Source organism: Argiope bruennichi, chromosome 9 (assembly GCF_947563725.1).
Source record: "Argiope bruennichi chromosome 9, qqArgBrue1.1, whole genome shotgun sequence".
Classification (NCBI taxonomy): Eukaryota; Metazoa; Arthropoda; class Arachnida; order Araneae; family Araneidae; genus Argiope; species Argiope bruennichi.
The window spans coordinates 122,462,801-122,527,393 of record NC_079159.1 but is presented as its reverse complement, the minus strand read 5'-3'; the positions used below and the strand labels follow the sequence as shown (position 1 = coordinate 122,527,393).

The window sequence follows — 64,593 nt, the reverse complement described above, 5'->3', positions numbered from 1 at the left end:
TATATATATATATATATATATATATATATATATATATATATATATATATATATATATATATATATATATATATATATATATATATATATATATATAACCAATCTAAAGTAAGAAAAAGTTTGAAAACGAAACTAAAATGAAAACGAAACAAAACAGTTTCGAAATCGCAACTAAAATTTATTATCTATTTAAACTAAAACCAAAAAGGAACTTCATAGTATTTAGAGAGCGCAATTGCAGCTACTTCTAAAACACAGATGAATTTATACAAAAGTATTAGAATCAAGTTAATAGGAAAAACAAAATCAAATAAAAATTAAACCAAAAAAATTATTAAAAAATATTAAAAAAGAATCCGGCCTGAAGACTTTTTCAAGGGTCACCCTCATTTGTATTTCCTTTCTGTTAAAATGGTATATCTCTTGAGCATAATTTCGGGGGATTTTCGGGTCACGAGGAATCATTATTAGACTTAATGTCTGTATGTCCTCACAGAAAAAATCCCTTTATTTGAATCCCTGCCTGAGGGTGACCCTTGAAAAAGTCTTCAGGCCGGATTCTTTTTTAATAATTTTTTTGGTTTAATTTTTATTTGATTTTGTTTTTCCTATTAACTTGATTCTAATACTTTTATATATATATATATATATATATATATATATATATATATATATATATATGTTGTGTGTGTGGGATTTATAGAATATCTCAAAAGATTAGTCAGTAAAAATTTCTCTAATTCATCCTAAAATTCAATTTTACTAAAAAAAAAAAAAGAGGATTTTAATGAAGTAATTTCTTTCTTTTCTTTTTTTTATTGAAAGTGAATTATTTTTGTGACGTGAATAAATTTATTTCACCCATTCCGCCACGTTAAGACAATCTGTAGGCCTTGGGAGGGTTTTTGACTTTCTTCTTGTCAACGGATTTTTGGATTTTGTCTGATAAGTCAGGCCATGGAGATTAGCAACAACAACAACAAAAATTATCACATTGTTAATTTCACCTCTTGGGTAGAAACTAAAACAAAATTGTTTCTAATTGCAAAAGATAATACATAATTGTTGTGTGTGTATTGAGAATTCAGTTTTGAACATTTATGATTTTTTGCAAGTGTGGCAGCACATTTTATGAATAGCTGTTACATTTTTTTGGAAGCACAAATTCCATATCTCACTTATAAAATCACTTTTCACTTCAGAAATAGTCACAAACCCCTTTTATAAAATAGTGTTTTGTCTTCACTGTTTTATGAGAAAGGAATTGGATTCTATTGAGAAGAATGAGAAAAACTGAATACGGAATAGAAAAAGTGCCAAGCAATGAACAAAAGTTTATAGCCTTTCATGTAGTACTACACTTCAATCAAAACATATACATATTTTTTCATAACAAAATGGTTTTATGTAAATCCAATATTTAAGTTATTCCTCATTTCATTGACAATGACACACATTATAATTCATTGCGCTCTAATTTAAGTAAACCGGATACGTTTAAGGTATGAATCGCAACTAGGGATTGCAATATCGGAACAAAATTTCAATACCGGTATTTTGTAAATCTTAATATCGGGATACCGGTATTAGAAATTTTAGAAAAAGAAAGAAAACACAGGTGTTACTTTGTCTTATTTGCCAGTTTTATTAGAGAGTGTAAATATCACAAAAAAAAATTGTAACTTATAAATTATAACAGTATTACAAAAAGTAAAGGAAAATCTTATTTATTTAAATCACAAAAAAAATGTAAAGTGTAAGATTGGAATAGTGTAAATATCACTATTCAGTCTGTGGTACTATTACAAATTTTTAAAATGTGATCTTAAGAAACATAATGCATTAATTGTGCTGTCATTAAGCCTGAAAAGTAATTTTGTGCAAAAATTATCATCTGTCGAAAACGCTCTTTCGGAATCTACGCTAGTTGGTGGTACTGTTAGCTATGCGCGATATATTTTTTCCAAGAATTTACCTCTAAATCCCTCATCTTCAAATAAATCGATTTCTCGTCGGATGGTTTTCGATATAGCTGATTTCTGTATTGTATTTTTGTTTGTTGATTGTTTTTTTTTTATTTATCGCTAATTCTAATTTTTGTTCAAGAGACAATTCCTTTTCACTATCGACATTAATGTCATCATAATCTTCGATAACTGTACGGAATTATTCTGAATGTGGATAAGTTTGTGCGTAAAAATTTTTAAGAAAATTTACTATAAACTTGATCAAATTTGAATTGATTAATCCCTTTTCTTCTTTTTCATTTTTAAAATCATTATAATTATGTAAATACCATAAGACGTTTTCTATTTCGGTATGCCTTTCTTCTGTGCGATTTTTCAATGTAATATATAATTCTTCAGATAGTGATGTGTGCTGTTCTTTCAGTGACTGCAACATGAAATTTACTGTTGCATTAGCTGTTAATAAATTAGAATCTCTCAGACATAATGCCTCAATAGTCAGTTTAATTGGAAGTAGAGCTGATACAGTTCTGGATATAAGGTCGAATTCGCTATCTGAAAAATTAATTTACAGGTTAAAGTCGATTACTGGTTGGATTGGATTTCTCAGTTTCAAAAATCGTTCCATCATTAGGAGTAAACTGTTCCAACGTTTTAGAATCTAATATTAATATATATTGTGTTTTATTTTCGGTTAATATATATTTTAGTAATAAGTCATTCTTTATGAGGGAACGTTTAAATATCTTAACAATTTTTCGAACTTTATAAATTATGGGAAGCAATTCTTGATGGGTTAATATTTCATCCTCATTAGCAATATCTCTACAACAATTACATTACCACTCACACTCTTACTCTCTTCAAAGTTGGAATCCGAAGTTTTTATATCCACAGTAATTGTTCTTTATTTTTTCTTTCTTCTGTTCTTTATTTTTTTGGTATAATACATCCTAATTGAATTCCATGAGCATAGCACAATTGCTGATTTGCACCAATCAACTTTCCAACTTTTTTCATAACTGTTGCTCCATCAGTCGTTATGGATACAATATCTTCATTCAGGGACAATCCATGATTCGCTAATTTAGATTTAAGCAATTAATTAGCTAATTAATTTCGTCCGTTAAGGAAACATAGAAACAAAAACATATACTATTTTGCTATGTTGGCGATCCCTGAACATATAGTGGAGACCATTTTAAAAATTTCTAGTAAATACCGAAAAAACGGTATTTTAACTTGTGAATACCGGTATTACAAAATTGTACAAATGGCCGAAAATACCGATATTCGGTATTGCAATCCCTAATCGGAACAATATCAATTGTATCGCTTGACTTTCTTGACATTAAATAAATAAATAAAAAGAAAACTGACTTTGAAAAAAATCGCATCTTATTTCTTCAATGAATAATTTATTCTCATACTCTGTGGAACATTAAATAAAAAATGAACAAAAACAATATTTCCCAATAACCTATAAATAAATTACAAAAATTTAATTATCAATACTGAAAAATTTCTATTGCTCTAGATCATAATGTATAATCTACAAAATAGTTATAAAATTATTTAAACAAAAGATCAGGATACTTCTAAAAAAAAGGCTACAGATATTAAGACTGAGTTTACTCTAAAATTTATATTAAAATTTAAGTACACAGCATATCTTTCAAATCTAACAGGAAAAAGAAAAAAAATTATTTATTGTATTATATACAAATAACGTAATAACTTTAGCACCTTTATACACATTTAACAAAGAATATCTTCTACATAAATTGCACATCATCCAAACTATGTAAATTACTTTTGAAACAGTTAATAATTTTTTTCTTCTAAAAAGTAAAAAATCAAAAATAAATCTGTAAAACAAACAGTGGTATTAAAATATATGTTTCACTACCAAAAATAGAAAATAAAATCATCAAAAATCATATATTAAATAAACAATACATATTACTTATGACACAACAAATTTTGTTAGCTAATTTTCATGTATATCATACAAGAACCTAATTATCATAATTTATAAAATGACAAATTTAAATCAAGTCACCTATAGATACTACAATTAAATACAAAAGTTATATTGAAGTCATAAATATCTTAAATATTGTGTTACAAACATTCAAATAAAAATAACTTTATGATTCAATAGCCTAATTAATTAACAAAACGTGACAGCAGTTTGGAACAAAAAAAGCTAAATTTCATACAATAATGAATTGTGCCAAACATAAACACTGAAAAGCAACACTGTTGACAATAATAAATACATATTAACTGAACAATAAAATGAATAAATTTATACCAAAAGTCTTTGAAATATAAAATTTTTTTGTAGAATTGTTACATAAAAGAAATTAACTGATCTCAAAATTTGATGCCGAAAACGCTGAAATCTATAGAAATATAACAATCCTGGTTAATACAAAGGCAGTTAAATGGCTGAAAATTTGAAAGGCCAAAAATATTTTTAAACTATTATTTCTTCATGATCTGCTCAATGATTTAAGAAAACCTTTCTAAATTAATGTTAAAAGTATATAAGACTATAGCTATTAAAGATAAAAATTATTTATTAGTTGTATATTAAGTACAGAAGGGATTTCTTAACAAAGATATAAGTTGTTATCTATCTGCTTTGTTACAAGCATATATAAATTTTCCTTTAATGAATGATGGGGGGGGGGAAGGGAGGGTACTCTGTTATTATAGAAATAAAATTTTAAACATTTAATCAAATCTTGATCAATATTTATACAAATTTACATAGATTTAGTTCATAAATAAATGAGTTCCCAAAACCAACAAGTTTTATTAATGATGATTAAGAAGCTAACCATCATAATTAACTTCTGTTATTATTTAAGATCAGTCATAAATTTTTAATAAGAATTCTATATTCAAAATCATTTTTGTGTAGTCTGATGAAGAAAATAGAAACTCATATTTAAGGAGGTAATGTTTATAATAAACTTCATCAATATAGATCTTTAGAAGAAAATTGCAAATTGTATTAAATACTGCATGCAATATGAATGAGTATATTTTAAATATAATTTTATATAATAAGAAAATATTAATAAAATAAAAATTAATAAATATATATACTTATACAGATAGCAAAAGTAGCATGTTTCATAAATTATAACAAGTCCAATGCAATTATTTTTGGATATAAGATGATTTTATTCATAATTATAACAATTCATGGATAGAGACAGAGAAATCACTGATATAAATATAATACTTATAAAAAGGGCATTCTAAATTTGATTTCTTGAGCTTTGGCATCATACATGCAAACAAATAAAAATAGTTCAAAGCATGTATACAATCTGAGGAAGACGCATCACTGACTGATGAACATTTCATGGATGAATTTCATCACTCTTCAAACAACATGGTAACTAAGGCAGCACTTTTACATTGCTCATCATCAAGTCTCCTAGGCTATAAATTAATAAAAGAAATAAATATTACACATTAAAAAACAGCTGATAGAAGAATACATATTTTTTTTTTAAATTGTAAAATATAATTTTTGAGTAATACAACAAAAATTGTAAGAAAGCAGTATCACAAAATTATATATTTGTTTTAGTTATGACAGTATAAAACTGGAAGGAAAATTAGCAATTAACTTTTACTTTCTTACCAAAAAAAGCAAAAAAACAAGCAAAAAAAAAAAGCAATTAATGATTATAATAAGCAGCTAAGAATACTACTACTAATAACAATTTTGAAGAGATGCTGAAATTTTAACAACAGTTTGAATAAACTAGTTGCATTTGTCAACTAGCTGGTCTTCAAGGATATTGGTAATATTTACTTTCAGTTAAAATATTTACACATGTATGATTCTTTCAAATTGTCAAATATTTAAACCATGTAATTTTAACTGTCTTGCATGTTCTGTTTATTATGTACATGAACTTCATAAATGAGAACCAGCTCCATGACACCATAGCACTATTAAAAATGTAACTGCCTGATTCCTTTCTTTTGTAATGATTGCATTTTCTAATTTACATTTCACATGCCTTGAAAACTACACAGATATTAAACAGAATTTTTTTCCTTAACTGCCAATAATGGAAAAAATCCCACAATTAAATATCTAATGAAATAATGATAAGAGTTTGAATCTGAAGTCAGCAATGTAATCTAGTGTTAGAAATTAGGCAAAACAAAATATTTTTAAGAAATTGAAAATGTCCATGAAAAGTTTATGCCAGAATTAGACTGGTATCATTGAAGAGATAATCTTGCAATTTCAAGATGATGTATAAACCATTCTTATGTTGTAATATTTTCAGAATTATCACAGAAAAATGTCAATTTCAGCTTAATTCTTAATTAATTAAAATTTAATAAGAACTGCTCTAAGGTGAACATTCCCACCATACAAGATATATATGTACCAAATTTGGTAGCTGTAGATCAAACAGTCTGGTCTATCGAGAAGAAACATATACACATTCATCTTTATTCTTTATAATGATAACATAAAAAGACAAAGTTGTATCGTAATGGCATTTTGAAGAAAATATGATTCAGATGGAAAACTATGTTTATTTTGCTTGTATTTTTCTTGTTCGATGAAAGATGAAGCTACTCTCCATATATTATTTTAAACATAATAGAGAAAGGTCTTTGAGAGAAATTCAAAGCACAAACATCAATGGTGAAAATCTCAATACAAAAAGAGAATGAAAAAGAATATTTGTTCCAGAAACCAAACAACTAAAAACATTATTTAATTAGAATTTAAAACAGTTATATTCACCAGTCAAGTGATGAACAAGAAGCCCGAAGCAGGTACAACTCAGAAGTTAAAATTGTTTTTAAGTTTGGATTTAACAGGAAAGAAAGGGAATTAATTTGAAAATTTTTAATAATTTGTATTTATTACATATACATAAATAAAACCCTGACTAAGTCACATAATATACAAAATAAAAGAATGAATCCATTCCACTATAAGTAATATATAATATTGCTAAGTATACTTTTTACACTACTTTAAGAAAAAAAGAAAATACAATTTGATTTAATGATTAAATAATGCAGAAAACAGGATGAATGAAGAAGTATTACTAACAGTATTCCATTTCATGAGAGTTGGTACACTTGTGAGTTTGAAGTTTGGGTCCTTACGAAACTCATTGTTTGGATCTTTCCAACTGAAAGAGAAAAACATATTTCATTTTCAATACATATAGAGAAAACAATTCAAATAAAAGTGAATTATAAACTTTAAGATAAAGCTTACATTTAGAATATTTTATTTAAACAAAAAGTCAGAAATGCTTCCTAATTATGAACTGATTTGCCTATAGTTTAAGGATGAATTGTAAAAACAGTCAGATGTAGCAATCTTACTATTTTTTTTTCAGGGATTCCAATAATATTCCACAGTTTCTTTCAACATTGGAATAGAAAATAAATTAGAAGATTGCATGCTTTTTGTAAAAAATTTTATTAAAAGCTTGAAATGTGTGTTAGAGTACAATAGCAAATAACTATTCTTCCCTGCCAATTACTTATTCTGTAAAATTTATGAAAAAAAAAAATAATGTTATACAGAAGCTCTGCTATCAAGAACATTAAAAGCGTGTTTGTATTTATGATCAACTTCCTACTGAGACAATAAAATAGATGTATGAAATACCCATGTTTCATTTAATTATGGTATGTTAGAGTGCATGGGAAAAAAGTGAAATGTCTTTCAAGAGAAATGTTGATTGCAAGTGAACATTATTAAAGTCATTTGTTGATAGAAATAAGGTAATTCTGTGTTGAATTTTTGAAGTATGAGGCCCATTTAACTTTTGCAAAGTATATTTAGAAACTGATTTACATGTAGAGGACACACAGTATTTACAAGACAACAGAAAATAAGGCCCATTTAACTTTTGCCAAATATATTTAGAAACTGATTTACACGCAGCTGACACACAGTATTTACAAGACAACAGAGAATAAAATAACATGACATTAACCACAACTAAACATCTGCTTCAATATCTTAAAAAATAGACAACAAAACTATCATAAAATTTTATACACACTTAGGTTGATATTTAACTTCTCAGTACTAATTTTTGACATTATGTCACTTTCTTCTTTATAAATGAAGTCTTTTGGAAGAAAATGAGATTCTTTCAAAAAATCTAGGAATTCGCCTCTGGCCTTTTGGAATCAGAGGATTCCTCATTGAAGAATTATTCAGTTCAGCAGATGGCAGCGATGAATTTAGAACAGAAACATCTGTTCATGTTATTATTGGTGGAAAAAAAAAAAAAAAAAATTCTGTTCTTCATTCGAGACCTGGGAAAAAAGATTTTCATCTATTTCAATATATTGAAGGTTTGGGATGTTTTCTCAAATTTTGGCAGTATTTGATCAAAATTTGAAACGTCGTATCCATGTATTAGATGATTAAATGTAAGAGAGAGATATCAAATACATTTGATCATCTAATGGATGGATATGACTAACATTCATCAAAATAATATTCTTTGGATAAGAAATTACATGATCTCAATTTCTGTAATATGCTATTTTCATATTTCTGCACAGCTGTTAGCAACTGTTTTGATGTAGCAACATAATTACAAGAAAATCTGGATTGTGCACTAGTTTTGTGCTTTATACTATCACTCTGCATAAACATCTGGAATTAATGGCATGTAAATTGATTAATGTTGTTGCTGACAAATTCAGTGAATAAATTGACCAATTAGATAAGTGAGCAAAAGAAGAAAAGTATCTGGATTTTTTTTCTCCAGAAGTATTAATAACTTTCTCAGTTGTGATTATCTTTATGGGATATACTTCTGATTCTTTGAAGCAAGCATCAGTGATAAGGAAAAAACAACAACATACATTTGAAAACTAGACTATTGAAGTCGACGTGAACATATTCCCAGGATATCCTGCAATATTCCCAGTAATGAACTTCAGTATTTAATGAGTCAGTTTGATTTGATATAGCCAATAGAAGCTTTCACAACAACTACAATATATTCTTCTAAAAAATGGATATTTGATATGCTTTCACCTTTATCATTTCAAAGTGTCTATATTGCATTTCTTCCAGAACCTTTTTTTGCTAATACTGCTTTAAATGAAAATTCACCCTAGAAAATTTTGACCATCCATTAAGCCTTGTAAAATTCTTAATCCTTAACAGTCTACTGTCATAGCCCCCTTGAAGCGAGTTTCAATTTGGATTTGTTTAGAATATTATATTATCACTTAATTTCAATTCTTCCAAGATATTTGGCAATCAGAAAAGAAAGTCTGCATTCCCATAATCAATTGTTTTATGAAAAATTACATAAAAAATTAATGATAATAAAGTTATAAAGTAAAAGGAAGTAAATATAGACTTTAACTGTACACAAAACAGTACCCTTGATTTTAAAAAAAATATGGCTATGCTGGTATCTTTTACTTGAGTGAATCTTCCAATCTTTAAATATAAGTAAAACAATTTTATCTTTTATACAATTCCATCAATTTTAATGCCTGTTTGAGAATATTTTTTTAAGTACTCGTTAACATTTTGCATGTGAAAACTTCTCAGTCATTCAGAAGCATCAGAATATAAATGATATTACAGAATCCAACCAACATCGATTAGTGATTTGTCCCTAACTAAAGTAAAAGGATTTATTGGGTCATAATTTACCAAAATTTTTAGTCGAAGATTTCTTTCTTAATTAGCTATTGGCAACCTAGCAGTCTATTGTTCATTTAACATATTCTTATTTAAATGATTTGAGAGATTGGCAAGTTTTAAGAGATGTTTTAAGTTTTGTAAAACTTATCATAAAAATTTATAAACCTTCAAAACTTTTATTTTCTAAGCATTTTTAGATACACATTTTTTTGTGTCACTTATTTATATTTCATTTTTGGTCATTCACCTAAGATTTTACATTGTAACATTATTTCACTTCTGATTATTCTTGCATTATCCAGTAATACTTTAAGACCATTTATAACCTGGAATAATCTGTCTATGTGATACTGCCAAATTGCAGGCATCCAATTCAATCCAAATGTAAATCCCTTATGTACCTTTATAATCAAAAGTCTTATTTTTCTTTGCAAATACATGCTTTAAAAATTGAGTTTTGAGAATTGTTCCTGCTCATATAAACTAGGAAATATCTCTTTTTATCTTGGTGAGAGCTATTGTGGCACTATTAAATTGGGATTCAAGGACAATAAGTAATAAACACAGTCATAGATACTTTTTGATAAGTATTATTGATATTGCCAGGTTCAACTTTTTTTATAATAATCTATTTTGCTAAACAATGGTACATGCCAGCTCAAAATTGCTTAAAACTCTGAAAAAATGTAGTGACATGTTAGATAAAGTAGAAAAAAGAATAAAGAGAGAGATTTCAATTTAGCTATGGAATTGAAATGCAACTATTCTAAGAAATAGGACATTTATGCATTGTGGCAAAAGGTATTGTGAAAACACATTTTCCTCATTTCTATTATTAATACTGTTCCCAATATTTTATTCTTTTATTATTATTTAACACAGATTTCATGAGATATGACTTTTACATTGTATCTTCTGATTTATATACTGACTTAAATATAAAGAGTTTTATTGTAATCTGAATGCTGAATTTTAATTTTCAATTTATTTTAGCAATTAAAGCAAATTTTACAACAATGCCAGATATGGTATCAAAAATATGAAATGATTTTAAAATTACTGAAATAACATTGGTTAAAAATAAGTGTTAAAGCAATACACAAAGATAAATTGTTTTGCAACAATGTAAATATAATATTTCATAATAAATCCGAGATATGCAAAATAATCTATCCAGTATGCAAGAATCATTGAACATGCTATAAAAATTTTATTAAAAAAAAGACATTAATCCATATTCAAATTTTTAAAATAAAATTTTGCAATGTGTTCAGCAATTCTGATACTTTAAATATCAAATGTAAGTAAAATACTTACTAAGTTCTATCTCCAACACTGCAATAAATATATACACTGTCTTCTGGAGCAATTTTCAAACCTTCTTCAATAATTGGTTCAGCTAAAAAAAATGATGATACCTATAAGCATATACATTGAACAAAGGGAAGACTAAAATAAAAAAAAAATGTAGTAAATTATACTTATAATAATAAGTCAATTAAAAGTTTAAATGGAACCAAATGGTTTTAAAAACTTATTATAAATTTCATTTAATTTATGAATAATTTGTGTTAAAGTAAAGAATTGTTGAGAATATATGCTAGGAAAAAAAATAATTGAAACTGATTTTTTAAAGAATAAAAAGTATGCATTCAGCCTTGTTTTAAAATATGTAATCAAAACATCAAATTAAAGGACCTTTTTTTTTTTTTTTTTAAAGCTAAAACAGAAATTGCAAACTTACATTAAATTTACAGAAATTGAAACTCGTTTTCTAGTAATGCACAGGAAAAAAATACTACTAAAATATGAAAAAGATGGAAGTATTCCTATTTACTAACAACATTTTTAAGCACAGAAATAATATCCTCTAAGGCAGGGGGAAAAAAAACCCTCTAACTGTCTCCATTTTGGTAAAATTGTTCATTAGTAATAACACAATATGCTTTCTTCTTTTTAAAAAAAGTTTGTGATGCCATCCATATTTTTATATCTATATATCTTAACCTAAATTAGTTAGATTTGCCATTAAATTTAATAACAGTAAATTAAAAATCAGATGATAACAAATAACAAAACTGAAGTAATCTCATCTAATTCTGTGTTAAATAAATAGAAAAAAAAATCCTTTAATAAATTACTTTAAAAAAAAGCTAAGTATACAGTAAGTAAGCTTTAAATTTTATATAAACTATACATCTTTCATTTTAAAAACAGACAAAAAAAATATTATGGATTTTTTCTTAAATGTAAGAAGGTTAGGTTATTAGCATATTGTTTTATTTAAATAATGTATTTGTAAAAACAATAACTTACAAAAGTTACAAAGTTAAGTTTACAATTATTCCATAAAAACGTATGAGTATACAGATAAAAATGTAATAATATTACTACTACATATTATAATGCATGAAATAGGAAAAAATAGTGCAACACAGTCAAATCTGTGCTAGACAGGACATTTTCAGATTTACACAAAAACTTCCCCCTTTAATATTGGAAACCAATTTTTATGAGTTATTACGCATTAAGATGCTAATATAATATTTATACAAAGGGGAAAGTATTATTTAATATCTAATATTTTTTGAGATCAAAAACGCTTTTTTAAATGAATACCTGAGCGTTGGAATGAAGTATGTTTGCTTAATACTTTTTATTTATGGATCAAATTTATTAATATTATTTGATGATTGAGGTTACTATATTTCAATGACTTATAGAAAAATAAAGTCACATATTTTTATCGGTACTTAATAATATATCATTAAACATTAATACACCATTAACAAATAATTTCTTTCCAAGCCAATAATTTCTTAGCTATAATAAGAAGAAAAAAAAGTGAATCAGTAATTCTAATCCGAAGATAAGTATGCAAGAAGTAAAGTACCGGCCACACAATCTGGACACCAACTTTTTCCTTTGTCATCTTTAGATCCACAAAATAAAACGAATAAAGAATTTGCATTAGAATTTTCTTCAATAGCTTTTTTCACTGCTGCATAACCCTCGACATTGATTCTTTTTACCATTTTGATGCAATAAATGAAACTAATAAATCAAAGGAAGAGTATAACGAATCATTCACAATGTTTATCACGAGGATCGAATGTTTTGAATTTGATATGACAGGTAGTAGAGTAGAGTTGAAGTACCCTTCTTTAATCATAAGCAGATATTATTTTCTCACTTTGCATTAAATGCGTAATTATACATTTTGGCATTTTATTAAAAATTTAGCATAAGTTCTAAAAAAATTTTATAGTATTTTTTAAAAAATTTCTTTAAAATTAAATTTCCCTAACGCTTGCTTTGTTTGCGAAACAGTTTTTGTACCTTTCTTTCATTTTTATTCTATTATTTATTTCCAATATTCTTTACTATTATTAGTTTTATAAAACTATTTAATTTCATAATTAGGGTGCAAATTTAAATATATTTTAAGTTATGTGTAAAAAGTATTTTTCCTGTTATTTTTTTTTTTGTATGACATTAGAATTATTTTATGGATCTAAAATGAAATGAAATCTTGTTTTGGTTGTGAGAATCTGTGGGTAGAGTTAACCGGAGGACGTATTGGAGGATCAAGCTAGGTTCCAATTAGTGCCTGTAGACGGCGCCAGCTGTCTACAGCCATCTGTAGGCGCTAACAAGAACTATCCCAATTGCAGGATTAGCTATAATAGGGGTTATAAGATTTGGCAAATAAGCACATTTGTGGCGAATTATGCCAATCTTTTTCATTTCCTATTACGCGATTTTGTTTTTTATTTTATTCCGCCAAAACTTGGAATCGTCTAACTGTTTCGTTTCTTTTACTCTTTCTGAAACTTTACTCGTTTCTTTTACACTCTTTCAGAAATTCATCTGATAATTTTTTTTTATTTTAAATTGATATTGATGTAAATAAATTCTTTATTATTATTAAAATGTATTTATTTATTAAGAATTTTTTTAAGTCATTTGTTAAAAATTATTATTTATTAAATAACTTATTGAAAATATAAATGTATTTATTTATTATTTTTTATTTATTTTATTATTGTATAATTATTTTTCATTTGAAAGAAAACGTCTCCAACAGTCGAAAATAATAGAAATATTTTCATGCGAAATTTGAATAAATAAATGCTTTTATGTTATTGCGATTCGAAATAACATTTGACTGCAAGGACTTTCTATATAATATATATATAAATTTTTTACTATATGCAAATTTTTTTTTCTAATAAAAGAAAACGTGCGCGTGTGTATGCAGAGAAGAATAAATATGTTTTGGAGGGTAGGAAAGTGTAATGTTTGGTAGAGCAATTTTTTAATTTTTATTTTTTTAAAAAAGCGAAAAAGTTTGAAGTTTTTCTGCAATAACTTTCGAAAATGTTTCCAAATTAAAAAAAGATTTTAATTCATCTTTAAAATAAAGGTGTATTTAGACATATATCTTTTTAATTATAAAATCTTATGACATTCTTTATTTTAACAAATTTTTAAATTTTGATTTTTAGCAATATCGTGACAGACAAATCATTTTCATTTTTCAATCAAATCTGAATGATTTTTCTTTGTTAAAAAATATGAGATAAAATTATTCATACTTTTAATATTATAAAATTTATAGGCTGGCATGCTATCAATAAATTGCATCTTTCAAGGCAGGTTGTTGGACTTTGAGCTTCCAAATTTGGCTGGCAATTAGCTATTTCTTAGATAGCAATATTAAGAAATCTTGTTTGAAAAATTAAATTAAAATTTTAATAAAAAATTAACAAAATTCCAGCATTTTCTTTATAAATTCGAAATATATCGCTGACCAAAAACATTTTAAATTTTAAAAAAATTAGTTTTTCAGTTATCTTTTTTTTTTTTTTTTTTTTTTTTTTTAAATTCTATTGAATATTTTTCTTCTTTGATCTTAGTATTTTTCAAAATACTTTTAAACATATTTTTCAAAAATATTTTTCATTGGTTTAGTAAACTATACTTCTATATGAGCACATTGCAGTGATATTCAATACAATTTTATACGCATATTATTGTCATTTTAATTTTTTAAAGATAATATAAAACTAAACAATTAAAATCTACAATCTTGGCTTTCTATAATATTTTGGATGAAGATTCAAATCTACTTTATTATTTTCATTTCTATTATTTATTTTTTATTTATTTTATTTCATTTATTTTAGGTTAACATAAAATTAAAAATTAGGTATAACTGGAGCATCATCTTTTTTTCTTTTTTTTTCCTAATAAAATACAGTTGATTTTTTTATTTGACCAGCTTTTTATGGCTTTTTTCTATCATTTAATAAACGGCAATTTTAAAAATTAACTTTCTATTAGTTTTAATATATTTACTTCTTAGCTCAATCATTAAATAAGTCTTCTATCAACTGCAAGATAATTCTTTTCGAAGGTTATGTTAATTATTTATATATTATAGTTTGCTTAAACAGTTATTGTCATAAAAAACTAAGAATTAAAGAAGAATTAAACTAAAATTAAGTATTAAAAAATAATTCTCAAAAAAATTCTCATATACAGTATTTTTTATAATAATTTACAACTATATATAACTTGTTATTTTTTTTTGCAATTCATGCATTAATTTAACAAAAATTAAATTTATTGCAAATACTTTAATTGACATAATTAAAGTAATACCAAATATATGATGGACAGACCAGCTGGTCACCGAAAGCAGCTGGTACATCCCTAATTATTTCGATTTCGTTTCCAAAGTATACATCGAACAATAATCATCCTTATAATGTAAATGTGTTTTCAATGTGAAACAAAACAGTCTACTTATATCATTGGGGAACGCGGTGTCTATATATTAAATAGTTAGCTAACACTAGAGCTCATGTTTCTTCTTCGTCTCTAGCCATGTCATACATGGAATAACTGCTTAGTTATGCACCGACTCCTCTTAAAATCCAAAATTAATATTTATTGACTGATTCTCTATTTAGCATTTATGTTCAGCTGCGGGGATGCGCCTATATTGTTATATTAATGTTGAATGTGTTGCATGGACCTTTAATTGTTCTATAAATTTCTACATATCTTTTCTAATCAACTACTATTCTTTGAATAATCTACATTTATTCTCTGAAAATGTAATGAACTTGTTGGTAGATTTTTTGATGAAAATAAGTTGGAATGTATAAACCCCTTCAAACCCATAATGGGATTTATGATATTTGATTTTATCAAGTAAATTCTTCCAATCAGACTTCAAATCTTAAGAAATAAAAAAATTCAATTAAATTTGCATCAAAAACTATTGTTATGACTTTTTCAAACGCTATCAATAGAAGGATATTGGAAAACCTATCAGGAAAAATGATAGAAAAAAACCCATGAAGGAGCCCGAAGTGGAGCAGTTCTCTTAGTTTTCGGAAAGGGGATATTCTACAATGGCAAATTTTCAGGCACTGTGTTTTAATTTTGTTCAAATAAATCCTATTACTTCTTCCAATGATTAATACATTAATCTTATCCGGTATCAATGACATCATGTAATTGATCTTGACCACTTGTTATCTGCTAGGAGAGAACAGATTAAGGAAAAGAATGTCTTTGACGGCAGATCAAAAAGATCCTTATATTTTCTATAGACTCTACTTATATTCTCTTTTCAAATTTATCACAGAAATTAAAATCACAATTAATTAATTCACAATTAATTAAAATTTGTAAAATTTTGGCGTTTTTGCAATAATTTCTGAAAATATAGCAGAAAAACAATTTGTAAAGCATCTTAAAATTCATAACATTATCTTTTTAATGATGACAAAATTTTTGCCATATAATTTTTTATTTTTTAAAAGTTTTTAAGTTTATTTTACAACACTGTATTTAATTATTGAAGAGAAACTAAAACCATTTACATACATTGTTGCTCCTAATACCTCATCTTGGCCTTCTCCCACTGATATGACCAAGATATGAACGTTCGGTTTATTTTCCCATGTTGAGTTGGCTTAAATATGAAGCATGCTTTTAATAATTTTTCTACATATATTTTGTTGCTTTAAATAAAAAAAGTTCGCCCTTTTGTGACCAAAACTGAGTGAGTTATGACAATTTGAATGTCACTGTTTTATAAAAACGCGGAATTCCAATGACCATCTCGAAGATATTCAATCAATGCCCTGAGATTCTCCAAGATTGATCGACCTAAAATAATTACAGTTTTGATTGTCCTAAAATAAGGATATTCAAGGATTTATAACGCAAAAGATAGAAACGTTAGATGATCAAGATTATTTTATTGAATAGGATTCGTAGGCCTGAAGGACAAAATAAAATTTAGACTTCATAATCGTTTACAGAAGTACTTTTTTTTATTGAAATAAAATAAAATATTACGACATTTAAATCCTTCAGAAAGCAAAATTGAAAATAAAATTTTATGATGAGGCCAAAGAAAATATTATTGAATAATGTTTTTATATAATTCATAAATTATTAAAATATTCTGTAATACAAATTAGATTTCAATTCTGAACTCATATTTTTTTTAAAGACGTGTTTGGTTTTTAAAAACTGTATTTATTGAAGTTTGATCAATTCCAGCTTAAATTTCAAGTTCACATTTTACGGGAACTGATAGAAAATTAGAGAAAGGCATCGAAGAACGAGCAGCTTAAGGTAAGGCTTTTATAATAGTATCGGTGATACGTTTATAAAAATTTGAAGCTTAAAAACATTTTGCTTGAGAATCTATTAAGGAGCAAGTTACATAAAAAATTTAATTGAAAAGCAAATGTTTATTCTGGCAAACCAGCTAGTTGCCAAAGGGGAATAGTAACAATGATTTAAAAATTTTTTAAAAAATCAATTAAAATTTTTTAAAATGTACTTTTAATTCCCTAATTAAACTATCTTTTAAAAGTTTTTTTTTTTTTTTTTTTTTTTTTACAAAAGTTATATTATTGGTAAAAATTGTCTAGAAATAAGTATTATAGAAAATAGTTTCAAATTGGGCCTCGCGTCTTCTAAGACCGCCCCTGTAACAAAGGCACTAGAAAGTATTATTATAAAATATTCTTTAAAATATTTTTAAATATTTAATTAAAATATGAAAAGAAATTGCATAGAAATAAAATTAATATCACTGAATAATTAATATTTTGAATTTTAAAATGGCGTAAGAATGCCTTCTATGCAACAATACTATCGGAAGTTATTGAGACAAAGGGTTAAAACGTCAATAAATTTTTAAAGAAAAAACTTATTTACAATTTTAAAATCCTTTCTTATTGAACATCTACTATTCAAATCAAGAACTAACTTTCGGTCAAACGGTCTAGCTTTCAGAAATCTCGAATATGTTTTTGCATTATAAATGTTCTCCTAACTTAATTCGGAGACAACATCCAGTCCATAAATTTAATCATGTTAAAATTTTTGTAAATAATGTGACATTCTTTTCAGAAAAATGAGACATATCAACCGAATGAAAAATTGAGCCCAATATAAAAAAATATAATTAAAAACTAAAAGAATAAATAAAAATCGGTATTTTAGCTTGAATTTATTTTTGAAAACAACTGCCTTTTTTTGAGAAGCTACTTTTAAGCAAGAAGCTACTTTCTTTGATGAATACAATACCAAACAAGAAAGGGGAAAATATAAAACTCATGTTATTAAAATTTATTTGATTAAAAATCTTCATCACTAAGCAGATGAATAAAAAAATTTTCTATGTGCTGCATTCCAAATAGCTAATATCGGTCTTTTTTAAGGAATATTAAATCAAAAGAATAACGTTAGAGTAAAATACTGAATTTACTCTAACTAAAGTTACTGAAGTTCGTGATTTCAGTCTTACTGAAAAATAATATAATTGTTAATGTGTTTATCTATACGTTAACATGAGTTGCAAGACAAAAGCCCCCAAATTTAGCAAACGTGATTTAGAGGTTAAAAATGTGTACTTTTAGGCAATTTATCAAAATTTACAACTATAATTTTAATTAATCTCTCTCTCTCTATATATATTTATACATACTATATATTGAAATAAAACTCATTCGACATGGTTGTATAAAAAATGGTTTTGTCCATTATTGCTATCAAAACATTACCTATATTAAAATGCAGCTCAAAACAGCGAACTCAAAAACTGACTAAAATACACCGATAAAAAAGTATTAAATAAGAAATAAATCGTAATAATAATTCCAATATTCTTTATCAAATGTTTGAAATATTTATATGCTACAAGGGAAAAATAGATTTAGTTTAATCAACTTTACTTAAAAATCATCCGTTCAAAATGGATATTCACAGACCAATGCGAATGTCAAATACTTTGTTATATCATTTGTGTAAACAAATAACTGTCTGTTTAATTATTCCTTAATTTGTCTTTTTTTTAATTCAATAAAAATTTATTCATTTGCCTTTATAAAATGAAGGCATTTGTTTGAAGGAAATTAGATCATGAGTTCACTGAATTTTCCCATCTCTAGGCATGGGTTAAAGTGTAATTATCAAGTTTCGCGTGGGAAAAATGTTGATTATCCCATAAAAAAGAATCATTATCCATCAATCGCTCGCATTATAAGAATGAGAAATATGCATTCCCTACAGTTTTTCTAACTGTTTACCAAGTTTTCTCTAAAAGGTAATTAAATTCCGTTAATCCTACAACTTTAGCACATATGATACTAGATAAGAGCGCATCTGCTTACCACCACCCGGTGGTTTTGTTGCCGTAAGCAAATTGGGGTAGCCTTTCAAAAGCAGCAGAGATAGATAAGTAGATGGAAGTGGAAAAATCAATTACAGAACTGTCATAAGTATCTATTTTTCTTTCTTTATGCTCATAAAAGCATCGGTTACTGCGCTATCTAAGAAATACTTTTCTGCAAATAAGCTTTCTTTGAGAAACTACATTTAAGCAATTTTATTTTGATGATTAAAATGCTAAAGAAAAAAAGAGAAAAATATCAAAATAATGTTTATTAAAATTAATTGATAAAAAAAACCCCTTCACTTTTAAATAGAATAGTAGATGAATAAAAATTTTACAAGATGCTGCATTCCGGTGGATATCAAATCAAAGAATGACATTAGGTCAATGTACAGATATGCAATTGTAATTTCAATCTTACTGAAGAAATATATAGTTGTTCATATATTTATCTATACTTTAACATGAGTTATAAGACAGACTGCCGACTCCAGAAACTGAAAATCTATCAAACATGCTTTAAAAGATGAAAGCGTGGGCTTTGATGCAATGCATCAAAATTTCCAGTTATAATTTTAACTAAACAAAATGTAGATGTTTTCCTCTTATAATTCCCAAAATATATTATTTTACAAAAATGATACTAACACCATTTTCCAAACTTAATATCAAAATCCTTTTATTGATATCAATTTCATTATCATACAATTGTCTTTTTAATATAAATAAACTAAAAAAATATTTTAGAATGTATTTCTACAATAATTTTTATTATTGTAATAAAATTCATTTCATTCCCAAGACTATCAAAATTTAACTAATCAAGTAAAGATGAATTTATTCTTTTGTCATTAATTTAAACTTGTTTTTTCTGTCACTCAACATTACACGTTTGTTTGTATGCAATATAATGATTACAAAAAAAAAAAAAAAAAAAAAGCAGTAGGACAGCAATAATATTATTTGATAACAATAATCTTTGAAAAAAAATGGAATATTATGTTTGCAATAGTAGCTGCAAAATCTACAAACGAGGAAAACAATTCCTTATGACATCTTGAAACAACACAATTTCTCGTACCCTTTAAGATATTTTTTTTGTTCAATAAAACTGCTTAGGTAAATTAACACAGCCATATTCGAAATTTTGTTAAAACACCATTTTATCATTCAGATTTAGTATTTAAAACTTAAAAAAATACATTTGGAAATTATGAAATTTTCTTCTGAAGCATTAACCAAGGTTTCTTTTATTCGCAAAATAATTATTTTTCTTCAAAAGTAAAATTTTCTTTTAAAAAAATTCTGTAAAGAAATTTAAGTGCGAGTTGATTAGTGATGGCATTCAGGTATCTAATTTTAAGGATAAATATCCACAATGGTTATTTATTTTTCAATTATTTGTATTCATATAAAAAAAACTGTATGATCTTATATGCTAATGTTATAAAGAGGCAGAAAAAGTATAAAGATAAAAGAGAGAAAGGAAAGGAAGCATATCAGTTTTTTTATTTCATAAAATTTTTAAAAAATTAATAAAAAACAAAGAATAACACATCATACATTTAACATACTTGATTTAAATTCTTTTTAGGTACAATAAACAATAATGAGGAAGGCGATTTTTTTAAAAAGTAATTTTAATCAAATAATAAAGAAAGATTTTTTCTTTTCTTTTACTTAAATGATATTGGAAACTGTTTATAGTTTTTTTCCTTCCAATTTTCAGACTGTGGTTTAAGCATTAATAAGAATCATGTTTTAGAGGTAGAATTTGAATTTTGAGAGGAGTTGCATAGATTATCAGCTTTGATACATCTTGAGAATATATTATATCATATATTCCACTCGTAAATGATTGTGCTTTCTCTTTGTTCATTAAGTTTTTTTTCTTTTTTCTGTCAAGTTCTCTTTATCTCTTTAGAAGTTCCCAATTATATGATACATATCCAAGTTCAACTGCTCTTTCATATGCTAAAAGATTTCTTTTTTCTTCTTTTGTGAATACAATGGCGCAGGAAGTTCTTTCAGTTGCATTTAAAATGTACAAAACTACTTTGATTTTCAAAATACTGGTTTCATACAAACTCCTTTATCAAAACATATTTTGTGATCCTTCTGATATTATTCATTCTCTGTCCATCCTTTTTTCTGTAATGAATAAAATCTGTCTTCAGTTGATTGCCATCTATTTTCTTTTATTGATCCAATTGATATATGCAAGTTAAACCACTCAGATAGTTTTAACCTACTTGTGCCAGTAGTTTAAAATTTTTACTGAAGGTGAATTGAATCAATACTAAATTATTTTTGGAAATTAGCCTTTCTTCGCGTTTTTGTAATGGGGACAATAGAAGTTGATTTAAAGTCTCCAAGTGACTAAAGTCATATTCTCCAAGTTATTAAATTCCTATTGAACAAATGAATTTGCAGATAATTTGATTCAGAGATTATGATTATTTTTATTATTGATTCTAAATTGTAAATAATTTTTTCAATTTAACATAAACAGTGTTAAAATTCATTATTCCATTGTAATTATTACTTTAAAACAATAAAAATTATTTTCCCATTTTATTTTTCTAAAACATTTTTTTTTTTCTATATCCTTATTGAAATTGTCTTTTTTAATAATTTAGTCAAAACCTTAATTCTAAAAGATAAAGTAGGTATATAAACTATATAAGTTTTATAGGTTTTAAGGATTTTCATCATCCTTTATAGTTTTTTTTACACAATATCTCAGAACTATTCATCACTCGGTATTTATCCACTCATTTCAATCAGCTAAAACAATATTAGTATAGCATTTTTTAAGGTGGAGTAAATGTTTCTTATTTTGTTAATGGTTTAGTTAACTAATATACATTTGTATATTACAATAATGAATGCTTGTGAAGCAAATCATTTTTATTTCATGAATTATTATTGAAAATCAAAATGAGAAGAAATTAAGCTTCAAAAAACTAAGAAAAATTTCTTGAGAAAATGTAAGTGTTGAATAAAATATGACTTAAATTTTATGCAAAAATTAACAAATGACATTTTACAATTTAATTGAAAATTCTATTGACTAATTTAGAATGCACTAATATTTAAAAATTAAATTAAAAAATAATTTTTATTTTTTGAAATTAAAAATTACATTCCAAATTTTCTTTAAAAGTTTTAACTTCTGTGCATTATTATAAAAGTAGAAAATTCAACATTTAGAACAAATTTATCCAAGATATTAGAATTTTTAATACAATTTTTCTTTTAAAATATTATTGCACCAATCGTATAATTAGAAATAATTGATTCGATTACCTTTTCAAATTTAGTTTGGCTACTTTCAATCAAAATTCTGATTTTTAGCATTAAAAGAAGAATTAAATTGCTGTATGCATAAATAAATGTCTTAAGCATTTATGAAAAAAAAATTAATAAATTAGAATAAGAAATATATGTATTGAAAAAGTACTTTTTAAAATCATATAATATTAATCAGCCTATGCATATAATTTTTAATTCAATATAAATCTTATTTTAACAAAACAAAAATTAGTTTTTTATTAAATAGAAAATATTGAATATTTTGATGATTCCTTTGAGGAATTTTGGTTATCATACTTTCTTAACAGAGAATAAGCCATATTTTATCAAAAACTTAGCTAAAATTATATATATATATCTTTACAATACATATTTTTACAAGTATGAATTATTCAATTTGAAAACAAATTTTAAAGAGTTCATCATGCACATTATCAAACTTTAAAAAAAAAAAAAAAAGAATGGACAAAACTGCAAGAAAGAGATTACAGATTTTTATTATTGCAATTTTTAGACCACAAAATATAAATGCTTTATTGCTACTATAAATACTAGCAAATAACAAAATCAAAGCATGCCTGCAGTTATAAAAAATGTTTTAAATGCTCTATAACACTAATTTATTACTTAATTAGGTAAAAATATATATATAATTTTTTAAAAGCATCATTTAAAAATTTTTTTAGCTAATTTAAAAAAAAAAAACATTTAGCTTTGTACAACAACAAACAAACAAAATATGAGCATTAAAATTAATAGCATAAAAAAACTAAAATACTTTCCAATGAACACAGCCAAATTGCAAGAAATAAAATTAAAACTACATCGAATTTGTATTCCGAATAAAGCATCATTTTTAGCTTCCATTAAGAATTTAAATGAAACTTGTAAATTCATTTCATTACTTTGTGAAAACTTTAAACTTCCTTTAACAAACCAATAGAAGTTAGAATTTAATTATGAGTTAACATATTAGTTTCTTGCCATTTAATTAATTATAAATAGAAGACGTCTGTAGAAAATTCAGCTTTCCCACTGTTCTCAGCCACAGTCAATATTAATTTCTAATCAAAAATTAGATTCATAAAACGTAATTATGAGCAAAAATAAATATATTATAACACGGTATTATTCTTTTATTAAAAAAGATCGTGCATAAATAAGGTCTGCCTTAATCATAGATCCAACCGACATTCGTCCACACTCCACCCTATACATTCCAAAAATGCGCTTCATTCTTGGCGTGTAAATAAATTTTCACCTTTTGGCGAAAAAAGCTTTTCCGTAAGCAACCATACATCGATTCCCCCATTTCCATCACTACCGGAATGAAATCCGTCGTCCAGTGCTGCTTCCCTCACTGCTCCCCCCCTTTCAACTTCAAATGGGGGGTTCAAGCGTCCTCCGGTTAACGAGTCTCAGAATCTGTTGGTTAGCATTTTTTTAAAAAACCCATACCAATATTGGAAAGTTTTCTAAACATATAAACTTTTCTTTAGATATAACGGCTTTTAAGTAAAAAAGAGAAAAGTTATTTTCTAAATAAATCATTAGCATATAATGTATTTATATTGAACTACTGTTGCACTATACAAACTCTTTTGATATATGAACTTCAGTAGATAATTTTTGACTCATTAAAAGAATTGTTCTAGCATTTGAAATGGCCGAAGAGCAAATGGATATAGATAGTTTTAAAGTACCTTTCTCTCAGATAAAAAATGAGGCATCGGATGAAATTTTAGATCTAAAAAAAAGGGAAATTGCAGATGAAAAAAGAAGTGAAGAGAAAGTATCTGAAAAGACTTCTACAAAAGGATCCAAATCCTTGATTAATGTTCCTTTGCCTTACAAGGAACCTGAATGGAGTGGTCCACCTCCTTCTGGTTATTTTTTTGAGATCATAAAAAATGGTACTGTTGTTTCAACTATGAATATAAAAAAATCTCTTTTTGTATTTGGTCGATTAGACTTGTGTGATGTGATTTTTGAACATCCATCAGTGTCTAGATACCATGCTGTGATACAATATTGCAGAGGCGATGATTCTCACCCTAAGGGTTTTTATCTTTATGATCTTGGGAGTACTCATGGCACATTTCTCAATAAGGGGAAGGTTTCTCCAAATATTTACTATAAGCTCAAAGTAGGATACATTTTGAAATTTGGAGGAAGTTCCAGAATGCATATTTTTCAGGGGCCCGAAGAGGAAGAAAAGGAAGAAACCAAAAAAGCAGTTGAAGAAAATAAATCTGAGGAAGAAGTCTGTACTTGGGGAATGGGAGAAGACGCTGATGAAGAGGAAGATTTGGCCATAAATCCATTTGCTGTTTCCACACAAAATGAAGATCTTTATTTAGATGATCCCAAAAAAACATTGCGAGGATGGTTTGAAAGGGAAGGATATGAAGTTGAATATAATGTTGAGGAAAAAGGCTTCAGGACTTTTTCATGTACTGTACAATTACCTGTTGATACACCTTCTGGGGAATTTTTAACTGTTGAGGCTTCTGTGACTGGTAAAAAAAAAGAAGCAGTTGTAGCCTGTGCTCTTGAGGCTTGTCGTACTTTGGATCGAATGGGTTTGCTTCGACAGTCACATCAAGAAAGTCGCCAAGTAAAGAGGAAGAAAAAATGGGAAGAGAATGATTATTATGATAGTGATGAGGATACATTTTATGACAGATCTGGAGAAATTGAGAAAAGGAGAGAGATGCGAAAGAGGTTGGCATCAAAGAAACCTGAAGTTGAGAACTTTCAATCTTTGGAGACAAAGCTCAAAACTGTTATTACAGAGATTGAGGAGATAAATAAGAAAATAACTGCATATACAGAAAGGAATGCAAATTCTTCTATAGATGCAAGTGAAGACTCTCTTGAATCGTACATGTCTAGTTTATCGAAAGTAACAGATATGCCAGCTGATAAATTTGAAAAAAGGAAACTGAAGTTGAGGTTGATTGAAGCTGAAAAAGAAAAGGCTCATTTGGAAAAATTATTAGATATAGCGAGACCTGCTCAATTGCCACCTGTTGTGAAACATTCTAAAATCATTGGAAAGCGATTGAAATCCAAACTACTATTCCCAGTTCAAAAAACCAAACTAGAGATTAAGCCACTAGAAAAAGGAGAAATGGTTGAAGAAGTTGAAAGTGATTCAGAAACTGAATCATCTGAAAAACCATCAGATGAACAAATTCAAGAAAACCTTAGTAAAAGTTCAGATTCTCCAGCTGAACCTAAAAAATATGGTCTACTATTGAATGCTCAAAATGAAACTGACAGGAAAACAGAAAATGTAAATGTGAATGAAATTGATGTTCCAGTTGGTTCTAAAAGTGATTTACTTGAAAATTCTAGAACTCCTAATTTAATAAACAAAAGTAAAGAGAAAGAGGATGAAGAAATGGATTGTGAAAATATTGAAATGAAAGGTGATAAAAAATTTGACTTTGAAAAATTATCTCCATCTGTAAAATGTGTGAAAAAGGACAATCCTAAGAAATCTAAAAAAGAAATTGATGTTTATGCTACAGATAATAATGATTATTGTACATGGACACCACCTGCTAATCAAACTGGTGATGGCATGACCCATTTAAATGCTAAATATGGCTATTAGGCATTGTATATCATGTTTTCTCCCCTACTATTATTTAACGAAGTAAATTCTTGATGCAGTTAAATTTTATTATTAATAATAAAAATTTGTATATATATATATATATTTTCATTTTCTTATTTAAGAAATTAATTAGTATAAAATATTAATAAGTTAGCCATTATGTTAAACTGTTTTAGAGTTATTTCCCAGTATAAAAATTTTAGCCTTTGTCAAGTCATTCATTTTTATGATATGATAATTTACCTTCACATAAAATAACGTATCAATTATAGTACTTTTATTAGGGGAAAAGTGTAACTTTTTGCCATTTTTGTAATTGTGCATGCATGCATGATACAGTGAACATATTTTCAGGATTGCTACTCAAAGATTTTGCTCTGTCTTTATGTTGCAATAACTGTTATCATTCTCATTGACAATTATTTTGTTTATTAATGATATTTATATAAAAACTGTCACGTTATTTTTTAGTTTGTTTTGTCATATTCTTTTTTAGTTTGCGTAGAAGATAAAATGTTAATAAGTTTAATTTTGTTAATATCCAAAATTTAAATAATCACTTTATATATGCTAAATTTTGTTTGAAATTCAAAAGATGTATGAAATTCAAAAGAAAATTACAATTTATTATCATCACTTTTATCAAGTTGTTATGGCAATGTTTAGAAAAATTGTTGAAAAATTTCATATAAAAATTTGATTTAGTATTTCTTGTTATAGTGAAGGTAGCTCCCCCTCTCATGATTATTCTATATATGACATAGTTACACAATTTATATTTTTGTATATATATCTATTATTTAAGTTGCAAAATGTAAAAATTTTTACTTCATGTTGTAGCATAATCATTGAATGTCTGTATTTATAAGATTCTTTCACTTTTGACTTAAAAATTAATTTTAAATGTGAAATAATAATAATAATTAAAAAAAACTAAAAATTATTATAAACTTTTTTTTTTTTTGCATCTAGAGTTAGTTTAGTTGTTACGTAATTCTAAAATTATTTGTTAATCATTTTTAACTTTTTAAAAATAAAAGTGAATCAGATCTTGAAAAATAATAATTCTAAAAATGTTTATTTAAAATTTATGAATAGTAAATATAGCATCAAGTTATTTGTGATTGTCAGCAATTATTATTATTATTATTATTTTGAGTCTACAGAGAATTAGTAATTCTCATTTAATTGTTTAAGTAGGTTATATTTAATTTATTAATTGAGATTTGTCTTATTTTCATGGTATAATGAAATAGCAAACCACATTATGAAAATCTTTGATAAAATTACTTAGAGCAATAAGTAATAAATGCTGATATTCAATCTAAAGATCATGAACATATTTATATGTTTAATAATTTCATGATAAATTTGAAAGATTTCTTTGTTTATGAAACTTATAAATAAATCATTGATCATATTAGTACAATTTTTTTTAAGAAATATTTCATATCTGAGTTTTATGTCATTTTTCTGTACTACTTTTTTAAATTTTAACTTTTATGTTAAATTTATTTTTAAATAAATAGAATTACAAAGTGTATGGGTTTTCAAGTAAGAATAATTTTGCAAAATTAATTTTAAATTAGATTTTAAATCATTCTTTTAGCTAAGAATTTAGTGTGTATGTTCCTAAAAAGTGTAAAAAGCAGGCAATGCATAGAATAATTAGACAATATATATTATTTTTGGTGCTTTTTTAAAAATGTTATATTTATATTTCTCCTTATACACAATGTAGAATGAGAAATGCTATTTAGGTAAACTTTTTTAGGAGAATCACATAAAGGTTTTTATTGGAAACTAGCTGCTTTTAGTGATTAGCTGGTTTGCAGGTATTAATGGTTAAAGAAAAAGAGGAAGAATTGAATTTTTAATTAAATATTTTATGTAACTTCATTATAATGGTTTTTTCAGTAAAATATTTGTAAGGTTCAATATTCATATAACAAAATATTTTTAAACTTTACTTCAATTTATACAGTCTTTATATAGTTTCCTTTTTTTTCTCAGCTCCCCAAAAATCCATAGAAAATGAATACGATCTGCTATTTCTACAGCTTTTTAACAATGTAACCTAATTTTTTACCTAAAAATATAATTTTTTGTCAATTTTCTTCATGTTAATAGTATTTAAAATAAAATTTTGAATCTTTTACAAGCCTTCTCATAATCTCGCTTTCCTAAAATCAACTTTGGAATAATGATTTTTTCTAAATATGGAAGTTCACTATCCTATTTAAATATATTTTAGAAAAAATAGGAATAGCAATTTGGATGTTAAGCAAAAATCAAAAAAATATCTGCTACTTTAATAGTTATTTTTATCAATAACTTCAGTATTCTGTAAGATTTCTTATATTTTTGCATTATTGTTCTTGATTTAACAATCATTCAGAATTTTGATGTAGTTTTGTATGCTAAGTCATATTTTTTGCTGCTTAACATTAGAAATATCAATACTAATAATATTTTATGCTTTACATATTTAATTTTTAACATTATGCAGAAAACTAATATCCGTTGGAATATGGATCATTACATCCTATGTTCTGAAATAAAACCATGGAATACTTAGGTATTCTATATAGGGCTCAGATTTTCTATGGAATACTTTTTTTCAAACATTATTGGCAACATATCATATTAGTTTCCTAATACTGAAACTCAATTATTGGAATCCAAGGTTTCTCTCTCTTCCTTCTATTTATTATAACTCAAAATTACAGGAGTTTTAAATATTAATGAGTTCAAAATTCTAAATGTCTTAAATTCATATAATTGAATTGAACTTTTTGTGAGTAATTTTAAATGAAAATCAGTAAGAGAATTAGAGCATGTAATCAGTTTGGTATAATAAAAACTTAAAAGTTATACATTATCTTATGATGGAATCTTTTAGAATAAGAATTCAAGGAAATAAATAATAGTTATGGCAATAAATTGATGGAATGCTTTTGTGAATTAAAATGTGCTAATCAGTTTATGCTTATGCCAGTTCAACCAGTAAATTTGAGCTCTTAATCATTTAAAAAAAATATAGAGAACATTTCTCTACTATGGAAATATGTCTTTTTGTTATGCTTATTGCTGTTGTCTTCAAAATAGGCAGAAGCTTCTTTATTAGTCTTAAGATTTGTTTTCACTAATTTTTTTGTTGTTATCTCTAGTATATCTTTTTTTTAAAAACCAGAACACATAATTTTTACCTTTTTGGATTAATCTTTATTCATTTATTTAAATATTTGTTATTATCTTAAATGATAAAAAATTTTCTGATTGTATTCTGTATTATAATGTAAAAATCATATGGGAGGATTTTGAAAGAACGTTTGCTTTGTGATTATTATAACAAGCATCCTTTATTCTCCAAGATTTTGAAGAATATAGATATTCTCAAAATCAATATATAACTATATCAGATGACTTGAAAAAATTCAACAATTTTGCCTTCCGATTTTAGCTGGAGTTTTATTCATTGACATTGTATCTTGAAAATGATTTGTTTATTACTAATATATAATGAATAATATTGATGCAAATGATTTAAATATTATAGATCAAGTGATTTACAAGAATTCATCGTGTTTCTGTTAAAAAAAACAAAAAACTTAAAAATTTATCTGAAAATGAGTTGAAGAATTTCTATTATCATTATGAATCATTCATCCTTTCCACGATTGTTTGCACTTAAAAACTTGATACAATCGCCAAACGATTTTTTCAAAATATAATTCGCCAAATTTAGTATTAAATTTAAGGAAGGTAGACTGTTACGACGCAGCCTTCATAATGGGTGGCAAAGTACACGCTAATCTAAAATGTACTATTTGCAAGGCTATATTCTTGTGTCTAACCCCAAACAGGCAAAACATCAGATGTGATTGATACTGAACGTACAATGCATGTGCATCTTGTTGACCAAAGTCCACCACAATAGCCGCCTCTACGACCGACTGCTCTGCATTGTTGATCGCATGCTTTCCAGTTGGCAGGGCACATGTTTCTTGGAACAGGTGGAGTTCCCTTAATGGTTAAACCTGTAATGGTACTTCTCGTTAGTTGAATTATTTGATTTTAAATCCTATCTTTTAATGCAATATGAAAATGAAAGAAATATAACTCTTTCTTTTTCATGTAAGCACAGGTATCGTATCCTTGCCTGTTTGAATGTCATAGAAAAAAGTGTAATGAAATTAAAAAAAAACAAACAAAAAAAACCCCTTTATTTTAAATAAAAAGATTTATTGCATATAATTTCGATTGTTAGTGTTAGAAATTCAATTCTGTTTATTGTAAATTATTATTTATATTAGGATAATATCTAGATTTATTTTACTAGTCGGAATGATACATTTCATAGTAACTTTTTAGAGCTGCTGTGTCTTGGTGGTAAGCTCTTGGCTTCGGAACTTGAGGGTTTCAGGTTCGAGACTCGATTCCCCCTAAGAACCGTCGTGTAATCTGGTCTGGTGCACGTTAAATCCGTCGGAGTCAAACATCCTCCCATTGGTGTGGCGTGGAAGTTTGGAGAGAGGGGTGCCAGCTCAGGTATCGTCCTCGTCATCTGATCACGTTTCAAAATTACGAGATCCGTCCTAAAAATAGCCCTAGTGTTGCTTTAAAACGAGATGTTAATATAACTAAAGTAAACATAGTAACTTCCCCACTATCAGTTTGAGTTGTCACTGATTATATTGACGAGGTCAATATAAAAATTAAATGTAGACATGAAATCAATTGAATTGTACTGAAGGCAAGTTTACATTGTAATAGTTAAAATGTGATAAGTGTACTGCGCATTTCTATCAAAATCATGTTAATGTTGATTTCATCAATACTCTAATGTATAATTATAGCTTAACGTAGTAAAGCTGAGTTTACATGGTCCTAAATTGTTTATTCAACCACACCACATTCAATAATTTTTTACTCCATCCATTTAAACCAATTATTTATGATCATTCAATCCCCCACTCCACCCCAGTGAAAACTTTGCTAGAATTCATCGCAAGTTACCATTCTGCATGCACACCAAGCTTCTTCCACCCTCCCCATTACTATTTAATGAGAGTCTAAATCACTGTATAAAGGGATTGATAGGGTATTAACTCATGTTGAAAGTCCAGAGCTATCCACACCATGCCAATTCTGACTGGTTTTCCACATTGCCTATAGATTTTGATGTTTCATCACTCCATTGACTTAATGATTTTGAATATTTGACTTTTAGAATTATTTTCATAGTTATTTTAGTATAAACCAGGTTAATAAATAAATATAAAGAAGCTTATCGCCTAAAAAAAAGATAAGTCTACATTTGTATGATAAGTTACTTGTGTGTTAGTAGCGATTTTCCAGAAAAGATTTTTGAAGGCATTTATACGATTTAATAGTAGTATTTGTTTATATATTCTTTCTGGACAAAGAGCTTAATCAGTCTGATGATATCTGCCGAAGTCTAATTAAATTTTGCACACGGTATTAAGCGAATTTGGGGAATTTTGTTTAGATCATCAAGTGTATTTGGAGAATTTGTTAAAAGTAAACAATACTTTATAGAGTTTCAAAAGTGAAGATCAAAGAATAAGGCCGAAAAAAAGAAAAAGAAAGCATTAAACAAGGGTTATAAATTCTAAGGAAAAATTGGCGAGTGAAATAAAACGGCAATTAAATTCATACCTGCCAGGCAATATATTTTAGCACTTTTTTTTTGTAACAAAGACATGTGAATGCTTTATTGTTTAAAATTTTTCTTTTAAATTTAATTTTAAATAAGACTGAAAAGTAATTTCTGCCAGGTTCTTCAGTTTTTTTTCATCATTGCATAACAGATCAACACGGAATTTGATAGATATAAGAAATATAAATCTCTTTTGTAATTTTAAGATATGCGATCATGTCACAATATGTTGCAAACGAATTATATGTGAAGGAAGCCGAGAATAGTATCCTCCACCATCCGTATAGATTTTTTAGTTATAATTTTAATAAAAGAGGAAATTAGACTCTGCCAAAAAGTATATTTATCTTTTAACATCATGAAATGTTCAGTTACATAAATAAGATATATCTTCCAAGCTTTCATGATCTCAGTTGAATTCGTCAGCTATAAATCAAAGCGACCAAAATCTGTTACGTTAAAATTTCATAAAGCTTTTTTTAAAACTAGGCTTCTTCTCTCTTTAATAGAATACGAAAAAGTAATAATAATAATAATAACTTACTCACGAATTGGAGTAGGAACAATATATATAAACATGCCGTCATCATACCTTGAAAAGTGAAGCATACGGTCAGATATTTCATTAATTTTTCAACAGTTAGTTGAAAATACTCTCTACAAATTTTAAAGTATGCATTAGAATGTGTAGATGCGCAATCCTTGGAATCTGATCACTTTTCACCTGTTCATTGCCAGACTATATTTTGCTGTTTCGTTGAAATTCTAGATTTCTGCTGTGACATTTTAAAACTGATTATTATTCCGGCACGTTTGTTTGTTAACACTGCAGAGTATACTCATCAGAGATGCTCCGCATGCCATTGGTAAAAATGGTCAGATTTTAGTTTGTGAAGAGCATATTAACAGGTGATATTTGAAGTTTTTTTTTTTCGGTTAATTGTTATTACGCGGTTAAGACGTAAATATCCACGAAAAATGACTTTAAACCGACCTCAAATTTAAAAGCAATTATAAATATTTAAGTTAAACAACAGAGTCATTTAATAATCTTTTCTAACATTGTTAATAATGAAGATAAATATGTTTATGTGTTGGTGTTCTACAAGTCTGATCTACTACCCAACTTGACACAGATACTCTGTAAAGGATAAAAATGTGCATTTCGGAGCATTTTTTTTGAAATTTTAATCAATTAGAGAGGGGACATGCCCTGCTATGTGTCTGTTACTCTTTCCTGTAATATAATTGCAATCATAAGAATATGGATTAAAAATTAGGGAAATGCATAGACAAGTGAAGGGAATGGTATCAAGATTCTGTAAGACTTGTGATGTCTATCAAATTGGAAGCATAAAAATATTTTGCCAACGAAGCCATTGAAATTGAGTTACACAAAATATTTAATTGAAATTTCTAACAATCATTAATTTTGGCAGGCCAAACAAGTTACTAAGCTAATTTATTAACAAAGGACAATATATATATGTATGAGTTACCCATTTTGCGAAGTGTCCTGTTGTAAGCTTAAAATCCCTATTGATTATCATATGAAGTGAGTTCTGTATTATCCTTTTTGTAGCTTATCTAAACTCGAAATTACTGTTATAAATACTATATTTTAATGAAAACAAGGGATTTGAAAAAAATCATACTTTTATTTGTAAAAAGTAAACTAATAAATTTGTAAGTACAAACATTTACTGCTTATTAAGTCATAATTTCTTGAATGGGCATCTTATTGTAAATCAAAATTGTTCAAAACTATTTTTGGTTTGATTGGAATATTTGGTATTTTTCTCTTTCCGATGGCCGTAAAAAAATCATCGAACTGTTGGCGTGATATTTAATTAATTGTAGTAAACCTAAAACGATTCATTACTACACTTGCGGCGCAAGATTGCGAGGGGGAGGGGGAAAGAAAAAAAAATCTTTTGCAAATTTGTTGAAATTTTGGCGATTTTGCGAAAATAATTTAACTGTCGCCAACGGCCATCGGAAACGGAAAAATACCGTACATTTTTAATTCATTTTCGGTATTATCTGTAGTTGCCACAGCACGCAATTCTACTGATGATTGCAGTTTAACTTATATTTTCATTATGTGTGGCACTCCCAATATAAACACTGCAGCTAGGAGAGAAAAAAAAATCGCTCACCCAATTTTATTAAAAGTAATTTATTGAGCTATAGTTAAAAAGTTTACACTTTGCTCCAACAGGCATTCACACTTGGCAGCGAATACTTCATTAAGAGTACTTAAACATGATGTGCTAAGGGCTTAAGATATCCGTCTACCTGTAAGAGGTATCGAAGTGCAGCGGCAGTGGCGACGATCTTTACCTGTACAAAGTCCTACAAAATCGCCCAAAGATTTGCAATATGCTTCACACTCAGCTGTACTGGGACATCCGTGGTAGTCATCAAGTATGGTCATATCTAAGAAAGATAGTTTCAAAATTTTGAAGAATGCCACTTAAAAATCAATCTGAATGTGTCAAATCAATTCCATGCATTGAAATTTAAAGACAATTACATTTAAAAATCGATTTATTTGTTTAAACAATTTTGTGATCTTCAAAATTTGGATGTAATTACATTCAAAAATCAATCTAGATGTTTAAAGAAATCAACGAATGACTCTCAATTTTTTACAATGAAAATCCTTTTACCATTACTCCTATGAAACGTTCATCTTAGTTTTAGAATACCTGATTTTGCACACCGATATCTAATTTTAGCGACAACTTAAATTGATTTTAATGAATTTCAACTGCATAAATTAATCAAATTTAATTTTAGTGGCAGAGAATACTTCTATATCCCATTAGTAATGCTTTGCATTTTCAAAATTCTTTTGACTTTCTATCATTTATTATTTTAAATAATTGTCAAAACTTAAAAAAAAAAAAAAAAAAAAAAAAAACTTGTCCTCTAGTTTTATCTCCAGCTCGATTTACTCACGTTCTCGCATACAAAGTGTAGAGAAAGTATTTTAATCGCGAAAATATTTGAACTCTGGATTTTGACGTATATCTGCGTTTTAGATCTCCTCGAGTTCGAATAACATATTTTTAGCAATGTGTCTGTCTGTCCATCTATTTGTGTTAAAAAACGTTTTGAGCTAGGCGGATGAAATTTGGTATATGGTCTTGACACCAAATTTGCAGATTTCTATTGGATTTTGAGCCCCTCTGTCTGGCTGTTCGAATATAAGTTAACATGATATCTACAAAATGAAGAGAGCTAGATGGATAACATTTGGTTCTATATTGTAGACGCCTATCGACTTTTGTGCTAAATCCAGTAAGGGGTTGACAGTCTGTCGGTCTGTAGTTTCAGAAGCATGTAAATGTGATAACTAAAAAAAGCAATTATTTAAATATGTCAAATTTTGTCTGCAGTTTTGTGTTTGCAATTGTAGTTCAGTGCCAAATTTTTCTTTTGATCGATTGAGAAAAAACGCGCCTGAAATACAAATTCACCTTTATTAGAGAATATGCGAGAAAGTTTTGGGGAAACCACACCCGCTGCTTATTTTACTTGAAAGTTCTCTAAAATAATACTTTTGAATTTATTTTCAATGATTCCCTGCCTCCCATTGCCCTCCATATTCCAGAAAGAACTACCTCACCATGCATTTTCTATAAGGGAAAATATATGGATTGAATACTCCAGTCACAATGGAAATTTCGCCAATTTTTATTTCGTATTAAAGCTATTTACTTTTAGTTATGTCATCAATTATTCCTTTCACTACTCCCTGTTTACGAGCAATATTGCAAAATAATCTCCAACAGTGTCACTTTACTTTAGCCAGATTTGCCGATTACCTTATAAGCACAGCCAGCCAACCAGAATTCTTTCTTCTTCTTATAATTTAAACAAGTACTTTCTTTTGTTCTGATAAACTGCAATCCATCAGAATTGGTTGATATGACTCAATATATACTGTCAATAAGATCAGTGAGCAGCTGATCACCGAATCGGCTAGTCATTAATTATGCTTTGCACACCTGAGAAATTTCAACAAGAAATACAATTATTATGCATATATTATTGATTGAAAAACAAGTTGTCTATTCACTTGATTACAAGAAGTTTATCCAATTTATCGACTTGAAGCAGCGTTCACACGAGACCAACTATTGCGCGCAATCGAAGGCCCGCCTACCTTAGGAACATCATGTGACTCCAACGGGACAATGACAAATGATTGTTTCATCGGGACGACTATTTGCCATTGTCCCACTGCAGTCACATGATCTTCCTGAAGTACGCTCGGCCTTCCATTGTGCGCAATACTTGGGCTCGTGTGAACGCTGCTTAATGATTCTCAAGTCTTTTTTCAGGCAGTCAATCCACTTAAGTTTTGGTTTCATCTTTTTTTGGGTACCAGATGGTTCAGTCAACTTTATATGCGCATCAAAAATATTCTGCTAATTGATACTTTTATATTAAAAACCATAATTTTTTTTTTATCATCTATCTTAAAACAACAAAAACCTCAAAGTGTTTATTTAATGGAATTTTGTAATTAAAAATGCATGGCTAGATATTAATATTTAAGAAAATAAAAACTTTTCCCGCTCTATTCATTTTTAAATTCTATATATAATTGAATTTAGAAGTGAATATATTTTTATTTCAATATAAATAATAGAAAAAACATAAATAGTTGCATCCTGTTGGTTACTCTAGGAGAAAGAATTCAAATGAATAAAAATAGTAAGTATCCAAAAGTAAGGTATCCGAACTATATCTTTTACTATCCACTTTATTAGATTGTATAAACATATTTGCAAAGTCCTGATATCTTTTGAATTGGATCACGTGACAACCCGTAAAGTTCGCAAAATTGCAAAGAAAGGATGCATTTAATCACGAATATCTTTTTATAGAGTTTTTATGAATACTAGAGACAGACACATATAGATTTATGTTTTAATAAGCAATCATGAATATAATATATCATGTTATATAATATACCTGCCATTTTGTTGATTTATTTTTGTACAAAAAAAGTTTTATTTTTGCTTAGTCTGTTTTTGCTAAGTTTTTTATTGTAAAAAAAACCTTAGTTTTTGTTTAGTTTGGTTGAAGTACCTCTTTTCCTATTTTGCTTTACGTATTCTTTTAACAATATTTTATCGCAAAGTATTTCATTGTCTTGTTTTTCCAAATCTAGAATGAATAATCAATAGAGTTATGACAAGGTTTGTTTGTTTCTGCAGTCCATTTTCCTCTTCTTCGTCATTTACCTCCAAAACTCTACTTAAGGTTCAATATAAAAGCCTTTTCATCAGTAAGATGTTCAAATCCTGGACCACTGGCGTCACAATTAATCCATTCAACGATGTTATCTTTATCGATGCTATTTTCTCCTGTGGCAGATGTCGCTAAATTAGTCAGTTCATAATCACTGTTTCCTCTGCAGTTTCTATCAAAACAGTAGAATGCCGATAATGCTTTCAATAGAGAGTTTTCTGTACGTGTGATTTAATACTACTTTCATATGTATTTTAAGAAACTGTTTCTTTTAACGTTCGATTGTTTTCAAATGATCTGTATATTATACTTAAAAATTTACAACTTATGAGTAGCAAAATAGATTAGTGAGTATTCTTTTGCTGAAAAATTTCTATACTTGCCTTGACACTGATTCGGTGATACACACTTTCCATCAGCCCTTTTGACGAGTCCGTTTTTGCAGAAGCAGCCAGGGAGGCCACATCCGCATCTGACTGCAGGATTGGAGAAGTTTTCACAGGTGTTCTTACAACTCGGTGTGCAGTTGTAAAACATTTCATCTACACCACACGCATGACGAAGCGAAACTAGAAACGAATTTTCAAAAGTTAAAAAATAAATGGTGAAATAAAAGTATAAATAGTGGTTGTTTTAAGCTATTCAAGTATATTTTGAAACAAACGTCGTAAATTTGTCCTGTTATTAGATAATGAGAGAAACACTTGTAACGATACACCGCTTTTTAAACTTTCAATCCTTACAAGAGGGAGAATCTTTGATTTATTACACATTTAAAGAGCACCAGCTACCCCTCCCGCTCCGCACCCATATCTAGTGACTCAACAAATCAAAATCTCAAACTAGTGACTCAACAAAATGCTTTGAGTGCAATATTGAACCACCTGAATTTTCGTTACTTGGAAGTTTTTGAAACAGTGGTAATTTTTTTATTCACTTATTCTGAGATAATTTTAATAAGCAAAAATTAAATAAAACAAAGATTTCATGCTTTATACCATGAGGATTCATTGCGAGAATCCAAGTAAATTTTGTAATTACTTTTTAGGTATAATTAAAATGATCTTAACACTTTCAACGCTACCGATGAGATATCAATTCAAATATCAATTCTTCCGGCTGTTGACATTTTTTATGCAAAAAAATAAATGAAAAAAGTAAAGGTATTCTTCAGATATGTATTAGAAAGTTCTACCTATCTAACTGGCATAAGAGACACATTTTTGCCCACAGAAACCTGTAATAGAAAGTAACAGAAAGGCGAGATATCTCGTCGTTAGTGTTGAAAGTTATAAACTTAGCTTTGATATCTGAATTGCAAAATGCTATATCAAAGCAATTCATTTGACACTGTGAAATATAGAAATAAAATTTTAAAAACTACGCTACTTTTTTAATTTCTAGTTTCTATTTAATTGTTGAATTTTTGTCAATAAATGATACCAGATAGCATTTAATTACAGTCGTGTAATATTTTAAATAATTTATTTTAAAATTAATTCAATTTTTCTACCTGATAATAATCCTAGTTTTAAATTTAATTTTTTATGAAAAATAATTTGAGTAGACGAGTTTTAAGCATGTGTAAAAGAGTAAACTTGTGTTGCCACTTCGCATTAAGTTTCTCTGAAGTTCATTGTTGAGCAGTACCCAACAATAAATATGTTCTTTTAATAACGTTAATCATTAGTTGGCTACCGTTCCTCTCACATCTTTAAACAATCTACTCATCAATTTTGCATTTTAAAATAATGAAACATGAATAGAAAAAGCATTCATGGAATTGTTACGTGGAAGTGAAGATAAATGCGGGGAATATATGTAAATGCTTGACAATACAAATGAATTAGGTTAAAAACAAAACATCAGCCATAATTCTTTTAAAATGAAAGCTCCTATTCTGTAAGAAATCATAAAGAGAAAAGGCATTTGCTTGTATTTTTCTTTAAACAACTGATTTATAATTTTCTAAAATAGTTTTAATATTAATCCCACATAATGGCATCGCTACTTACTCTGAAACTTATGTCTCATTTTTAACAGTAAAACTTATTAGCAATAGATAGACAAACAAGAATAAATGTGTGTGTTGGCGCCTTGCGATTCAGGCTGTTTGAGCAACAATGACCAAATTTAGCATCTTGGAGGATAGAAATGTACACCTAGGAGCGATTTAAAAAAATTCTAATTAAAAACTTAATTATTTAAAAATTAAACTGAATTTTGGCAATTTCCTGTCATGATTTCGGAAGTATCGTAGTACTAAAAATAAAAATTTGCCTTTTTGATGAAGCCAATTTAATAATCATACAAGTGTTTGCTGAATTTTGGCATTTTTTTTTTTTAACAAAGTCAAACAATTTGAGGGAATAATGAACATGAAGTTATATCTAAACGATTATTTGAAAACAATATAATTAATATTTCTGATGAGCCAGCTGGTTGTTTGCGGCTACTAGTACTTAATAAAATTGCCAGGATATAGGTAAGAAAATATATTTGATGACGTTAGTTATATTGTGCACATTCCTCATCTAAGCTTTGAAAAGACCCCATACACCGGTAAGACCACTTCGACATTTTATTCATGAATTCAGAAAAATTTTGTAAACATTCATGAAGTTTCCAATCAATCATAAAATTACCAGTCGGCATCACATGTAGTTTGCGGCAAAACTAAATATAAATCGTGCAAACATTGAATGTGAATGAATGCGTTTAGTTTGATGAATTATGTAGGATAAATTACAAGGATTAGAATTTTTCCCAGGCACAAACTATCAATAAACCAAAACAAAATATACATGGGGAGAAGAAAAACAAATATTAATTTTAAAATGCCAAAAGCTGTCCATATTATCGCAAACTGCCAAATAACTGTTACGATATCTTCACGATAACGTCTGAAATTCAGGATATTAAATAACATCGCGGAGATACGTAAAATACCTCGTATATAGATATGAATAATTATTAACAATTTTTTTTCACTCGCACATCAAAATATAATGAGAAATCTAGTTTTAAAACTTATTGTTTCCTTTATGTATTAAGGCTTTCTTTGCTAAAGTAACGAAGTTGCTGATACTAAGAAGTAACAGACTGAGGACTTCTTACCTTTGAATATATGAAATCTTAATTTTTGCATTAAAAGAGGCATTGAGGCTCATTTTAAGAGAATATTCTTGATGCATAGTTTCGTTTTATTCTTGTAAACGAATCCACAGTGCTGATTAAAATTCTCCATCCAGTGCTGTAATATTAGGAGTTCTAGCAATATGTTTAATTGTGGAACCATTGAAAAGTAAATGAATATCAGTCTTGCAAACAATTCTTTTTCATGTAATGTCTCCCATCTGATAAATTAATAATGGTCCCAAACCTGATCCGCACTGTCTTTTATTAGCATTTACCTCTCCAGTTATTAATTGTTTGAATATATCGCATTCTAACAATTATTTTTCAAAGAGTAAAACTTCATCCAGACAATTCTACAAATCATATTTCGATAAGTACCTTGCATCCTTTCAAAAATGAGATCCAATATCTGTATTTATATTCTTGTGAAGTCCCCTGAAACTTTTACTAATGGCCGATTGTGTTTTTGGTCTGTTGAAAAGATATCTTTCTAAGGGAGTACATCACGATTAATAGAACCTGAAATGTAGTCGCAGAGGAACGGAAATCAATACGTCTCACCCTCCCCCGGTGAGTTTGCGAAAGGCCCTTCTATCATGGAAATCATTTGAACTTATAATCCATAATAAAGGCTATTAGATCAAATATTTAAAAAAGTAATCTTTACATTTTAAACTTTAATTAAATGGCCTCGAACTCATTCTAAAAATGTGGAAACATCTTCTGTGAAATTTTTTTTAATTGACTAGTCAATGAAATCTCACATTTTGAAGTGCTAGTGGTCAGAGCCTTCCTGATTATGTATAAAGTGCGCACGTATGCTTATCTGCATTTCGACGGGTCATTCGGAAATAATTAATGGCGCCTACCAACTAGATGATTTTAATTAACCAGATTATACGACGGTTCTTCAGTGGAATCGGGTTTCGAACCTAAAGCCTTCAGGTTCCGACACCTAGACCTTACCATCGGGGTTCAGAAATAGAGTGAGCATTGAATGAAGCAAATGTTTCCCGATATGCAATCAGATATTGAAAGATCTACAATGAAACTCTCACCTGGACATTGACTGAGTGGAACGCATTTCCCATCTGATCTTTTCACGAGACCTGCTTTGCAGAAGCAGCCGGGAGGTCCACACCGACACTGTACTCCGGGGTTCTGGAAGTGACTGCAGGTATTTTTGCAACTTGGTTTGCACTCGTAGAATTGTTCGTCTGAAGCACATTCTGGTCGAGGCCGGTCTAGAAGTAAATTTTCTAATGGAAATATGTTTAAAAAAATTGCAAAACGGATAAAAATTTAATATTTTTTTATATAATAATCTTTTAAAGATAAATAATTTTAGCGAGTTTTGACATAGATTCCTTATGCTACGTTCATGTATCAATAAACTCAAGTGAAACTTTATCGCAGTCAGCTTTTCTCCCACCATGATACTATTTTCACAAATAGATGACTACGCTATTTATCCAGTTTCCTGATACTTTATTAATTAAGGTTTGGATTAGTTGAGAAAAAACAATACTGACATCAGAAATAATATAAAGAAATATATATAACGATATATTGATATTTTAGGAAGTTTACTAGAGATGATAAATAGGGATAGTTTCCATACAAGAGCATTCGTCTTGACACTAGAGAGGTGGAACACATTTTCCACCTTCTCTCTTGACCTCTCTCTTTTCATTCACTTAACAACTTTAATTTTTTCATGAAGTAAAAATATTGATTTTTAAATTATTCATTCAACTTCCACGTTTGATTTTAAAATGAGTAAATCAGATCTTCTATAACACTGATGGAGATAAAAGCCATTTATTTCTTCCTCCCTACGATAACTTTGTAGTGATACCAATTCATATTCACGGGAAACACGTGGAATAAAGTGTACCAATTTCACTTTAGAATTGTTTGTTCATCTTGTTGGAGGAAAAACAAACAACAGTAAAAAAGTCAAATGAAACGTAACGTAGTGTGTTAGTGTACAATCAAAAGATAGGTGACAAGCTCAGCTATTTATATCACGTGACTGCAGTATCAAACAAAATCGCTTTATTAATAGTATGTACTCAAAGTCCGTTGGTATACGAAATATTGTTTCTAATCAGATAATTCATTAAGAAAATATTTCTCCTTTTGGAAGTGGATATGATCATGTAGAAGGATTTGGTTTGGTTTAATCAGATTAATTTTCTGCTTTGGAACTACGATAGAGCTATTTTGGAACAGAACTAGTTATTTTGAAATGATTTAATGACCTTAACAGCACGAGAGCCGGAACCTTTTCCCTTCCAGCAATCATATCTATATCTAGTGGGAGGACGTCTGAATTCCGCTGTTTAAAGGCAGCCATTTGTGAGAATTCCATGCCGTACAAATCCGAACACTCCATGGTGAAAAAACAAGCTTGAGAAGTGAATATCATTTAGTCTTAGTGTGACGTGGAACGGGGAATTGGGCATTCAATCTTTCCCATTCATGTTACTAGGAATTGACACTGGCCGGGTGGTGAACACGGATGGGGAGGCAGAGATTTTTTTTGGATCTAGTGGAGCTTGGCTTGTCCTCTAGCATGATGCTCATTGAAGGGAGTGATGTGAAAGAAAAATGGCGTGACCTTCAGTGTCTCTATTAAATGACTGAAATAAAACCTGCAATGGCACTTTGAAAATCCAACCACTCTTCTGAAAAATCGACCTTAATTGAGGGAAATGGCAAGGTGTGAGATTAGATATCCAGTTATTTTTTATTTTCCATCATGAAATTTGGAAGAAACACCCAATGAATGCGAATCGTGTGAGAAAAGCTCGAATGCATGCAAGAGTGGATTGCAGTGTACGCTGGAAAAGCATTCACTCTGGTACTTCGAGTGAAATTCACTCTGGTGTTTATTCAGAATTAAAATGGCATAGTATTGAGTGATCGTGGATGGCAGATTTAAAATTCAAAATGGATGCCCATATTAATGTGCGAGGGAATCGCATTTTCAGTCGTCGATCCTCTTGTTTCAATGCCGAAGTCAGGCCATCACATCTCCGGAGTCTCGATTGCTGAAAGAAATTCATTTTTTGATTTATGTCACTCATAAGAGAAACTAGAAGCTGTTTAGCAAAGAACTCACCGTTACATTGGTCGGGATTGACACATTTTCCATCTTCTCTTTTGAAGAGTCCTTCTTTGCAGAAACAGCCTGGTGGTCCGCATTGACATTTTGCGTCAGAATTATTAATGTTTTCGCATGTATTCTTGCAACTTGGCGTGCATTCATAGAACTGTTCATCGGCAGCACATTTATGGTGAGGTCCTACAATAGATAAATGGAATATGGTGATTTAAATTTCATTTAATACAAAAGTTGACAAGTTTTGTATAGTGAAAGATTGTTAAATAAAGAACTAAAAGAATTTAGGTCTAAAAATGGGAAATGTTCAAGTGTCAAAATCGAAAACACTCTCGAAAAATTATAAGATCCTCCCGTAGGAATACAAACCAAAGCGATCATTATTGAATTCCTTATTCGTTCTTTTGAAATGCTTAGAGGTCTTATCAGACATTTTCACGTTTACCATATTATGAAACACCACTTGTTTTACATTTTAATTTGAAAAAGGATGCTTGAATTTTTTTGGTTGTTATATTGTTTATCACTTTCAGCCATCAAATCAAAATTATTAATACAAGAAGTATATAATAAACTCCTTATCTAATCGATAAATATTCTGTAAGTTATTACCATTGAATTTTTCAAATAAAATTTGATTTATATTCATATGTATTCTTGTTTATATGTTTCTATCAAAACAAAACAATGGAATGAATTCCATGATACCAAAGGCACATAAAAATATCTATAGGCATTAGATATCTAATTTTTGTCACATGTTTTTTAAGGCTGTTATATCCTGTTTACTTCTGAAAGCTCCGAATGGATTGTAAAATTTATTTAGAGAGGTAAATTTACTCCAGATTTCCTGTTCAAATTTCAGGCTCTTCGACTGGAACCATGTTACGCCCAATACTTTTATTTTTTAGTAAAAATACTTCATTTTTGCAGGTTTTTATACAAGCTCATATCTTTAGAATGTAGCACTGTTTTAATTTCAGTATTCTTCAAAAAATTGTCTCAAGAACACTTACTCCTCTTGGGGCATTCCGAAGCAGGTACACAATTTCCATTGTTATTTCTGAAATGTCCTTTCTTACAGTCACAGCCTTTATTGCACGCGAAGAATGTACAATTTCCTCTAATTTTGCAGTCATTGCATGGTTTAACGCAATCATTGGGCTCTTCGTTTACTGGACAGCGTCTTGCATGTACTGGAAACATACAGAGTAAAACGAATTAGATTAAAATCTATTGAATTGATTGAATTGGATTGGAACATTTGCCTATTCGAAACAATATAAACAATATAATAATATAAAAAAGAAAGAAATAGTTGTCTTAAAATCGCCAAACAAAGGTGATATGCATCTCAGAATGACGCTAAATTAATTTTCCTAATCTCTAAAGTAGTCATTTCTGAATAACAGGATTCATGCAATTTTTAATTTTTTCTAACACAAGACACGTTATTTAGTTCTGGATGAAAACATAACAATATTTTTTTTTAATTTATTGAACTAAATACAAAGCATAGAAACTCTGTACAATCCAATTTTTCCTTAACTTTGTGACCTTTTTTCGGCATCCTGGTTATGTCCCCGTTTACCGCTGTGCTTAATGTGTCTCATGCTTACTAATTTGATCATAAATGTTTTAGTACTTATAACTTGATAATTACGTACTGCAAATAAAATTAAACTTCGAACAAAACTTTGTACTGAATATTGTATGAAGTTTAGTTGCAAAAGATAAATATTAGCTGTGTTTTTTTTACCAGGGACATGACTCGTATTACAATGCTCGGGTTTGACACATTTTCCTTCTTCAGTGTTTAACAAGAATCCAGGTTTACAGTAGCATGCTTTTGTGCATTTCTCTTCGCAAGGTTCTGGAAGCCGAATATCACAGGTAGGTGGACAAGGGGAACCACATTCGATGAAAATGGCGTTTTCCGGACACTTCGGTGTTAGTCTCTCTATATGGGAAGGGAAAAAGTAATCAGTAATGGAATTAAATTAAATTAAATTAAAAGTAATCAGTAATGGAATTAAAGAATCTAAAATGTAATTTTATTCTAGTTCGCCGGCTGTTTCAAGTTTTAACTTTTAATTTGCGTGGTATTAGAAAATTCAAGCATCCTCCAATGGAAGGCGAAAATTGTCAAACAAGCAGAAAGTATGTTTGCATATTTTCCCAATGGTTTCTTGTTTGCAACTCTTTAATGTTCCCAGCAGTGATGAAAACCATGTTACTTTTTTATCTTTAAATTCAGATTTTGTTTCAGATGAATACTTTAATATTCACAGCGCGAAGGATATTGTCAATAAAATTTTTATACTACTCCTAAATGTGCATAACATTTATTAATCTTGGAAAGTATTTAGATTAAGTATGCTATCTGCAAATATCTTTAAAAGAGCGTAAATTCATATTTATAACAACCCAACTGCTCTGCGACATATTTTCTAAAACGCAAAAGTCAACTTGTCAAAAAGAAATTATGAGCTTTATGGTGACAGAAAGTATGGTACAAGAAAGTCAATACCAATAATTTATTCACGAAATTGACTGCTGATGAACGAATTTCTTCATTCAGGGAAGCTTATCAATATTGACAATAACGAAATAAAAGTAATAAAACAAAAAAAAACTTTGTTACAGAACAAATGATACAGCAGAAATATTGAATATTCACATTTTTAAACTCTATCGACCATTCGGAAAAAGCCAGAATATGTAACCAAAGTTAATATTTGGGTTATTCAAAAACTCGAACAAATTCCTTGACGGTATATGTATTATGCTTATTACATCTCTGATTTCTACGAACCTAGGAAACCTGGAGCCAAAGAATATTGAAGCATCAGAATTCTCTTTTAAAAATCGTAGAAATTCCTAGCCACCTAAAACATCGCAATGATTTGAGTGTTCTTAAGGTTGGAATACAAAATGGGACTATTTTTATCCGATGGCTATCAAACATTCCTTAAAAAAATTATTATCTCAGTGAATTGATATTTTAGAAGTATATTTCAAGAGTTCTTACCAAGTAATTTAACAATATAAAACTACATTATTAGCATTTGAGTCGACTAAATGTGTTCCTTTCAAATTTTTTCTACCAATGTTGAGACGCAATTCACATTTACCATATTGATTTGTCTTATTTCTTTCTTCATAATATACTATTTCCTTTTTATACTATATGTTGTATTTAGACACCATAATGAGGTCATCTGGCCCAATATTCTCTCAGCCACAGTTCTATAGAATTCTTCTGTGTTTCTGAGAGATTCTCCAAGTGCTTCCAATGATTCTTTTAAGACTTTTAGACATTTTAATGGCTTTCCCTTCTTGTTTTTCCATATGTTTTAGTCAGTGTAGATGGTCATAAATATATATTTTTAAATATTTAAAAGTGTTGACTCTTTTGATGGTGTCTTCGTTTCAAGCAATATTGAGGCCTCTTGCCATTTTTCTGAGCAAAATATACATTGTAATATCTGTGGAAATGGAAAGTTGATATTTTCTGAATACCAGGAGTTAAATTTGGTTATTGCGAATTGTGTAACTCTTCCCAGGTTATTCTTTGTGTCCCTTTCGATAACCAGCACAAAACCGTTTGCGAAGGTTTGGATGTATTTTCTAAACAAACGTGTTCTGAAATTTCATTGGTTTAGAGGTACCACAAAACCGGACCCACAAAAATGATATTTGTGAGCAGTCTTGTTTTCGACCGTTATGACTCTTTCCTATCAAGTCAATGTTACGGTGAAAGAGTCTATTGATGTTGAAGGGGCATATTTTGGCATCTAGACTCTGAATAGACCAAGAATTACTCTGTGTTACAAGTTATGGAAAATCCTTTAATATCAATAGAAAAAGCTAAGGCATACTCGCCCTCTCTACTAGCAATTTGAATTTTGTTATAAGCTCGTGGATGACTATATCTACCGACTTGACCTCCTTCAAGACTAACAGCCTTTGAATAATCAGTTTCTTCAATATTTTTTCTATTATTTCTAAAAGTGAAATAGATCGATGCGGAGATGTCAGACACTGGTCATTTCTTCTTTTTCATAATACAATTATATTTATTATTTTCAAAGAATCTGCGAAGAAACTTAATACTAGGCATTTATTTAAAAGGGTTGTAAAGATTTTATGGAAGTGCTTGTGAATTACTTTAATTAGGAGGTTATCGACCCCATTTAATCTGCGAGTTGTATCTGATGGAAAGTGTTCTACTACCGATAGGTGATAGATGTGCCGTCTCAGAACAGTTCTTTCATCCGTAACCGGTTTCATCATAAACCAGTAGGTGTATCCTGTATGAATATTATTTTTTATGCAGAAAGTCCGAGACAATTGTGGCTAAAATATAAAGTTTTATACAGTCCTCTGATCCTAATAATAAAATACAGTAAACTTTTTCTTTTGATTCATTAACATTTTAAACAAACAGACAGATAAAAAAATAGATTTATTCTTCTGATAGAGTAAAAAACACTATTCTCCTGGATCATGTCTAAAGAGGGTTTACCTCGTGAAAAATCATCCAATCAATGGACTTTATTTCCTTAAGGAGGCCGTTGACTAGTCCAATTTACTCAAATTCAACGCTCCGTAATTGGTTAATCTTAATTACAGAAAAATTGATCATTATTTAAAATGTTAATTTGCTAAGAATATTTGACTTAATATACTAACAGAATAAGAAGATTACATGAAAAAAGTCTGAAGCAGAACATTTATTTGCTGGAATAACATAAAATATAATTTTTCATATCATTTAAAGCATTTTTCTATCTCCAAAGCTTGGAAAGGAATTATTTGGCCGCTAATAATTTGGAAATCCATAGCTATTTAAAAGATGATGAAAGTAATACTTCTAGTCATTTATGACACAGCGATTGGGGCCATAATTAAAATAAATTAATGAATCATGTCTCATTTTTACCCACCTTGCTTCTTACGAGGATGGCAGTCTATTGGTCGAACACATACATCATCTTTTCTTTTCAAGTAGCCAGGTTTACAGTAGCAAGCCGTGGTACATTTCTCTTCACAAGGTTCCGGTTGCAGATCATCACACGTTGGCGGGCAGGGAGATCCGCACTTGATGAAGATGGCGTTCTTCGGACACTTAGGGGCTGGATCTGAATAATAATAAATGCAGAGCGATGAGCCCTAGATCTGAATAATTAGCCCTTTTATGATCCTTTTATAATACGAACCCTTTGTTAGTTGCAGTCATTAGCTAGACATAAAATAACATTACAGTTTCACCGTCTAGCAATCGAAACGATCGTCAACTATTAAAATGTTTACCAAACGTTCGCTGTCTTGGATGGCGATAAGAAACGAATTTTTCTTGTCTGAAGATCAATTAAAAATTTAAATTTTGCATCATTTAGCTAATTATTGCTTGAAAATATTATGGTTCGACAATCATACTGTTTACGTATTTATCAAATAGCACGATTAACGGATGATTAAATTATAGAATACCTAACTACTGCTATTACTAGAATTAAGAAAGAAGAAAGCATGAATAAATATTGAGCTATTTCTGGATATTTGTTACTATAAATTTATTTTTAATATAGTTTACTTGTTTTTGCTTTAACAGAGGATTAAAACAAGAAATCAGCATCTCATATTGTGTTTCTGGATTTTATTTGAAAAGTTAAAAAAATGCCTCTGATATTGTAAAACAAAATTTATTGCACTCGAGACAAAACACATGAGATTCTCTTTTCAATAATAAATTGTACTTATTTTAAACTCGAACTAGTACTCACCTATAACTAAATTCAAAGCTCATTACTCAATCATTGATTGACTGAGTTCCATTATCTAAAGTTCAATAGTATATCTGTTTTTTTCTTACATTCAAAATACTTTAAGAGAAGTTTATAATGAGTTCATGTTTGCAAGAAAGATAAGAAAGTACCATTGCTGACTTTTTTTTTTGGTACTGAGAATAGGTTTAAACCGATTAACAAAAAATGCATTGGAATAATACGAAATGCAAGAAAACTCTTCACGGATTCTTGTTTAATCTTGGATTTAAAATTATACAAAAGTGACAAAAAAAAAAAAAATCCAACCTTCTGGAGATCGTAATCGAGCACAATGTTCAGGGGGAATGCATTTGCCATCAGCTCTCTTTACCAAGCCTTCCCTGCAAAAGCAGCCAGGGGAACCGCATTGGCATTTGATACCTGGGTTGTTGAAATTCTCGCATGTGTTTTTGCAGCTTGGAGTGCATTCATAATACTCTTCATCTTCTTGGCACATACCTGGTGCTGAAAATAGTAAATAGCAATAATTAGAATAATTGAGTTACACATATTTGCAGTTTATAAATTATTTTCCTATTTAAAAACAGAATTAAAGCTCTCGAAATAATAATAATAATAATAAAATTAAAAAAAAACAAAACAGAAATCATATTGTGTTCGAAAAGCCAGTTTGTTTTGCTGTTCAGATTCAAGAACTGGTTCATTTTATCCTACATAATCATTTTAACATAAAATAGCCTCATTTACTCATTTATTGGCAAGGTCACGATTTCTGGATTGGAAAGTGAGCCCAATCCACATGAGAGATCCTGGATTGAGTTATGTTACAGTCGTCTCCTGCAATAATTTTTCAGTTATATCAACTTTTTTTCAATGCAATTTTTTTGTCTGGTTTCCGTAAAATTTCAAGATAATTTTAGTTATCTTTTATAAATGTACTTTTTGTTGTTTTAATTACTGCACACGCATTGCTATGATACTAAATATATATATTTTTTATGTACATATGAGCATTATCGTCGCCAAAATTAGGAGGAAATTTTTAAAATGAAATAAAACGCGATTCAATTATAAAACAATATCATGCAATGGTAATTTGAACTAGTGGTTCAAATTTCAATTTTTTTTGGTTCATTTGAATTCAAGCGAAAATAAAATTAAAAATTGCTTTCCAATACTTAAATTTCTAAAATTTTATTACATAAAAGTTTTATACAATTTATACAACATCATTTTTAAATTAATATTTAAAAAAAATTAAAACTGACTTTTTTGAGCCGGAAATAAAAGAAACATTTGAATACCATTCTATAACTCTCAGATTTTGTAAGAAACAAGAGGATATATCTGGCTTTCCCCCATGCCCAAAAACGTTTCATATATTACATTTTTAACATAGAAACTACTTTTGTGCGAAGTATTTTAATAGACCAAACTCTTTTCAGAACATATATATTGAAATAAAACAGGGTTAAAAATAGTGGAACCATAGTTCGAAATTTTAATGTTCCAAAGGGTATCTATAAATTTCTTATTTTAAAATAACCCATTTTAAATCTTCCCAAGGATAAATAATAATTGAAATAAAAATTGTAGAAAAAGGAAATTGGTATAGTTGAAAAGCTAAAATTTTTAATTTTATGATGTAAATTTTTTAAAAATAATTTTAAATACTGGCTAATCTCACATCGCTTAAAGTCCCTACTGAAGTTACAAATCTGTTTCATTTGTTTGCAAGAGTTTCATTTTTCTTGCCTCCGTTTGAGCGATCGATTAAACTTACTTTTGGCATTGTTGAATTATTACTTTGATATCTGTGAAAGCATAATAAATTTAAATGTATACATTAATATAAAATGGAAATTTTAAAAGATAATGGTAGAGTATCTAAAACTTATAAATTTTAAAGCGTTTAATTTTTTTTTAATTAATAACATTTGAAAGAAATATTATGCAGAAATGAAAGCAACCTTTCATATTTTAAATTTTGCAATGGATTAAAAATTTCTTTTGGAAATTTCTTCTTTCCTGAGGTTACAATGGAAGAAAAGGCAACATTTTAGTTAATTCCTAATTCATTGAATATTTAATGCATTTTTAAGCTTTGGAAAGCTGAAGGTATTCTTTTCATTATCTTAAAATAATAAATGTGCAAAATTTTGTTGAATATGAACCAGTCGTTTAGAAAAACATACATAACCGTGATGACTTTTATTTATATGAAGATTTCTTTTCAGCTTTCTACATTAATTAAAAATTTCAAAGAAGCGCCTTTACATTTTTTAAAATTGTGAAAGTGTGTTTGCATTTTTAAACTTCCTTTAATCTCAATACCTAATGCATACGCAACACGATACGGTCTCCAAGCTGTAATATTTTCAAGTGGGAATTTGTCAAATGTGGCAATCCACAAATTGTTAGCTGCCTCTCTACAAAACGAAAGTCGATAGGCCAAATTTCATACCTGATACGGCGATCGTTAACCACCATTTTAATGGTGGCAATCACTTTACAAAGTGAAGCCATTTTATAAGCAATAGTTATCAAAAGAGTGCCTACTTTCTTTCCCGTGATCTTCCTTTGAGTAACACTGGTAAGGTGTCACGCACCGTCCATCTTTCCGTTTCAGGAACCCTGGCCGGCAAGCGCATCCTGGAATACATTCCTCGTCATAATCGGGATCTTGAAAAGGATTCTCGCACGTTGGAAGAGAAAGGGGAGCACAGGGAAGAAACAAAGCGTTTTTCGGACATCTGTTCTCTGGCTTGGCTGAAAATAATAATATTAATAAAAAATATAAAATTTTAATTTATTCACAAAAGATATATATATATATATATATATATATATATATATATATATATATATATATATATATATATATAACTTTTGGTGGTTTCGTTTAAACATGATTCATTTCAAAAAAATAATCTTTTAAACGAATATTGAAATCTACAAAAACAGATTTTTAGGATATGAAATGTAGTATTTTGAAGTTAATATTAGCAGCACGGGAATTAGCAGTTCATCATTCAGTTTGAAAACGAGATCCTGTCTCCAATAACTGATACTTGAGAATTGTAGCATCTATGAAAATCTAAATCGTATTAAATAAATCATAAGAAATTTTTAAAAGGCTCATTTAATAGCATAAAAAGTTCGATTGAACTGTAGCCTCTTCAAACCACAGTGACAGAGTCTCCTGTTTTCATGTGCTGGAAAGTATTTTTATGAATATCTAATGCACATGTAAATTACAGTGCATAAGCAACATGTTAACTTATTGCAAATAAAGTCTAATGTCGTCAGTCAAACATTCTAAGGTTTGTGTGGCATTGGAATTTGCCATTTGCTTATTGCTAGAAAAAATTGGAAAGCCTTGAATTACATTTCACAGTAACTAATGGGAATTGGGCATACTTGTCAACCTTGTTATTTTCAGATTACCCAATGGCTTATCGCATATTTACATTTTCATTACTAGTATTATCTCAACAAAAGATCCTAATAATCATAAGAAAAGCATATGCAGTTATTTCACTGGTATGAAAAATAAAAATTGTCGCATTTATTTGATAATCGTTATTGTTTTTTATGAAATTTAACTGAGCATATTTGTTCTGGAGGAAGCTGAAACGTTCAGTCATTAATAAGCATACCTAATTAGAGGAGAGAAATTTTGTTTCATAAATTTAGCAGTACCCAGAAATTACGCGATAAGCGAGAAAGTTTGAATCTTATTTTGTAAATAACTGAATGTAAAAAATTAATTAGAGGAGAGATGTAGGAAAACTACTTTTATAAGGAATGTTTATAATAAAGAATTCAGTTTTGAAATATCAATATAAGTTTCAGTTATGACATATCAATATTCAGTTATTCAGTTGACATATCAATATAAGTTTTAGTTATGATATACCAATATTCAGTTATTCAGTTGACATAACATTATAAAAAAAGTATCTGTGAAATGTGTTCTAAAATAGCAGATTTAAGAATTACTACACAAATTAAAACTATTTCGACATCAATGATTGCTTATAATCTAGCAAACTCGTCTAACGCGTAAATGGTCTTTGCCTCCACGTAAAATTTCTCCGTAGCCAAATGATATATGTATTTTTATTAGTTACCTTGCAGCTAGAATAAGACCTTTCTCAGAATCTACAGCCTCTAGAAGTTTTAATTCTTTTTGCAACTGAGTTTGCGGACTTCCTGAACAGTTTGCAATTGTTTTTTATTTATTCGATGGATCTGAGTCCGAAATATTGGCTTCTACTGCAGCAGTATGCTAACGTATCTTCATAAGCTCATTGATCATTAACATTTTGTGATATTTAGGTCCAGCAGCTTGTTGATACCACAGCAATCTACATTCGAATGCTACACATGATAAGACTGACAAATTTCTCCATTGTTTGAGGGACTTGATCAAATTCTTGAACTGTTCCTGCTTCAATTTTAGAAGGGAAAAAAAAAACGTTTTTTATATCGATGCGATTTTTTTTCTGTTTCAGAACTTTGCATCTGTACAGCATTCTAAAATCGGAAGTATAGCAGTCTCCCGAGCATCCTATCTAATGTGGCAAAAGGGCAGGTCGAATAACAAAAAAGTCGAATAGGTCAGAGTTCTATGAACTCAGTTCTTTGCCCACCAATACCAGAAGAAACAGTTTTTATACCAAAGCTCACTGTTTTAATACATATTTTTTCACTTCTTATTGAGTACTAAACCCTCTATTTATCTCAAGCCACGTATAATGTGAACGTGGCAGCGGCCCGGTGAATGATAGAAACAGTTTCCAGTAATGTGTCATAATAAAATAGAAGGCTCTGTACTGGTAATTTATATATTGCACTGCATGCTTCAAGAATTTATTAGAGAAACAATAAGTCAAAGGATATAAACTGCTCATATTTTGACATAAATTCTGTAATGCCTAACTTAAATGCAGGGAACATAAACAATGTTGCCAATATAACTCCTTATTATAGGGAAATGGAAAATTTTCATTTTGTAATAGAACCTGGTGTCCCAAAAATGATGATGGATGTTAAAAATCTATATTAAAAGGAATGAGACAAAAATGCATTTTTTGCTGCCTTACGCTTGGGAAATCAGTTAATTTTATTTCCACCAAATTGCACATGTAGTTAACATTAACGGTGAAAGATGGCATGGCACTACAAAATAGAAAAATAAAAAACAAATATGAAAATGTCGCAAAAAAAAAAAAAAAAATGTGAACATCGATGTTTTCAATATAATCCTCATTTGCAGCAACATGGCACAGTCTGAGACAAAAAATGATATACAGAATGATTCTCGCAAGTACTTCGTTTTAACTATGCCTGCAGCGCTACCCCTCGGTGACAATATTAACTAAATTTGCAATATGATGGGATAAATTCCTTCGTTTCCGAAACGTAATATCGTAAAAACTTTATATTTCTATCCCATTCCACCATTTTTTTCAAATTCAAAATCCATCAGACATTTTTGGGACACCCGGTAGATTTCAGAATAGCAATGTTGAAAACAACGCTTCTTTTATTGTAAAATGACTATAATACAGAGTGAAAATTCACATTTTTTACTAATCTATTTTTCGAACTCACCTAGACATTGTTGCTCCTGTACACAAAAACCATTCTCATCTCGGTAGAATCCAATTTTGCAGTCGCAACCGTGACGGCAGGGAAGATGGTGGTCGCACCGGCCTTTCTGTTCACACGTGTTGCATGGATTGACGCAATCCGTTTCAATTTCATTTTCGGGACAGGAAGAGGAATGAGCTGGCAAAAAAGCTAAGACATTCCAAAGACATTAAAAATAATTAAAACTAGATATATGATAAAGTCAGCATTTAGAATTTAAAATTTTAAGTATCTCTTCTTTGTAGTTATTCAAAATAACTACGACTTGTATGTGGAATACTCAAAGCCGATTAAAAAGCGAAAGATTAAATGCATTTAATTAAAAGTTAAAGAATATATACCACATTTAGGACAAACACAGCAATTAGATAAATGAGAAAAGAGTAAACGAGGCTGGCTGACGTATAAACAAATTAAAAAAACGGGCATCAAATTGCCAACACTGAACAGCATCAAAGTCTATTAATTCTCCTTTCTCAGATTGCCGATAGAGCGAAAAAATATAAACGCCATGACGTCCCTCTGTATATTGCCATGAACCTTATTTCACACGTATTTAAGAAAAATATTTTAAACACTGGATCCACTGGTTACTTTTTTCCATGAAAGTAAGACCATTGATTGATTGTACTTCTTGGGAATCGTTTAGACCATAGGTTCCCAAAGTGGTCCAGGTGGACCCCCAGGGGTCCATAGGAGACCACACGGGGGTCCACGTAGACGTGAAAAGAAAACAGGGGTTCACAAGTTGTAAGTGGGGTCCACGAAAAAATTTCTGGTTTTCATAATAAAGAACAAAAATTTTGACTTGGATTTACCTATCAACGTAGGCAGGTAGCATCATTTACTAGGTAGGTACTCAAAATATTCGAGACTCAGTTCAAACACAGAATTGAATAGAACAATAGATAATAGTACAAGTGTACACCACATGTTGAGACTTGCAAAGTGTCGCCCGTACTCCCGCTCGTCCGGGATGCTTGTTTAGACCCGCAAAGGGATGAAATGCGACTTGCGTTGTGCTTGCAATCTACATTAGTATAAATACGAATGCCAAGAACAAAACGTTACTCATTTGTTTCCGGAATTTTGAACATAAACTATGAACTCATCTCATTAAACTATGACTATTTTTTATTGTTGATTTACATTTCAGAGTTCATTGTTGATTTTTTGTCAATTGTTGATTGTTTGTAATAATAAATGTTTATAATTTTGTATAAACGCAAGTATTATTTTAATAAATAGGACACAAGAAAATGTGCTACGTTTTTTTTTTTCTTCTTAACACCCCCAATTTAGGGTGATATTTTTTAGGAGTTTTGGGAATACAGTAGAAATGTAACAGCAGGGGGGGTCTACCGAAAATAGTAAAACTTTGAAAGTGGTCCACGAGAAAAAAAAGTTTGTGAACCTCTGGTTTAGACAGTGGATTGAGGCAGTCAATGCTAAAGTTGAAATTTGCCGTGGATGTTCACCAGTGTAAAGGAAGATAAACATGGTGTATACAATATGGATAAATACGAAACTCAAGTGTTGAAGTGCATGCAATTGACATATTCCAAGTGTATGCAATTTTGTAGAGATCCTTTAAGAATTACATTATCAGCAGAAGATGAGTCCTGGTAGTAAATTCCATGGCGAAGCTTCTCTATACGGAGCCATAGAGATAATGGCGATAAACAGAATAGCAAATTTATGATTTCCCTCAGATAGTATTGGCTGTCTATAGGATTGCTATAGTGTGGAACTTAAACCTTATCTCCCATGTATTTAAGAAAAATATTTTAAACACTGGCTATTTCTTTCATCACTTTTCTCATGTTGCTATAAAGTGATAAAGTTGCTAAATGGTGATAAATATAAAGAAGAAAAAAAAATTAATGAAATTCTCCACTCCTGCACGAAATTTAAAAATCCTAGAAAATTTCAAAAATTAACCATTTTTCAATATTTTTTTTAATTTCTGTCTATCTGTTCGTAATAATATTAGCCACTGACTACTCATCTTCTTAAGAGTAATAAAATTTATTTTATCAATGTCGATCTATTTATTCCAGTTGAATATTTCGGGCAAATGTAAACAAAAAATACATGAAATTATTTCAATATACAATTTTTAATGCCGAAAAATGAAATATAGTGAATTATAATTAGAAAATTATAATGATATGGAATTATAATTCATCTTTACAATTTTCATTGATCATCTTGGAGATAAATTGCATTAATTCGATGATTAAGCATAGAAAAAAGTTATTTAAGTCTAGAAATTATTATCTGCAATTATTTTTTCGTTTATGATAATACATTGAAAAAAAATGCTCCAAAATTAGAATATCGTAGAGAAAGTTACAAAAATTAAAAGACCTTTAAGAAAATAATTCATCTATTAAAACTATTTCATTTGTTTTGATTTTTTTATCGTGGTATTTAATTTTATCTTCCCACCATACGATACTTTGACTTACAGGAGAACTCGGATGTTATGGGCAATAGCACCGTTTCTGGACTTATTTGGCGCTAATTGTCCAAATGCTTCTGAACAGCCCTGGGCTTGGGTTTTGAGGGTTTGGAGAAAGGATATCCGTTTCGGTGAATTATTTTTTTCCCACGAATTGAAAAATGTGATTTTCTCACAAGAAGAAAAATCGAGATATCAATGTATTAAAAAAACTTCCATTTAGTGAGAATTATATATTAAATTTATTTGATGAATTTTAACTTTCTCGTGTACAAATTTAGAGGAAGTATTGTCATAGTCAAAAATTCGAAACCGAGATTTTGCTGAATCTCCTCGTTTCAAATTTCTCTGAGTCCAGAAAACACATTTTCGGTATGATGTTTTGTCTCTCTGTCTGTCCGTGAACACGATGACTCAAAGCCGCTTTGAGCCAGGCGAATGAAATTTGATATTTGGACTGCCAATCTGTAGATATTTCTATCGAATTCTGAACGGAATCCAATTGTAGAAAATCTATCTATCTGAGTTTGAGTTTGATGTTTATGGCACAAGAGCCAGATTTGGCTATACTGCGCCAAACATATGGTAAAATTTCTGTCTATCTGAATGTTCGATTACAAGTGGAATGGATAACTGCCAACCACAAAGAGTGAGGTCAATAAAATTTTGTACACAGATTTAGCACCTAAAATACAAATACTTATTAAATTTTGAACCAAATCCATCGAGCCATTTGCCACCTGTTAGCATTATTTTTTTTATCCATGTAAACACTATAGTTTTGTGTCAAATTTCGGTGTCGAAAAGGCGGCAAACGCATTCAAATTACGCCAAATACATATTTTCAGGATAGATTTATTCGCTAGTATCATATAAGTTATTTGTGGCTTTACCATTGGTCCATAGTTTTATGTGGGAGGGGATTAGACCTAAATTGGAGAGAATGCGAGGAGGTTCAGAGCAGACAACTCGCACTGGTTTTTTAACAATAGTAAAAAAGATAAAAAGGATTCAATATTATTCGCAATCAAAATATTCTAAATTATTGTTACCTCAAACTTCGGATTGTTGTTCTTGTTGCGAGTGGCTTACTCTCCTCAAAGATGCCTAGCGCCCACTTCTCAGTAGTAGTTACAGTTATTCAAAGTCATGTTAAATATCATATTTTTAACATAATCAAGCAATTTATTACATACGCCTACCGAGTCTGTAGTTTTAAGTAAGTTTTCAGAAAGGTAATGATTTATTTATATGGCTTCAAAGGCGTGTTTTGGCTCTATTATGTATTTTCTAGTTTTAATGTTTAACAATAGTCGAAGGGACGATGTTAAACTACGAACTTTTCATCTTAGTACTATCTATCTGAGTTTTTACCCCTATTGTCGACCTCCTAAATTATTAAAATGTGCCGAGATCGCAGATGTCATTTCATCTATCCATTTTGCAGTTTTTTTGGCTGTTGGGAACAGAAATAATGCGAAATTCTTTTAACTTTATAGAATGATTTTTAATGAGAATAGAAGGTTAAGTTTTAAACAAGCTGTAATAGGAGTGAATTCTGTTCTGTAGTGACCATAATGCAATTTTTTTTTTTTTATCATCTGATGAGGAAAAGAAAAGAATTCCAAGAAGACCATTCAAAAAGTTTAATCAAATAAACACGTTTTAATAAATAAAGTGTTTTCCAGAAGTTCTCTTAATTTTTGTTACTTTTTGTATTCTTGTTTGTTGCTGGTAAATGATACTCTAATTTAAGAGTTTAATTTTTCATTGTATTACAATAAATAAAGAAAATTATTGGATGATATTTTCTAGGCTTGATAAATTTTTGTTGTTTAAGTCTAGAAATAATCAAACATATAAAATATTAAACTATTGTAATTCCACAACAAGACGATGATTAAAATCATGGTATTAAAAATTACATATTGGAGCAGTTTCATAATTTTTAAAAAATTTATTTTGCAGGGAATGTTTAGCCTGGACCTGTAGAGCTGTAGAAATAAACTGTATTATTGGAAAGAAATTGAGTACTTGATACTTAATATTATAATACATAAAGAGTTTTTAAATTTTAATACGAAATCAGTTTATTTTTGTTATTTTTACGACTTTTAGACCCTGCAAGAACGGAGGATGTTCATTAATTTCTTTGATTTTTTCTTTATTTTATCTTTTACCTACTCGCAGCATTTCCGCTGTATAGTGACATAGGAGAAAAACTGGATTTTTTTTCAACCTATCTTATTGGGCACATGCTGATAAAATCTCATCATAAACAAAATATTATTTGATGTATCACATGATTCTGATTTAAAAAATATAAATTAAATATAAATAATTAAAAATATAAATATAAATAATTGAAAATCATAATTTTTGACATAATTGCACTAATATGATTGTACTAGCCATCAAAGACGAAAAAATATCAGTGAACATTCATTTTTAAAAGTAAATAATAAATGAGGATATCATAAAATTTCTTCCATTTGTAATTCTTTTTCGAAAATGAAATTTCCTGTTTGTGTAAAAATAAGTTGAACAAATTAAGAATAACCTCAGAAGAAAAGAAAATTATCATTATTTAATACAGATTATTTAAAATATATAAATCATATTTTGTAGTTTTAGAATCAAATAGTTTTTAAAATTTTTCATAATCAGACAGTTGAGTTATAACAATAAACACATTGTCTTCAACCGAAATATGTATTTTTTCAATAGAAATTAGTTTAAACACATGTTATATACTAATTAATTTATTTCTTTTTACCTAGAAGTTCAAGAATTCAACTCAAAAATGATATAAAAGCAATTTTTTTAGTTTCTGTATTACAGGATGGTAATCTCTGCAAACTTTTTATTTTAAAAGTTTTGACTAATTAAATCTGCTTATTTACTGCGAGTTTACTTTTAAAAAATTGTGTTTATTTAACGGAAAAAAGAAAGCAACAAATAAGGGAAATAATCTGGATAATCTGGAGATAATCACAAGATAATTATTCCCTTATGATTTTAGATGTCAATATTTTATTTAAAATATGACCGAAAACAATTTTTTGTCAACAGTTTCTTTAAATGCTTAAAAATTATAAAAATTTGTTTTTGTAATGCATTTAAGCTTAACTTTTTCAGTCAGCTATAAGAACATATTTCATTAATTTTAATAAATTGAAATTTATTTCAACTTACCTAAAATAATGGTGATTATAAAAAATGGCGAGAAGATCATATTAAAAACTTTAGAAGTGACTGAAAATGTGAGAATAAAATGAGTTAGAGTGGTGGTGGAAAAAGGTGTTCAGTGCAGAATTTCAAATAACATGCAAGCTTGAGAGAAAAGCTCGAAACCTGAAAAAAAACATTCAACAAATGCTTACTTTGCTGTCTATCTGAACAATGCATTGGATATCCGTTTTACACCTGTTGCTTTACCTTTCACTAAGGCGTGGGAGGTTTTCTGTAGCAGCGGATGAACTTTAAATGATGAGTAAAATAGAAAAATCTAGCACTTTTTATTAAAATGAGTTAGATACTTGACTTATTTCATAATTAATTTACAGTGATCCATTTGTAAGTTTACGAATATTTGCATTTGGAAATATTTTTAATTTCTTCTGTATGTAATTTGTAAAAGGTATTGCATTCGTTAAAAATTTCCTTTATCCATTTTGGATGTTTATCCTCCTAATACCCCTTTTTAGGCATGTTTCCCATCTACCATGTAACACAAATCATGGGATGCAGTGAAAATCAGGAATATGGAAAGAAGCAATTTTTGCAATATAACGGGTGGGGGAGAGGGTATCAAACAAAAATATCTCTGTATGGCCTTTTTGTTAGTGAATTACGTAATAAAAAGATATGCCAATGATAGGTATAGTATAAATTTAACGAAAAAAATTTACAACAGCACAACAACATGCGAAGCGTGTACAGTTTCAGATGTCACATCTTTTGGACACTTTTAAGTGCTCCAAAGTTTTGCTGCTGATAATGTGCCCCTTTTGCAATAATATTTCTTAAGTTACATACGATTTCCAATATTGATATTTATATATTACGTAATTACTTATATTTATATTCCAATAAAGCTACAATGAACAGTTTTTCAGCTGCATCTATTTCTTTTGTGCAATTTCCCACTTTAATAATAGCCCTTTGCGATTCCAGTTCCTATTTTTGTACATACCCGAATTTCTCTGAAAGATTCCAAAGAATTGATTTATCTCTCACTCTCTATATTATTTGTCATTGTGTTGATATGGAAACAATGTTGACTGAAAAAACTTACTTGTATAGGCGCATTTTATTATTGAATTTTTCTACCATAGGAAACAAGAAAACTCCATTTATTTGCAACCACAAATACAAATGCATCATTTGCAAGTCATCTACACTCTCTGATCGTTGATACAACTTCCGCTGAGTCCAACAGTTTTTTAGCAGTAGGAATTTTATTCTTTTCTACATTCTCTGGGGATTCAAATCATGCTTTAAATAAATCAGCTGAAAAAAAAAGACAGGTTCGGTTGACTTGAATGTGTGAAATTCAAATAAATTTGAGTAAACATTGTTTGGAGTATTCCAAATCGCAAAATTAAATAGATAATTAGATTATATGAGGTTTTTTTTTTTTATTCTTCATAAATTACACCAGCCTGCAACAATTTCTTGTTTTAAAAGTAATAGTTGTTTTTTATGTATTTTCGCATGCTTATTTCAAAAATAATATCAGTTTTTACGTATCACGTACAGTTTTTTTAGAAAAGTAAATTTTTTAAATAAGTAAAAATACACAGATTTTTTGTGATTTGGATAGGATAAATTAATAAAGTATGTATGTTTATTTGTTTAAATAAATTCTGAAAACCTCTTACTTCATTGAAATTAAATAATACATTTATATTGAATAAATGCTTATAATTGTATTTTAAAAAAACCTTTTATTTTAAAATTCAAAACATTGATGGCAGTTGGATTTCACTGTGAAAAATGAAGTAAAGTACCTGATGAATTTAATAAAGCCGAATGAAATGACTTAATTCGTGTTTTAGGTTTAACTAAAGAAAATGCAAAATTATTAGGCTCTCGGTTAAAAGAGAAAAATTTATTAACGACACATACGCCGTTTAGTTGGTACAGGAATCGAGAAAAGCAATTTTTATCATTTTTCAAATCTGATAACTTCTTGGTTTATTGTGCTGACATACCTGGTTTGTTACATGAATTAGAAGATAATATTCCTTATAATCCGAATGATTGGCGACTATTTATAGATTCCTCAAAGAGGAGTCTAAAATCAGTTTTATTGCATAACGAATCTAAACTTGCATCAGTTCCAGTTGCACATTCCGTTTTCATGAAAGAAACATATGAAAGTATGGAGATGCTTCTCACTAAAATAAAATACACTGAACACAAGTGGGCAATATGTGGTGACAAAGGTTATAGGTCTGCTTCTAGGGCAACAAAGTGGATTTACTAAATTTCCGTGCTTTATTTGTGAATGGGATAGAAGGGACAGAGAAAGTCATTGGATAAAAATGATATGGTCGAAGAGACAAGAATGGATTTCTCGTAAGAAGAATATTTTAAATGAATATTTAATAGATCCACAAAATATTTTATTGCCCCCACTTCACATAAAATTGGGACACATAAAGCAGTTTGTGAAAGCTTTGGATAAAAGTGGAAAATGTTTTCAGTATCTTATATCGAAGTTCCCAAAATTGTCTAGCGCTAAAATTAAAGAAGGTGTATTTGATGGAACACAAATAAAGAAATTAGTTAAAGATTCCAATTTTGAACAATGTATGACAAATAGAGAGAAGCAGACTTGGGTTGCATTTAAAGATGTCGTAGAAGATTTTTTGGGAAATGAGAGAAAAGAAAATTACAAAGAACTTGTAACTGAGTTATTACGTACTTATCATCTTTTGGGGTGCAATATGAGCATTAAAATTCACTTCCTTCACTCACATTTGGAATACTTCCCAGAAAATTTAGGAAAAATGAGTGACGAGCAAGGTGAAAGATTCCACCAGGATATAAAGGAGATGGAACGCAGATATCAAGGACGGTGGGATGTTAACATGATGGCCGATTACTGTTGGTCTTTAAAAAGAGACAGTGATGTAAACGAAAAACTCGAAAAAGAAGCTTCTTGACTTCAAGAAAAACACAAAAGTTATCATAATATTGCAAATGAACAGCATTATTGTGTTTAGTTAATAGTAACTACAGTTGCAACTGCATGCATTATACTGCATTTTGTTAATTTTTTCATCGTCATTTGTAAAAAATCCTGACGTGTTGCATAAAATTTAGTTTGCATTTTGGAATGACATCATCATTGCTGATATAAATCAATTAAAATTTTACAAACAAAAAAAATCTTTTTTTTTTTTGCAGGCTGGTGTTATTTACAATGAAAATGAACCATGGCAGACTAAGTGATAAGTTTAAGAATTCTATTTAGTGACCACCTGATAATACTGGATAGATGAGAGACAATCGCTTTGTAGTATTTCAATGGAATACTGCCATTCTAATTTACCATGGATGAGGAAAACTCTGTCAGAATTGGTATTTCGGGAATTCGGAGTATGAATATCCGTAAAGAAAATACATAGCGTCTTAAATTAAGTGCTTTATTAATAAGGACAGGGTAGAGGGAGACTTGGTGCACGTAGAGAGATACGTATATCGTTCAAACTGAAGAGTAGCTGGCGAGACATGACGATCATGAATGACCAATCTAAATGACCACTTCACTGGAATGCAGTGAATGACAAGTTTCAGTTGGCGTTGTGAAGGGAGGGATGTCATGAAATATTCGTAGGCAAAATTTCAAATCTATTTTTACTTGAACTCTTCAAACCATACTTAAAATCTTTAGAGGAAAAGTGAAGAACAAGACAATTGTTTGTTCTCTACCACTGTCTTATAAGATTCTTATTTACTTACTATCTCTTAATTGTGGTAAAGAAGATATCTAATTGGTTAACAAGTAGGAATCACAGGTAATTCACGCAGTGAACAAAACAAGAGATATAAACTAAGCATAAACTTTGTTGTTGTTTCTTATGACACTTTACAAGCCCGCTAACGAACTGTCAGCGTTTAAAGCCGAGTGCGCAG

At 28.8% G+C, this 64,593-nt stretch overlaps 4 protein-coding genes across 5 annotated transcripts; 1 reads left to right on the top strand and 3 right to left on the bottom strand.

Moving 5' to 3' along the window:
• Positions 1-4,649: 4,649 nt before the first annotated feature.
• Positions 4,650-12,802, bottom strand: LOC129985174 (thioredoxin domain-containing protein 17-like). Its single transcript, XM_056095100.1, has 4 exons — positions 12,559-12,802; positions 10,983-11,064; positions 7,080-7,161; positions 4,650-5,428 (listed from the first exon to the last, which is right to left on the bottom strand). Exons 1-4 carry the CDS (start codon positions 12,698-12,700, stop codon positions 5,363-5,365), a joined length of 372 nt encoding a protein of 123 aa, XP_055951075.1. The 5' UTR covers positions 12,701-12,802; the 3' UTR covers positions 4,650-5,362.
• Positions 12,803-24,061: 11,259 nt separating this feature from the next.
• Positions 24,062-27,049, top strand: LOC129985260 (kanadaptin-like). Its single transcript, XM_056095218.1, has one exon. The coding sequence runs from the start codon at positions 24,356-24,358 to the stop codon at positions 26,312-26,314; it is 1,959 nt and encodes a 652-aa protein (XP_055951193.1). The 5' UTR covers positions 24,062-24,355; the 3' UTR covers positions 26,315-27,049.
• A 3,070-nt stretch (positions 27,050-30,119) lies between these two features.
• Positions 30,120-35,958, bottom strand: LOC129983613 (defensin BmKDfsin6-like). 2 transcript variants are annotated; one of them, XM_056093143.1, is made up of 4 exons: positions 35,834-35,958; positions 34,299-34,439; positions 32,545-32,592; positions 30,120-30,357 (listed from the first exon to the last, which is right to left on the bottom strand). In XM_056093143.1, exons 2-4 carry the CDS (start codon positions 34,435-34,437, stop codon positions 30,170-30,172), a joined length of 375 nt encoding a protein of 124 aa, XP_055949118.1. In that variant the 5' UTR covers positions 34,438-34,439; positions 35,834-35,958; the 3' UTR covers positions 30,120-30,169. The 2 variants fall into 2 exon arrangements, with proteins under 2 accessions (XP_055949118.1, XP_055949119.1); XM_056093144.1 differs by having other exon boundaries at positions 34,344-34,439.
• Positions 35,959-37,271: 1,313 nt separating this feature from the next.
• Positions 37,272-60,751, bottom strand: LOC129985082 (zonadhesin-like). Its single transcript, XM_056094997.1, has 11 exons — positions 60,643-60,751; positions 54,945-55,133; positions 51,885-52,094; positions 49,632-49,829; positions 48,483-48,677; positions 45,293-45,493; positions 44,550-44,729; positions 43,534-43,716; positions 41,465-41,650; positions 37,652-37,837; positions 37,272-37,384 (listed from the first exon to the last, which is right to left on the bottom strand). Exons 1-11 carry the CDS (start codon positions 60,680-60,682, stop codon positions 37,272-37,274), a joined length of 1,881 nt encoding a protein of 626 aa, XP_055950972.1. The 5' UTR covers positions 60,683-60,751.
• Between the last annotated feature and the right edge of the window lie 3,842 nt (positions 60,752-64,593).

Excerpts from the sequence above, each read along its gene's own strand:
- LOC129985174 (XM_056095100.1), bottom strand. The coding sequence starts at position 12,700 with ATGGTAAAAAGAATCAATGTCGAGGGTTATGCAGCAGTGAAAAAAGCT. Across the intron at positions 11,065-12,558 it reads GTGTCCAGATTGTGTGGCCG|CTGAACCAATTATTGAAGAA; the intron begins GTACTTTACTTC and ends CATTTTTTTTAG. Across the intron at positions 5,429-7,079 it reads CTCTCATGAAATGGAATACT|CCTAGGAGACTTGATGATGA; the intron begins GTTAGTAATACT and ends ATTAATTTATAG.
- LOC129985260 (XM_056095218.1), top strand. The coding sequence starts at position 24,356 with ATGGCCGAAGAGCAAATGGATATAGATAGTTTTAAAGTACCTTTCTCT.
- LOC129983613 (XM_056093143.1), bottom strand. The coding sequence starts at position 34,437 with ATGACCATACTTGATGACTACCACGGATGTCCCAGTACAGCTGAGTGT. Across the intron at positions 32,593-34,298 it reads CACTTCGATACCTCTTACAG|GTATGATGACGGCATGTTTA; the intron begins GTAGACGGATAT and ends TCACTTTTCAAG. Across the intron at positions 30,358-32,544 it reads GTTCCTACTCCAATTCGTGA|GTTTAACCATTAAGGGAACT; the intron begins GTAAGTTATTAT and ends GTACCATTACAG.
- LOC129985082 (XM_056094997.1), bottom strand. The coding sequence starts at position 60,682 with ATGATCTTCTCGCCATTTTTTATAATCACCATTATTTTAG. Across the intron at positions 45,494-48,482 it reads CCATCCTCGTAAGAAGCAAG|AGAGACTAACACCGAAGTGT; the intron begins GTGGGTAAAAAT and ends CTTCCCATATAG. Across the intron at positions 41,651-43,533 it reads CAATCCCGACCAATGTAACG|ACCGGCCTCGACCAGAATGT; the intron begins GTGAGTTCTTTG and ends ATTTACTTCTAG.